This window comes from Schistocerca piceifrons, chromosome X (genome assembly GCF_021461385.2).
Source record: "Schistocerca piceifrons isolate TAMUIC-IGC-003096 chromosome X, iqSchPice1.1, whole genome shotgun sequence".
NCBI classification, from domain to species: Eukaryota; Metazoa; Arthropoda; class Insecta; order Orthoptera; family Acrididae; genus Schistocerca; species Schistocerca piceifrons.
The window spans coordinates 968,561,265-968,633,353 of NC_060149.1; positions in this window are offsets into that span (position 1 = coordinate 968,561,265).

Here is a 72,089-nt window from a genome sequence, read left to right on the forward strand (position 1 = left end):
TGGTCAATGTGAAGGTCGAAGGGATACAGTAAACCTGCACTGGTGCATCGGAATTAATACTGGTATCCCAGAAGCCGCTCAAAGCACAAACTCAGAAGAGATTCACTCTTCTTGTACTTAATTCGGCATTGTCCCTATTGTATTCAATCCCGATGCAATATCTGTGATTCATGGTCAATGTGAAGGACCAAGGGATACAGTAAACGTGCACTGGTGCATCGGAATCTAATACTGGTATCCCAGGAGCCGCTCAGAGCATAAACTCTGAAGAGATTTACTCTTCTTGTACTTAAGTCGGCATTGTCCCTTTTGTATTCAATCCCGATGCAATTTCTGTGTTTCATGATCAATGGGAAGGACGAAGGGGTACAGTAAACCTGCACTGGTGCGTCGGAACCTAATACTGGTCTCCCAGGAGCCGCTCAAAGCACAAACTCTTAGAAGATTCAGCCTTCTTGTACTTAAGTCGGCATTGTCTCTTTTGTATTCAATCCCGATGCATATGCTATGTTTTATGGTCAATGGGAAGGTTCAAGGGATACCGTTAACCAGCACTGGTGCATCGGAATTTAACACTTTTCTCCCAGGAGCCGCTCAAACCACAAACTCTTAAAAAATTCAATCTTCTTGTACTTAAGTCGGCAATGTCTTTTGTATTCAATCCCGATGCAATTTCTGTGTTTCATGGTCAATGTGAAGGTCCAATGGATACAGTAAATCTGCACTGGTTCACTGGAATCTAATAGTGGTCTCCCAAGAGCCGCTCAAAGCACAAACTTTCGGAAGATTCCCTCTTCATGTATTTGAGTCGGCATTGTGCGTTATGTATTCAATCCTGATGCAATTTCTGTGTTTCATGGTGAATGTGAAGGGCCAAGGGATACAGTAAACGTGAACTGGTGCATCGGAATGTAATACTGGTCTCCCAGGAGACGCTCAAACACAAACTCTTAGAAGATTCACTCTTCTTGTACTTAAGTCGGCATTGTCTCTTTTGTATTCAATCCCGATGCGGTTTCTGTGTTTCATGGTCAATGTGAGGGTCCAAGGTATACAGTAAACGTGCACTGGTGCTTCGGAATCTAATACTGGTCTCCCAGGAGACGCTCAAAGCAGAAACTCTTAGAAGATTCACTCCTCTGGTACTTAAGACGGCATTGTGCTTTTTGTATTCAATCGCGATGGAATTTCTGTGTTTCATGGTCAATGTGAAACTCGAAGGGATACCGTAAACTTGCACTGGTGCATCGGAATCTAATACTGGAATTCCAGGAGCCGCTCAAAGCACATACTCTGAAGAGATTCACTCTTCTTGTACTTAAGTCGGCATTGTCCCTATTGTATTCAATCTCGATGCAATATCTGTGTTTCATGGTCAATGTGAAGGACCAAGGGATACAGTAAACCTGCACTGGTGCATCGGAATCTAATACTGGTCTCCCACGAGCCGCTCAAAGCACAAACTCTTAGAAGATTTACTCTTCTTTTACTTAAGTTGGCATTGTCTCTTTTGTATTCAAACCCGATGTTATTTCTGTTTTTCATGGTCAATGTGAAGGTCCAAGGGATACAGCAATACTGCACTGGTGCATCGGAATCTAATACTGGTCTCGCAGGAGCCGCTCAAAACATAAACTCTTAGATGATTAACACATCTTGTACTTAAGTCGGCAGTCCCTTTTGTAATCAATCCCGATGCAATTTCTGTGTTTGGAGGTCCATGTGAAGGTCCAAGGGATACACTAAACCAGCACAGGTGCATAGGAATCTAATACTGGTCTCCCAGAAGCCGCTGAATGCACATACTCTGAGAAGATTCACTTTTCTTGTATTTAAGTCGGCATTTGCTCTTTTGTATTCAATCCCGATGTAATTTCTGTGTTTCATGGTCACTGTGAAAGTCCAAGGGATACAGTAAACTAGCACTGGTGCATCGGAATCTAATACTGGTCTGCCAGAAGCCGCTCAAAGCACAAACTATTAGAATATTCTCTCTTCTTGTACTTACGTCGGCATTGCCCCATCTATATTCAATCCCGATGCAATTTCTGCGTTTCATGGTCACTGTGAAAGTCCAAGGGAAACAGTAAACTTGCACTGGTGCATCGGAATCTAATACTGGTCTGCCAGAAGCCGCTCAAAGCACAAACTAATAGAACATTCTCTCTTCTTGTACTTACGTCGGCATTGCCCCATCTATATTCAATCCCGATGCAATTTCTGCGTTTCATGGTCAATGGGAAGGTCCAAGGGATACAGTAAACCTGCACTGTTGAATCGGAATTTAAGACTGGTCTCCCAGGAGCCGCTCAGAGCAGAAATTCACAGAGGATTCATTCATCTTGGACTTAAGTCGGCATTGTGCCTTTTGTATTCAATCCCGACGAAATTTCTGTGTTTCATGGTCAATGTGATGGTCCAAGGGATACAGTAAACCTGCACTGGTGCATCGGAATCTAATACTGGTCTCCCAAGAGCCGCTCAAAGCACAAACTCTTAGAAGATTCACTCTTCGTGTACTTATGTCGGGATTGTGCCTAATGTAATCAATCCCGATGCAATTTCTGTGTTTCATGGGCAATGTGAAGGGCCAAGGGATACAGTCAACCCGCAATGGTGCTTAGGAATCCAATACCAGTATCCCAGGAACTGCTCAATGCCTAAATTCTTATAAGATTCTCTCTTCTTGTAATTATGTCGGCATTGTCCCATTTGTATTCAATCCCGATGCAATTTCTGTGTCTCATGGTCAATGTGGAGGTCCAAGGGATACAGTAATCCTGCTCTGGTGCATCGGAATCTAATACTGGTCTCCCAGGAGACGATGAAAGCACAAACTCTTAGAAGATTCACTCTTCTTGTACATAATTCGGCATTGTTCCTTTTGTATTCAATCCCGATGCATTTTCTGTGCTTCATGGTCAATGTGAGAGTCCAAGGTATAGAGTAAACGTGCACTGGTGCATCGAAATCTAATACTGCTCTCCCAGGAGACGCTCAAAGCACAAACTCTTAGAAGATTTACTCTTCTTGTACTTAAGACGGCATTCTGCCTTTTGAATTCAATCGCGATGGAATTTCTGCGTTTGTTGGTCAATGTGAAGGTCGAAGGGATACAGTAAACCTGCACTGGTGCATCAGAATCTAATACTGGTATCCCAGGGGCCGCTCAAAACACAGACTCTGAAGAGATTCACTCTTCTTGTACTTAAGTCAACATTGATCCTATTGTATTCAATCCCGATGCAATATCTGTGTTTCATGGTCTATGTGAAGGTCCAATGGATACAGTAAACCTGCACTGGTGCATCGGAATCTAATTCTGGTCACCCTGGAGCCGCTAAAACCACAAATTCTTAGAAGATTCACTTTTCTCGTACTTAAGTCGGAGTTGTGCCTTTCGTATTCAATCCCGATGCAATATGTGTGTTGCATGGTCAACGTGAAGGTCCAAGGGATGCAGTAAACGTGCACTGGTGCATAGGAATCTAATACTGGTCTCCCATCAGACGCTCAAAGCACAAACTCTTAGAAGATTTACTCTTCTTGTACGTAAGTCGGCATTGTGCATTTTGTATTCAATTTCGATGCAATTTCTGCGTTTCATGGTCAATGTGAAGGTCCAAGGGATACATTAAACCTGCACTGGTGCATCGGAATCTAATACTGGTCTCCCACGAGCTGCTCAAAGCACAAACTCTTAAATGATTAACACTTCTTGTACTTAAGTCGGCAGTCCCTTTTGTATTCAATCCCGATGCAATTTAAGAGTTTCATGGTCAATGTGAAGGTCCAAGGGATCCAGTAAACCTGCACTGGTGCATCGCAATCTAATACTGGTCTCCCAGGAGCCGCTCGAAAGACAAGCTCATAGAAAATTCACTCTTCTTGTACTTAAGTCGGCATTGTGCCTTTTGTACTCACTCCCGATGCAATTTCTGTGTTTGGAGGTGCATGTGAAGGTCCAGGGGATACACTAAACCAGCACAGGTGCTTCGGAATCTAATACTGGTCTCCCAAGAGCCGCTCAGATTAGAAACTCTTAGAAGATACACTCATCTTGTACTTATGTCGGCATTGTGCCTTTTGTATTCAATCCCGATGAAATTTCTGTGTTCCATGGTCAATGTGATGGTCCAAGGGATACAGTAAACCTGCACTGGTGCATCGGAATCTAAAACTGGTCTCCCAAGAGCCGCTCAAAACACAAACTCTTAGAAGATTCACTCTTCTTGTACTTATGTCGGCATTGTGCCTTATGTATACGATCCCGATGCAATTTCTGTGTTTCATGGGGAATGAGAAGGGCCAACGGATACAGTAAAACTGCACTGGTGCATCGGAATCTAATACTGGAATTCCAGGAGCCGCTCAAAGCACATACTCTGAAGAGATTCACTCTTCTTGTACTTAAGTCGGCATTGTCCCTATTGTATTCAATCCCGATGCAATATCTGTGTTTCATGGTCAATGTGAAGATGCAAGGGATACAGTAAACGTGCACTGGTGGATCTGAATGTAATACTGGTACCCCAGGAGCTGCTCAAAGCACAAAGTCTGAAGAGATTCACTCTTCTTGTAGTTAAGTCGGCATTGTCATGTTTGTATTCAATCCCGATGCATTATCTGTGTTTCATGGTCAATGTGAAGGACCAAGGTATACAGTAAACCATCACTGGTGCGTCGGAACCTAATACTGGTCCCCCAGAAGCCACTCAAACCACAAACTGTTAGAAGATTCAGCCTTCCTGTACTTAAGTCGGCATTGTCCCTTTTGTATTCAATCCCGATGCAATTTCTGTGGTTCATGGTCAATGTGAAGGTCCAAGCGATACAGTTAACCTGCACTGGTGCAACGGAATCTAATACTGGTCTCAAAGGAGCCGCTCAGAGCAGAAACTCTTAGAAGATTCACTCTTCTTGTACTCAAGTAGGCATTGTGAATTTTGTATTCAATCCCGATGCAATTTCTGTGTTTCATGGTCAATGTGATGGTCTAAGGCCTACAGTAAACCTGCACTGGTGCATCGGAATCTTATACTGGTCTCCCAGGAGCCGCTAAAAGCTCATACTGTGAGAAGATTCACTTTTCTTGTACATAAGTCGGCAATGTCCGATTTATATTCAATCCTGATGAATTTTCAGTGTTTCATGGTCAATGTGAAGGTCCAAGGGAAACAGTTAACCTGCAATGGTGCTTAGGAATCTAATAATGGTATCCCAGGAGCCGCTCAATGCACAAATTCTTAGAAGATTCACTCTTCTTGTAATTAGGTCGGCATTGTCCCATTTGTATTCAGTCCCGATGCAATATCTATGTTTCATGGTCAATGTGTAGGTCCAAGGGATACAGTAAATTTGCACTGGTGCATCGGAATCTAATACTGGTCTCCCAGGAGACGCTCAAACACAAACTCTTAGAAGATTTACTCTTCTTGTACTTAAGTCGGCATTGTCTCTTTTGTATTCAATCCCGATGCAGTGTCTGTGTTTCATGGTCAATGTGAGGGTCCAAGGTATACAGTAATCCTGCACTGGCGCATTCGAATCTAATACTGGTCTCCCAGGAGCCGCTCAATGCACAAACTCTTAGAAGTTTCACTCTTCTTGTACTAAAGTCGGCATTGTGCATTTTGTATTCAATCCCGATGCAATTTCTGCGTTTCATGGGCAATGTGAAGGTCTAAGGGATACAGTAAACCTTCACTGGTGCATCGGATTCTAATACTGGTCTCCCAGGAGCCGCTGAAAGCACAGACTCTGAAGAGACTCACTCTTCTTGTATTTAAGTCAGCATTGTCCCTTTGTATTCAATCCTGATGCAGTATCTGTGTTTCATGTTCAATGTGAAGGACCAATGGATACAGTAAACCTGCACTGGTGCGTCGGAACCTAATACTGGTCTCCCAGGAGCCGCTCAAAGCACAAACTCTTAGCAGATTCAGTCTTCTTGTACTTAAGTCGGCATTGTCTCATTTGTATTCAATCCCGATGCATATTCTGTGTTTCATGGTCAATGTGAAGGTCCAAGGGATACAGTAAACGTGCACTGGTGCATCGGAATCTAACAATTTTCTCCCAGGAGCCGCTCAAATCACAAACTCTTAGAAAATTCACCCCTCTTGTACTTAAGTCGGCATTGTCCCTTTTGTACTCAATCCCGATGCAAATCCTGTGTATCATGGTCAATGTGAAGGTCCAAGGGATACAGTTGACCTGCACTGGTGCATCGAAATCTAATAATGGTCTGCCAGGAGCCGCTCATACCACAAACTCTTAGAAAATTCACTCTTCTTGCGCTTATGTCGGCATTGTCCCTTTTGTATTCAATCCCAAAGCAACTTTTGAGTTTTATGGTCAATGTGAAGGTCCAAGGGATACAGTAAACGTGAACCGGTGCATCGGAATCTAATACTGGTCTCCCAGGAGCCGCTGAAAGCACAAAATCTTCGAGGATTCACTCTTCTTGTACTTAAGTTGGCATTGTATCTTTAGTATTCAATCCCCAAGCAATTTCTGTGTTTCATGGTCAATGTGAAGGTCCAAGCGATACAGTAAACCTGCACAGGTGCATCGTAATCTAATACTGGTCTCCCAGGAGCCGCTCAAAGCACAAACTCTTGCAAAATTCACTGTTCTTGTTCTTAAGTCGGCATTGTCCCTTTTGTATTCAGTTCCGAAGCAATTACTGTGTTTCATGGTCAATGTGAAGGTCCAAGGGATACAGCAATACTGCACTGGTGCATCGGAATCTAATACTGGTCTCGCAGGAGCCGCTGAAGGCACAAACTCTTAGAAGATTCACTCTTCTTAAACTTAAGTCGGCATATTCGCTTTTGTATTCAATCCCGATGCAATATCTATCTTACATGGTCAATGTGAAGGACCAAGGGATACAGCAAAACCTGCACTGGTGCGTCGGAACCTAATACTGGTCTCCCAGTAGCCGCTCAAAGCACAAACTCTTAGAAGATTCGGTCTTCCTGTACTTAAGTCGCCATTGTCTCGTTTGTAATCAATCCCGATGCAATTTCTGTGTTTCATGGTCAATGGGAATGTCCAAGGGATACAGTAAACCTGCACAGGTGCACCGGAATCTGACACTTTTCTCCCAGGAGCCGCTCAAACCACAAACTCTTGGAAAATTCACTCTTCTTATACTTAAGTCGGCATTGGCCCTTTTGTAATCAATCCCGATGCAATTTCTGCGTTTCATGGTCAATGCGAAGGTCAAAGGGACTAGTTAACCTGCACTGGTGCAACGGAATCTAATACTGGTCTCCCAGGAGCCGCTCAGAGCAGAAACTCTTAGAGGATTCACTCATCTTATACTTAAGTCGGAATTGTGCGTTTTCTATTCAATCCCGATGCAATTTCTGTGTTCCATGGTCAATGTGATGGTCCAAGGGATACTGTAAACCTGCACTGGTGCATCGGAATCTAATACTGGTCTCCGAAGAGCCGCTCAAATCACAAACTTTTAGAAGATTCACTCTTCTTGTACTTAAGTCGGCATTGTGCCTTTTGTATACAATCCCAATGCAATATCTGTGTCTGATGGTCCATGTGAAGGTCCAAGGGATACACTAAACAAGCACAGGTGCATCGGAATCTAATACTGGTCTAACAGGAGACGCTCAAAGCACAAACTCTTAGAAGATTCACTCTTCTTGTACATAAGTCGGCAATGTCCGATTTGTATTCAATCCCGATGAAATTTATGTGCTTCATGGTCAATGTGAAGGTGCAAGGGATACAGTAAACCTGCACTGGTGCATCGGAATCTAATACTGGTCTCCCAGGAGACGATGAAAGCACAAACTCTTAGAAGATTCACTCTTCTTGTACATAATTCGGCATTGTTCCATTTGTATTCAATCCCGATGCAATTTCTGTGTTTCATGGTCAATGTGAAGGTCCAAGGGATACAGTAAACGTGCACTGGTGCATCGGAATCTAATACTGGTCTCCCAGGAGACGCTCAAAGCACAAACTTTTAGAAGATTCACTCTTCTTGTACTTAAGACGGCATTGTGCCTTTTGAATTCAAACGCGATGGAATTTCTGTGTTTCATGGTCAATGTGAAGGTCCAATGGATACAGTAAATCTGCACTGGTTCACTGGAATCTAATAGTGGTCTCCCAAGAGCCGCTTAAAGCACAAACTTTCGGAAGATTCCCTCTTCATGTACTTGAGTCGGCATTGTGCCTTATGTATTCAATCCTGATGCAATTTCTGTGATTCATGGTCAATGTGAAGGGCCAAGGGATACAGTAAACGTGAACTGGTGCATCGGAATGTAATACTGGTCTCCCAGGAGACGCTCAAACACAAACTCTTAGAAGATTCACTCTTCTTGTACTTAAGTCGGCATTGTCTCTTTTGTATTCAATCCCGATGCGGTTTCTGTGTTTCATGGTCAATGTGAGGGTCCAAGGTATACAGTAAACGTGCACTGGCGCTTCGGAATCTAATACTGGTCTCCCAGGAGACGCTCAAAGCAGAAACTCTTAGAAGATTCACTCTTCTGGTACTTAAGACGGCATTGTGCCTTTTGTATTCAATCGCGATGGAATTTCTGTGTTTCATGGTCAATGTGAAAGTCGAAGGGATACCGTAAACTTGCACTGGTGCATCGGAATCTAATACTGGAATCCCAGGAGCCGCTCAAAGCACATACTCTGAAGAGATTCACTCTTCTTGTACTTAAGTCGGCATTGTCCCTATTGTATTCAATCCCGATGCAATATCTGTGTTTCATGGTCAATGTGAAGGACCAAGGGATACAGTAAACCTGCACTGGTGCATCGGAATCTAATACTGGTCTCGCACGAGCCGCTCAAAGCACAAACTCTTAGAAGATTTACTCTTCTTTTACTTAAGTTGGCATTGTCTCTTTTGTATTCAAACCCGATGTTATTTCTGTTTTTCATGGTCAATGTGAAGGTCGAAGGTATACAGTAAACCTGCACTGGTGCATCGGAACCTAATACTGGTCTCCCAAGAGCCTCTCCAAGCACAAACTCTGCGATGATTAACTCTTCTTGTACTTAAATCGGCAGTCCATTTTGTATTCAATCCCGACCCAATTTCTGTGTTTCATGATCAATGTGATGGTCCAAGGGATACAGTAAACTTGCACTGGTGCATCGGAATCAAATACTGGTATCCTAGGAGCCGCTTAAAGCACAAACTCTGAAGAGATTCATTCTTCTTGTACTTAAGTCGCCATTGTCCCTATTGTATTTAATCCTGATGCAATATCTGTGTTTCATGGTCAATGTGAAAGACCAAGGGATACAGGAAACTTGCACTGGTGCATCGGAATCTAATGCTGGTCTCCCAGGCGCCGCTCATAGCACAAACTCTTAGAAGATATAGCCTTCTTGTACTTCAGTCGGCATTGTCTCTTTTGTATTCAATCCCGATGCATATTCTGTGTTTCATGGTCAATGTGAAGGTCCAAGGGATACAGTTAATCAGCACTGGTGCATCGGAATCTAATACTGGTCTCCCATGAGACGCTCAATGCACAAATTCTTAGAAGATTCACCTCTCTTTTACTTAAGTCGGCATTGTCCATTTTGTATTCAATCCCGATGCAAGTTCTGTGTTTCAAATTCAATGTGACGGTCCAAGGGATACAGTAAACCTGCACTGGTGCATCGGAATCTAACACTGGTCTCCCAGGAGCCGCACAAACCACAAAATCTTAGAAAATTCACTCTTCTTGTACTTAAGGCGGCATTGTCCCACTTGTATTCAATCACGATGCAATTTCTGTGTTTCATGGTCAATGTGAAGGTCCAAGGGATACAGTGAACCTGCACTGGTGAAACGGAATCTAATACTAATCTCCCAGGAGCCGCTCAAAGCACAAACTCTTATAAGATTCACACTTCTTGTACTTAAGTCGGCATTGTGCATTTTGAAATCGATCCCGATGCAATTTCTGCGTTTCTGGGGCAATGTGAATGCCCAAGGGATACAGTAAACCTGCACTGGTGCATCGGAATCTTATACTGGTCTCCCAAGAGCCGCTCAAAACACAAACTCTTAGATGATTAACTCTTATTGTACTTAAGTCGGCAGTCCCTTTTGTATTCAATCCCGATCCAATTTCTGTGATTCATGGTCAATGTGAAGGTCGAAGGGATACAGTAATCCTGCACTGGTGCATCGAAATCTAATACTGGTCTGCCAGGAGCCGCTCAAACCACAAACTCTTAGACAATTCACTCTTCTTGCACTTATGTCGGCATTGTCCCTTTTGTATTCAATCCCAAAGCAACTTTTGAGTTTCATGGTCAATGTGAAGGTCCAAGGGTTACAGTAAACGTGAACTGGTGTATCGGAATCTAATACTGGTCTCCCAGGAGCCGCTGAAAGCACAAAATCTTCGAGGATTCACTCTTCTTGTACTTAAGTTGGCATTGTATCTTTAGTATTGAATCCCCAAGCAATTTCTGTGTATCATGGTCAATGTGAAGGTCCAAGCGATACAGTAAACCGGCACAGGTGCATCGTAATCTAATACTGGTCTCCCAGGAGCCGCTCAAAGCACAAACTCTTGCAAAAGTCACTCTTCTTGTTCTTAAGTCGGCATTGTCCCTTTTGTATTCAGTTCCGAAGCAATTACTGTGTTTCATGGTCAATGTGAAGGTCCAAGGGATACAGTAAACCTCCACTGGTGCATCGGAATCTAACTCTGGTTACCCTGGAGCCGCTCAAACGACAAACTCATAGAAGATTCACTTTTCTTGTACTTAAGTCGGAGTTGTGCCTTTCGTATTCAATCCCAATGCAATTTCTGTGTTTCATGGTCCATGTGAAGGTCCAAGGGATACACTAAACAAGCACAGGTGCATCGGAATCTAATACTGGTGTCCCAGGAGCCGTTCAAAGCACATACTCTGAGAAGATTCACTCTTCTTGTACTTAAGTCGGCAATGTCCGATTTGTATTCAATCCCGATGCAAATTCAGTGTTTCATGGTCAATGTGAAGGTGCAAGGGATACAGTAAACCAGCACTGGTGCATCGGAATCTAATACTGGTCTCCCAGGAGACGATGAAAGCACAAACTCTTAGAAGATTCACTCTTGTTGTACATAATTCGGCATTGTTCTATGTGAATTCAATCCCGATGTAATTTCTGTGTTTCATGGTCAATGTGAAGGTCCAAGGGATACAGTAAACGTGCACTGGTGCATCGGAATCTAATACTGGTCTCCCAGGAGACCTTCAAAACAGAAACTCTTAGAAGAATCACTCTTCTGGTACTTAAGACGGCATTGTGCATTTTGTAATCAATCGCGATGGAATTTCTGTGTTTCATGGTCAATGTGAAGGTCGAAGGGATACAGTAAACTTGCACTGGTGCATCGGAATCTAATACTGGTATCCCAGGAGCCGCTCAAAACACATACTCTGAAGAGATTCACTCTTCTTGTACTTAAGTCGGCATTGTCCCTATTGTATTTAATCCCGATGCAATATCTGTGTTTCATGGTCAATGTGAAGGACCAAGGGATACAGTAAACCTGCACTGGTGCATCGGAATCTAATGCTGGTCTCCCAGGAGCCGCTCAAAGCACAAACTCTTAGAAGATTCACACTTCTTGTACTTAAGTCGGCATTGTGCATTTTGTATTCAATCCCGATGCAATTTCTGTGTTTCATGGTCAATGTGATGGTCCAAGGTATACAGTAAACCTGCACTGGTGCATCGGAATCTAATACTGGTCTCCGAAGAGCCGCTCAAAGCACAAACGTTTGGAAGATTCACTCTTCTTGTGCTTAAGTCGGCATTGTGCCTTTTGTATTCAATCCCAATGCAATTTCTTTGTTTCATGGTCCATGTGAAGGTCCAAGGGATACACTAAACAAGCACAGGTGCATCGGAATCTAATACTGGTCTCCCAGGAGACGCTCAAAGCACAAACTCTTAGAAGATTCACTCTTCTTGTACTTAAGTCGGCAGTGTCCGATTTGTATTCAATTCCGATGCAATTTCTGTGCTTCATGGTCAATGTGAAGGTGCAAGGGATACAGTGAACCTGCACTGGTGCATCGGAATCTAATACTGGTCTCCCAGGAGACGATGAAAGCACAAACTCTTAGAAGATTCACTCTTCTTGTACATAATTCGGCATTGTTCCATTTGTATTCAATCCCGATGCAATTTCTGTGTTTCATGGTCAATGTGAAGGTCCAAGGGATACAGTAAACGTGCACTGGTGCATCGGAATCTAATACTGGTCTCCCAGGAGACGCTCAAAGCACAAACTCTTAGAAGATTCACTCTTCTTGTACTTAAGACGGCATTGTGCCTTTTGAATTCAAACGCGATGGAATTTCTGTGTTTCATGGTCAATGTGAAGGTCGAAGGGATACAGTATACCTGCTCTGGTGCATCGGAATCTAATACTGGTATCCCAGATGCCGCTCAAAGCACAAACTCCGAAGAGATTCACTCTTCTTGTACTTAATTCGGCATTGTCCCTATTGTATTCAATCCCGATGCAATATCTGTGATTCATGGTCAATGTGAAGGACCAAGGGATACAGTGAACCAGCACTGGTGCATCGGAATCTAATACTGGTATACCAGAAGCCGCTCAAAGCACAAACTCCGAAGAGATTCACTCTTCTTGTACTTAATTCGGCATTGTCCCTATTGTATTCAATCCCGATGCAATATCTGTGATTCATGGTCAATGTGAAGGACCAAGGGATACAGTAAACCTGGACTGGTGCATCGGAATCTAATACTGGTATCCCAGGAGCCGCTCAGAGCACAAACTCTGAAGAGATTTACTCTTCTTGTACTTAAGTCGGCATTGTCCCTTTTGTATTCAATCCCGATGCATATTCTGTGTTTCATGGTCAATGTGAAGGTTCAAGGGATACCGTTAACCAGCACTGGTGAATCGGATTCTAATACTGGGCTCCCAGGAGCCGCTCAAAACACAAAATCTTATAAGACTCACCCTTCTTGTACTTAAGTTGGCGTTGTGCATTTTGTATTCAATCCCGATGCAATTTCTGTATTTCAAGGTCAATGTGAATGTCCAATGGATACAGTAAATCAGCACTGGTTCACTGGAATCTAATAGTGGTCTCCTAAGAGCCGCTCAAAGCACAAACTTTCGGAAGAATCCCTCTTCATGTACTAGAGTCGGCATTGTGCCTTATGTATTCAATCCCGATGCAATTTCTGTGTTTCATGGTCAATGTGAGGGTCCAAGGTATACAGTAAACAAGCACAGGTGCATCGGAATCTAATACTGGTATCCCAGGAGCCGTTCAAAGCACATACTCTGAGAAGATTCACTCTTCTTGTACTTAAGTCGGCAATGTCCGATTTGTATTCAATCCCAATGCAATTTCTGTGTTTCATGGTCAATGTGAAGGTGCAAGGGATACAGTAAACTAGCACTGGTGCTTCGGAATCTAATACTGGTCTCCCAGGAGACGCTCAAAGCAGAAACTCTTAGAAGATTCACTCTTCTGGTACTTAAGACGGCTTTGTGCCTTTTGTATTCAATCGCGATGGAATTTCTGTGTTTCATGGTCAATGTGAAAGTCGAAGGGATACCGTAAACTTGCACTGGTGCATCGTAATCTAATACTGGAATCCCAGGAGCCGCTCAAAGCACATACTCTGAAGAGATTCACTCTTCTTGTACTTAAGTCGGCATTGTCCCTATTGTATTCAATCCCGATGCAATATCTGTGTTTCATGGTCAATGTGAAGGACCAAGGGATACAGTTAATCAGCACTGGTGCATCGGAATCTAATGCTGGTCTCTCATGAGCCGCTCAAAGCACAAACTCGTAGAAAATTCACTCTTCTTGTACTTAAGGCGGCATTGTCCCACTTGTATTCAATCACGATGCAATTTCTGTGTTTCATGGTCAATGTGAAGGTCCAAGGGATACAGCAAAACCTGCACTGGTGCGTCGGAACCTAATACTGGTCTCCCAGTAGCCGCTCAAAGCACAAACTCTTAGAAGATTCAGTCTTCCTGTACTTAAGTCGCCATTGTCTCGTTTGTAATCAATCCCGATGCAATTTGTGCGTTTCATGGTCAATGTGAAGGTCAAAGGGATGCAGTTAACCTGCACTGGTCCAACGGAATCTAATACTGGTCTCCCAGGAGCCGCTCAGAGCAGAAACTCTTAGAGGATTCACTCATCTTGCACTTAAGTCGGCATTGTGCCTTTTGTATTCAATCCTGATGCAATTTCTGTGTTTCATGGTCAGTGTGATGGTCCAAGGGATACAGTAAACCTGTACTGGTGCATCGGAATCTAATACTTGTCTCCCAAGAGCCGCTCAAAGCACAAACTCTTAGAAGATTCACTCTTCTTGTACTTAAGTCGGGATTGTGCCTTTTGTATTCACTCCCAATGCGATCACTGTGTTTGATATTCCATGTGAAGGTCCAAGGGTTACACTAAACAAGCACAGGTGCATCGGAATCTAATACTGGTATCCCAGGAGCCGTTCAAAGCACATACTCTGAGAAGATTCACTCTTCTGGTACTTAAGTCGGCAATGTCCGATTTGTATTCAATCCCGATGCAATTTCTGTGTTTCATGGTCAATGTGAAGGTGCAAGGGATACAGTAAACTAGCACTGGTGCATCGGAATCTAATACTGGTCTCCCAGGAGACGATGAAAGCACAAACTCTTAGAAGATTCACTCTTCTTGTACATAATTCGGCATTGTTCCATTTGTATTCAATCCCGATGCAATTTCTGTGTCTCATGGTCAATATGAAGGTCCACGGGATACAGTAAACGTGCACTGGTGCATCGGAATCTAATACTGGTCTCCCAGGAGACGCTCAAAGCACAAACTCTTAAAAGATTCACCCTTCTTGTACTTAAGACGGCATTGTGCCTTTTGAATTCAAACGCGATGGAATTTCTGTGTTTCATGGTCAATGTGAAGGTCGAAGGGAAACAGTAAACCTGCACTGGTGCAACGGAATCTAATACTGGTATCCCAGAAGCCGCTCAAAGCACAAACTCCGAAGAGATTCACTCTTCTTGTACTTAATTCGGCATTGTCCCTATTGTATTCAATCCCGATGCAATATCTGTGATTCATGGTCAATGTGAAGGGCCAAGGGATACAGTAAACCTGCACTGGTGCATCGGAATCTAATACTGGTATCCCAGGAGCAGCTCAGAGCACAAAATCTTATAAGACTCACCCTTCTTGTACTTAAGTCGGCATTGTGCATTTTGTATTCAATCCCGATGCAATTTCTGTATTTCATGGTCAATGTGAAGGTCCAATGGATACAGTAAATCTGCACTGGTTCACTGGAATCTAATAGTGGTCTCCCAAGAGCCGCTCAAAGCACAAACTTTCGGAAGATTCCCTCTTCATGTACTTGGGTCGGCATTGTGCCCTATGTATTCAATCCCGATGCAATTTCTGTGTTTCATGGTCAATGTGAAGGGCCAAGAGATACAGTAAACTTGCACAGGTGCATCGGAATTTAACACTTTTCTCCCAGGAGCCGCTCAAACCACAAACTCTTAGAAAATTCAATCTTCTTGTACTTAAGTCGGCAATGTACTTTTGTATTCAATCCCGATGCAATTTCTGTGTTTCATGGACAATGTGAAGGTCCAATGGATACAGTAAATCTGCACTGGTTCACTGGAATCTAATAGTGATCTCCCAAGAGCTGCTCAAAGCATAAACTTTCGGAAGATTCCCTCTTCGTGTACTTGAGTCGGCATTGTGCCTTTTGTATTCAATCGCGATGGAATTTCTGTGTTTCATGGTCAATGTGAAAGTCGAAGGGATACCGTAAACTTGCACTGGTGCATCGGAATCTAATACTGGAATCCCAGGAGCCGCTCAAAGCACATACTCTGACGAGATTCACTCTTCTTGTACTTAAGTCGGCATTGTCCCTATTGTATTCAATCCAGATGCAATATCTGTGATTCATGGTCAATGTGAAGGACCAAGGGATTCAGTAAACCTGCACTGGTGCATCGGAATCTAATACTGGTATCCCAGAACCCACTCAAAACACAAACTCCGAAGAGATTCACTCTTCTCGTACTTAATTCGGCATTGTCCCTATTGTATTCAATCCCGATGCAATATCTGTGATTCATGGTCAATGTGAAGGACCAAGGGATACAGTAAACCTGCACTGGTGCATCGGAATCTAATACTGGTATACCCAGGAGCCGCTCAGAGCACAAACTCTGAAGAGATTTACTCTTCTTGTACTTAAGTCGGCATTGTCGCTTTTGTATTCAATCCCGATGCAATTTCTGTGTTTCATGATCTATGGGAAGGACGAAGGGGTACAGTAAACCTGCACTGGTGCGTCGGAACCTAATACTGGTCTCCCGGGAGCCGCTCAAAGCACAAAATCTTATAAGACTCACCCTTCTTGTACTTAAGTCGGCATTGTGCATTTTGTATTCAATCGCGATGCAATTTCTGTATTTCATGGTCAATGTGAAGGTCCAATGGATACAGTAAATCTGCACTGGTTCACTGGAATCTAATAGTGGTCTCCCAAGAGCCGCTCAAAGCACAAACTTTCGGAAGATTCCCTCTTCATGTACTTGAGTCGGCATTGTGCCCTATGTATTCAATCCCGATGCAATTTCTGTGTTTCATGGTCAATGTGAAGGGCCAAGAGATACAGTAAACTTGCACTGGTGCATCGGAGTTTAACACTTTTCTCCCAGTAGCCGCTCAAACCACAAACTCTTAGAAAATTCAATCTACTTGTACTTAAGTCGGCAATGTACTTTTGTATTCAATCCCGATGCAATTTCTGTGTTTCATGGTCAATGTGAAGGTCCAATGGATACAGTAAATCTGCACTGGTTCACTGGAATCTAATAGTGATCTCCCAAGAGCTGCTCAAAGCACAAACTTTCGGAAGATTCCCTCTTCGTGTACTTGAGTCGGCATTGTGCCTTTTGTATTCAATCGCGATGGAATTTCTGTGTTTCATGGTCAATGTGAAAGTCGAAGGGATACCGTAAACTTGCACTGATGCATCGCAATCTAATACTGGAATCCAAGGAGCCGCTCAAAGCACATAATCTGTAGAGATTCACTCTTCTTGTACTTAAGTCGGCATTGTCCCTATTGTATTCAATCCCGATGCAATATCTGTGTTTCATGGTCAATGTGAAGGACCAAGGGATTCAGTAAACCTGCACTGGTGCATCGGAATCTAATACTGGCCTCCCAGGAGCCGCTCAAAGCACAAACTCTTAGAAGATTTACTCTTCTTTTACTTAAGTTGGCATTGTCTCTTTTCTATTCAAACCCGATGTTATTTCTGTTTTTCATGGTCAATGTGAAGGTCCAAGGGATACAGTTATCAGCACTGGTGCATCGGAATCTAATGCTGGTCTCTCATGAGCCGCTCAAAGCAGAATCTCTTAGAAGATTCAATCTTCTTGTACTTAAGTCGGAATTGTCCATTTTGTATTCAATTCCGATGCAAGTTCTGTGCTTCAAATTCAATGTGAAGGTCCAAGGGATACAGTAAACCTGCACTGATGCATCTGAATCTAACACTGGTCCCCCAGGAGCCGCTCAGACCACAAACGCTTGCAAAATTCACACTTCTTGTACTTAAGTCGGCATTGTGCATTTTGAATTCAATCCCCATGCAATTTCTGCGTTTCTTGGGCAATGTGAATGCCCAAGGGATACAGTAAACCTGCACTGGTGCATCGGAATCTAATACTGGTTGCCCAAGAGCCGCTCAAAACACAAACTCTTAGATGATTAACTCTTATTGTACTTAAGTCGGCAGTCCCTTTTGTATTCAAACACGATGCAATTTCTTTGTTTCATGTTCAACGTGAAGGTCCAAGGGATACAGTAAACCTGCACTGGTGCATCGAAATCTAATACTGGTCTGCCAGGAGCCGCTGAAACCACAAACCCTTAGAAAAGTCACTCTTCTTGCACTTATGTCGGCATTGTCCCTTTTGTATTCAATCCCAAAGCAACTTTTGTGTTTCATGGTCAATGAGAAGGTCCAATGGATACAGTAAACGTGAACTGGTGCATCGGAAACTAATACTGGTCTCCCAGGAGCCGCTGAAAGCACAAAATCGTCGAAGATTCACTCTTCTTGTACTTAAGTTGGCATTGTATCTTTAGTATTCAATCCCCATGCAATTTCTGTGTTGCATGGTCAATGTGAAGGTCCAAGGGATACAGCAATACTGCACTGGTGCATCGGAATCTAATACTGGTCTCGCATAAGCCGCTGAAGGCACAAACTTTTAGAAGATTCACTCTTCTTGTAGTTAAGTCGGCATTGTCCCTTTTGTTTTCAATCCCGATGCAATTTCTGTGTTTCATGGTCAATGTGAAATTCGAAGGGATACAGTAAAACTGCACTGGTGCATCGGAATCTAATACTGGTCTGCCAGGAGCCGCTCAAAGCACAAACTCTTAGAAGACTCACACTTCTTGTACTTAAGTCGGCATTGCCCCATTTATATTCAATCCCGATGCAATTTCTGCGTTTCATGGTCAATGTGAAGGTCAAAGGGATGCAGTTAACCTGCACTGGTGCAACGGAATCTAATACTGGTCTCCCAGGAGCCGCTCAGAGCAGAAACTCTTAGAGGATTCACTCATCTTGTACTTAAGTCGGCATTGTGCCTTTTGTATTCAATCCCGATGCGATTTCTGTGTTTCATGGTCAATGTGATGGTCCAAGGGATACAGTAAACCTGCACTGGTGCATCGGAATCTAATACTGGTCTCCCAAGAGCCGCTCAAAACACAAACTCTTAGAAGATTCACTCTTCTTGTACTTAAGTCGGCATTGTGCCTTTTGTATTCAATCCCAATGCAATCTCTGTGTTTGATATTCCATGTGAAGGTCCAAGGGATACACTAAAATAGCACAGGTGCATCGGAATCTAATACTGGTATCCCAGGAGCCGTTCATAGCACGTACTCTGAGAAGATTCATTCTTCTTGTACTTAAGTCGGCAATGTCCGATTTGTATTCAATCCCGATGCAATTTCTGTGTTTCATGGTCAATGTGAAGGTGCAAGGGATACAGTAAACCAGCACTGGTGCATCGGAATCTAATACTGGTCTCCCGGGGGCCGATGAAAGCACAAACTCTTAGATGATTCACTCTTCTTGTACATAATTCGGCATTGTTCTATTTGTATTCAATCCCGATGCAATTTCTGTGCTTCATGGTCAATGTGAAGGTCCAAGAGATACAGTAAACGTGCACTGGTGCATCGGAATCTAATACTGGTCTCCCAGGAGACGCTCAAAGCACAAACTCTTAGAAGATTCACTCTTCTTGCACTTAAGACGGCATTGTGCCTTTTGAATTCAATCGCGATGGAATTTCTGTGTTTCATGGTCAATGTGAAGGTCGAAGGGAAACAGTAAACGTGCACTGGTGCATCAGAATCTAAAACTGGTATCCCAGGAGCCGCTCAAATCACAGACTCTGAAGAGTTTCACTCTTCTTTTACTTATTTCGGCATTGTCCCTATTGTATTCAATCCCGATGCATTATCTGTGTTTCATGCTCAATGTGAAGGAGCAAGGGATACAGTAAACCTGCACTGGTGCATCGTAATCTAATACTGGTCTCCCAGGAGCCGCTCAAAGCACAAACTCTTGCAAGATTCACTCTTCTTGTTCTTAAGTCGACATTGTCCCTTTTGTATTCAGTTCCGAAGCAATTACTGTGTTTCATGGTCAATGTCAAGGTCCAAGGGATACACTAAACCTCCACTGGTGCATCGGAATCTAACTCTGGTCACCCTGGAGCCGCTCAAACCACAAATTCTTAGAAGATTCACTTTTCTTGTACTTAAGTCGGAGTTGTGCCTTTCGTATACAGTCCCGATGCAATTTCTGTGTTGCATGGTCAATGTGAAGGTCCAAGGGATACAGGAATAGAAAAGCAACTGGAATCACTCAATAGAGGAAAGTCCACTGGACCTGACGGGATACCAATTCGATTCTACACAGAGTACGCGAAAGAACTTGCCCCCCTTCTAACAGCCGTGTACCGCAAGTCTCTAGAGGAACGGAGGGTTCCAAATGATTGGAAAAGAGCACAGATAGTCCCAGTCTTCAAGAAGGGTCGTCGAGCAGATGCGCAAAACTATAGACCTATATCTCTTACGTCGATCTCTTGTAGAATTTTAGAACATGTTTTTTGCTCGCGTATCATGTCATTTCTGGAAACCCAGAATCTACTATGTAGGAATCAACATGGATTCCGGAAACAGCGATCGTGTGAGACCCAACTCGCCTTATTTGTTCATGAGACCCAGAAAATATTAGATACAGGCTCCCAGGTAGATGCTATTTTTCTTGACTTCCGGAAGGCGTTCGATACAGTTCCGCACTATCGATTGATAAACAAAGTAAGAGCCTACGGAATATCAGACCAGCTGTGTGGCTGGATTGAAGAGTTTCTAGCAAACAGAACACAGCATGTTGTTATCAATGGAGAGACGTCTACAGACGTTAAAGTAACCTCTGGCGTGCCACAGGGGAGTGTTATGGGACCATTGCTTTTCACAATATATATAAATGACCTAGTAGATAGTGTCGGAAGTTCCATGCGGCTTTTCGCGGATGATGCTGTAGTATACAGAGAAGTTGCTGCATTAGAAAATTGTAGCGAAATACAGGAAGATCTGCAGCGGATAGGCACTTGGTGTAGGGAGTGGCAACTGACCCTTAACATAGACAAATGTAATGTATTGCGAATACATAGAAAGAAGGATCCTTTATTGTATGATTATATGATAGCGGAACAAACACTGGTAGCAGTTACTTCTGTAAAATATCTGGGAGTATGCGTACGGAACGATTTGAAGTGGAATGATCATATAAAACTAATTGTTGGTAAGGCGGGTACCAGGTTGAGATTCATTGGGAGAGTGCTTAGAAAATGTAGTCCATCAACAAAGGAGGTGGCTTACAAAACACTCGTTCGACCTATACTTGAGTATTGCTCATCAGTGTGGGATCCGTACCAGGTCGGGTTGACGGAGGAGATAGAGAAGATCCAAAGAAGAGCGGCACGTTTCGTCACTGGGTTATTTGGTAACCGTGATAGCGTTACGGAGATGTTTAATAAACTCAAGTGGCAGACTCTGCAAGAGAGGCGCTCTGCATCGCGGTGTAGCTTGCTCGCCAGGTTTCGAGAGGGTGCGTTTCTGGATGAGGTATCGAATATATTGCTTCCCCCTACTTATACTTCCCGAGGAGATCACGAATGTAAAATTAGAGAGATTAGAGCGCGCACGGAGGCTTTCAGACAGTCGTTCTTCCCGCGAACCATACGCGACTGGAACAGGAAAGGGAGGTAATGACAGTGGCACGTAAAGTGCCCTCCGCCACACACCGTTGGGTGGCTTGCGGAGTATCAATGTAGATGTAGATGTAGATGTAAAACTGCACTGGTTCATCGGAATCTAATACTGGTCTGCCAGGAGCCACTCAAAGCACAAATTCTTAGAAGATTCACACTTCTTGTACTTAAGTCGGCATTGCCCCATTTATATTTAATCCCGATGCAATTTCTGCGTTTCATGGTCAATGTGAAGGTCCAAGGGATACAGTAAACCCGCACCGGTGCATCGGAATCTAATACTGGTCTCCCAAGAGCCGCTCCAAGCACAAACTCTGCGATGATTATCTCTTCTTGTACGTAAATCGGAAGTCCATTTTGTATTCAATCCCGATCCAATTTCTGTGTTTCATGATCAATGTGAAGGTCCAAGGGATGCAGTAAACTTGCACTGGTGCATCGGAATCTAATACTGGTATCCCAGGAACCGCTTAAAACACAAACTCTTAGAAGATTCAGTCTTCCTGCACTTAAGTCGCCATTGACTCGTTTGAAATCAACCCGATGCAATTTCTGCGTTTCATGGTCAATGTGAAGGTCAAAGGGATGCAGTTAACCTGCACTGGTGCAACGGAATCTAATACTGGTCTCCCAGGAGCCGCTCAGAGCAGAAACTCTTAGAGGATTCACTCAACTTGTACTTAAGTCGGCATTGTGCCTTTTGTATTCAATCCCGATACAATTTCTGTGTTTCATGGTCAATGTGATGGTCCAAGGGATACAGTAAACCTGCACTGGTGCATCGGAATCTAATACTGGTCTCCCAAGAGCCGCTCAAAGCACAGACTCTTAGAAGATTCACTCTTCTTGTACTTAAGTCGGCATTGTGCCTTTTGTATTCAATCCCAATGCAATCTCTGTGTTTGATATTCCATGTGAAGGTCCAAGGGATACACTAAACAAGCACAGGTGCATCGGAATCTAATACTGGTATCCCAGGAGCCGTTCCAAGCACATACTCTGAGAAGATTCACTCTTCTTGCACTTAAGTCGGCAATGTCCGATTTGTATTCAATCCCGATGCAATTTCTGTGTTTCATGGTCAATGTGAAGGTGCAAGGGATACAGCAAACCAGCACTGGTGCATCGGAATCTAATACTGGTCTCCCAGGAGACGATGAAAGCACAAACTCTTAGATGATTCACTCTTCTTGTACATAATTCGGCATTGTTCTATTTGTATTCAATCCCGATGCAATTTCTGTGTTTCATGGTCAATGTGAAGGTCCAAGGGATACAGTAAACGTGCACTGGTGCATCGGAATCTAATACTGGTCTCCCAGGAGACGCTCAAAGCACAAACTCTTCGAAGATTCACTCTTCTTGCACTTAAGACGGCATTGTGCTTTTTGAATTCAATCGCGATGGAATTTCTGTGTTTCATGGTCAATGTGAAGGTCGAAGGGATACAGTAAACCTGCACTGGTGCATCGGAATCTAATTCTGGTCACCCTGGAGCCGCTCAAACCACAAACACTTAGAAGATTCACTTTTCTTGTACTTAAGTCGGAGTTGTGCCCTTCGTATTCAATCCCGATGCAATTTCTGTGTTGCATGCTCAATGTGAGGGTCCAAGGAATAGAGCAATCCCGCACTGGTGCATCAGAATCTAATTCTGGTCTCGCAGGAGCCGCTGAAGGCAAAAACTCTTAGAAGATTCACTCTTCTTGTACTTAAGTCGGCATTGTGCATTTTGTATTCAATCCCGATATAAATTCTGTGTTTCATGGTCAATGTGAACGTCCAAGGGATACAGAAAACCTGCACTCGTGCATCGCAATCTAATACTGGTCTCCCGTGAGCCGCTCAAAGCACAAACTCCTAGAGGACTCACTCTTCTTGTACTCAAGTCGCCATTGCCCCTTTTATATTCAATCCCGATGCGATTTCTGTGTTTCTTGGTCAATGATGAGGTCAAAGGGATACAGTAAACCTGCACTGGTGCAATGGAATCTAATACTGGTCTCCCAGGAGCCGCTCAAAGCACAATTTCTTAGAAGATTCACTCTTCCTGTACTTAAGTCGGCATTGTGCATTTTGTATTCAATCCCGATAGAATTTCTGCGTTTCATGGGCAATGTGAAGGTTCAAGGGATACAGTAAACCTTCACTGGTGCATCGGCTTGTAATACTGGTCTCCCAAGAGCCTCTCAAAGCACAAACTCTTAGATGATTAACTCTTCTTGTACTTAAGTCGGCAGATCCTTTTGTATTCAATCCTGATGCTATTTCTGTGTTTCATGGTCAATGTGAAGGTCCAAGGGATACAGTGAACCTGCACTGGTGAAACGGAATCTAATACTGGTATCCCAGGAGCCGCTGAAAGCACAAACTCTGAAGAGACTCACTCTTCTTGTATTTAAGTCAGCATTGTCCCTTTTGTATTCAATCCTGATGCAATTTCTGTGTTTCATGGTCAATGTGAAGGTCCAAGGGATACAGTGAACCTGCACTGGTGAAACGGAATCTAATACTGGTCTCGCAGGAGCCGCCCAAAGCACAAACTCTTAGAAGAATCACACTTCTTGTACTTAAGTCGGCATTGTGCATTTTGAATTCAATGCCGATGCAATTTCTGCGTTTCTTGGACAATGTGAATGCCCAAGGGATACAGTAAACCTGCACTGGTGCATCGGAATCTAATACAGATCTCCCAAGAGCCGCTCAAAACACAAACCCTTAGATGATTAACTCTTATTGTACTTAAGTCGGCAGTCCCTTTTGTATTCAATCCCGATGCAATTTTTTTGTTTCATGGTCAATGTGAAGGTCCAAGGGATACAGTAAACCTGCACTGGTGCATCGAGATCTAATGGTGGTCTGCCAGGAGCCGCTCAAACCACAAACCCTTACAAAAGCCACTCTTCTTGCACTTATGTCGGCATTGTCCCTTTTGTATTCAATCCCAAAGCAACTTTTGTGTTTCATGGTCAATGAGAAGGTCCAAGGGATACAGTAAACGTAAACTGGTGCATCGGAATCAAATACTGGTCTCCCAGGAGCCGCTGAAAGCACAAAATCTTCGAAGATTCACACTTCTTGTACTTAAGTTGGCATTCTATCTTTAGTATTCAATCCCCATGCAATTTCTGTGTTTCATGGTCAATGTGAAGGTCCAAGCGATACAGTAAACCTGCACAGGTGCATCGTAATCTAATACTGGTCTCCCAGCAGCCGCTCAAAACACAAACTCTTGCAAGTTTCACTCTTCTTGTTCTTAAGTCGGCATTGTCCCTTTTGTATTCAGTTCCGAAGCAATTACTCTGTTTCATGGTCAATGTGAAGGTCCAAGGGATACAGCAATCCCGCACTCGTGCATCGGACTCTAATACTGGTCTCCCAGGAGCCGCTCAAAATACAAACTCTTAGAAGATTCACCCTTCTTGTAGTTATATTGGCATTGTCCCTTTTGTCTTCAATCCCGATGCAATTTCTGTGTTTCATGGTCAATGTAAAAGTCCAAGGGATACAGTAAAACTGCACTGGTGCATCCGAATCTAATACTGGCCAGCCAGGAGCCGCTCAGAGCACAAACTCTTAGAAGATTCACTCTTCTTGTACTTAAGTCGGCATTGCCCCACTTATATTCAATCCCGATGCAATTTCTGCGTTTCATGGTCAATGTGAAGGTCCAAGGGATACAGTAAACCTGCACTGGTGCATCGGAATCTAATACTGGTGTCCCAAGAGCCGCTCCAAGCACAAACTCTGCGATGATTAACTCTTCTTGTACTTAAATCGGCAGTCCATTTTGTATTCAATCCCGATCCAATTTCTGTGTTTCATGATCAATGTGAAGGTCCAAGGGATACAGCAATCCCCCACTGGTGGATCGGAATCTAATACTGGTCTCGCAGGAGCCGCTGAAGGCAAAAACTCTTAGAAGATTCACTCTTCTTGTACTTAAGTCGGCATTGTGCATTTTGTATTCAATCCCGATATAAATTCTGTGTTTCATGGTCAATGTGAACGTCCAAGGGATACAGGAAACCTGCACAGGTGCATCGCAATCTAATACTGGCCTCCGAGAAGCCGCTCAAAGCACAAATTCTTAGAAGATTCATTCTTCTTGTTCTTAAGTAGGCATTGTCCCATTTGTATTCAATCGCGATGCAATTTCTGTGTTTCATGGTCAATGTGAAGGGCCAAGGGATACAGTAAACCTGCACTGGTTCACCGTAATCTAACACTTTTCTCCCAGGAGCCGCTCAAACCACAAACTCTTAGAAAATTCACTCTTCTTATACTTAAGTTGACATTGTCCCTTTTGTATTCAATCCCGATGAAATTTCTGTGTTTCATGGTCAATGTCAAGGTCTCAGGGATGCAGTTAACCTGACTGGTGCAACGGATTCTAATACTGGTCTCCCAGGAGCCGCCCAGAGTAGAAACTCTTAGAAGATTCGTTCATCTTGTACATAATTCGGCATTGTGCCTTTTGTATTCAATCTCGTTGCAATTTCTGTGTTCCATGGGCAATGTGAAGGGCCAACGGATACAGTAAACCTGCACTGGTGCATCGGAATCTGATACTGGTCTCCCAGGAGCCGCTCAAAGCACAAACTCTTAGAAGATTCACTCTTCCTGTACTTAAGTCTGCATTGTGCGTTTTGTATTCAATCCAGATGCAATCTCTGTGTTTGATGGTCCATGTGAAGGTCCAAGGGATACACTAAACAAGCACAGGTGCATTGGAATCTAATACTGGTCACCCAGGAGCCGCTCAAAGCACATACTCTCAGAAGATTCACTCTTCTTGTACTTAAGTCGGCATTGTCCCTTTTGTACTCAATCCCGCTGCGAGTTCTGTGTATCATGATCAATGTGAAGGTCCAAGGGATACAGTAAACCTGCACTGGTGAAACGGAATCTAATACTGGTCTCCCTGGAGCCGCTCAGAACAGAAATTCTTAGAAGATTCAATCCTCTTGTACTTAATTTGGCTTTGTACCTTTTGTATTCAATCCCGACGCAATATCTGTGTTTCATGGTCAATGTGAAGGCCCAAGGGATACAGTAAACCTGCGCTGGTGCATCGGAATCCTATACTGGTCTCCCAAGAGCCGCTCAAAGCACAAACTCGTAGAAGATTCAGTCTTCTTGTACTTAAGTCGGCATTGTGCCATATGTATTCAGTCACCACGCAATTTCTGTGTTTCATGGTCAAAGAGAAGGGCCAAGGGATACAGTAAACCTGCACTGGTGCATCGGAATTTAATACTGGTCTCCCATGAGCCGCTCAAAGCCTAAACTCTTAGAGGACTCACTCTTCTTGTTCTTAAGTCGCCATTGTCCCTTTTATAATCAATCCCGATGCGATTTCTGTGTTTCATGGTCAATGGGAAGGTCGAAGGGATACAGTAAACCTGCACTGGTGCATCGGAATCTAATTTTGGTATCCCAGGAGCCGCTCAAAGCACAAATTCTGAAGAGATTCACTCTTCTTGTACTTAAGTCGGCATTGTCCCTTTTGTATTCAATCCCGATGCAAATTCTGTGTTTCATGGTCAATGTGAAGGTCCATGGGATACCGTTAACCAGCACTGGTGCATCGGAATCTTATACTGGTCTCCCAGGAGCCGCTCAAAGCACAAAATCTTATAAGATTCACCCTTCTTGTACTTATGTCGGCATTGTCCCTTTTGTATTCAATCCCGATGCAATTTCTGTGTTTCATAGTCAATGTGAATGTCCAAATGATACAGTAAACCTGCACTGGTGCATCGGAATCTAATACTGGTCTCCCAGGAGCCGCTAAAAGCTCATACTGTGAGAAGATTCACTCTTGTTGTACATAAGTCGGCAATGTCCGATTTATATTCAATCCCGATGAAATTTCTGTGTTTTATGGTCAATGTGAAGGTTCAAGGGAAACAGTTAACCTGCAATGGTGCTTAGGAATCTAATACGGTATCCCAGGTCAATGCACAAATTCTTAGTAGATTCACTATTCTTGTAATTAGGTCGGCATTGTCCCATTTGTATTCAATCCCGATGCAATATCTATGTTTCATGGTCAATGCGAAGGTCCAAGGGATACAGTAAACCTGCACTAGTGCATCGGAATCTAATACTGGTCTCCCAGGAGACGCTCAAGCACAAACTCTTAGAAGATTCACTCTTCTGGTATCTAAGTCGGCATTGTCTCTTTTGTATTCAATCCCGATGCGGTTTCTGTGTTTCTTGGTCAATGTGAGGGTCCAAGGTATACAGTAATCCTGCACTGGTGCATTCGAATCTAATACTGGTCTCCCAGGAGCCGCTCAAAGCACAAACTCTTAGAAGTTTCACTCTTCTTGTACTTAAGTCGGCATTGCGCATTTTGTATTCAATCCCGTTGCAATTTCTGCGTTTCATAGGCAATGTGAAGGTTCAAGGGATACAGTAAACCTTCACTGGTGCATCGGATTCTAATACTGGTCTCCCAAGAGCCTCTCAAAGCACAAACTCTTAGATGATTAACTCTTCTTGTACTTAAGTCGGCAGTCCCATTTGTATACAATCCTGATGCAATTTCTGTGTTTCATGTTCAATGTGAAGTTCCAAGGGATACAGTAAACCTGCACTGGTGCAACGGAATCTAATACTGGTCTCCCAGGAGCCGCTCTAAGCACATACTCTGAGAAGATTCATTCTTCTTGTACTTAAATCGGCATTGTCCCTTTTGTATTCAATACCGATGCAATTTCTGTGATTTATGGTCAATGGGAAAGTCCAAGGGATACAGTGAACCTGCACTGGTGCAACAGAATCTAATACTGGTCTCGCAGGAGCCGCTCAAAGCACAAACTCTTAGAAGATTCACTCTTCTTGTACTTAAGTCGGCATTGCCCCATTTATATTCAATCCCGATGCAATTTCTCCAAGGGATACAGTAAACCTGCACTGGTGCATCGGAATCTAATACTGGTCTCCCAGGAGTCGCTCAAACCACAAACTCTTAGAAGATTCACTTTTTTTGTACTTAAGTCGGAGTTGTGCCTTTCGTATTCAATCCCGATGCAATTTCTGTGCTGCATGCTCAATGTGAAGGTCCAAGGGATACAGCAATCCCGCACTGGTGCATCGGTATCTAATACTGGTCTCGCAGGAGCCGCTGAAGGCAAAAACTCTTAGAAGATTCACTCTTCTTGTACTTAAGTCGGCATTGTGCAATTTGTATTCAATCCCGATGCAATTTCTGCGTTTCACGGTCAATGTGAAGGTCCAAGGGATACAGTAATCCTGCACCGGTGCATCGGAATCTAATAGAGGTCTCCCAGGATCAGCTCAAACCACCAACTCTTAGAATATTCACTCTTCTTGTTCTTAAGTCGGCATAGTCCCTTTTGTATTCAATCCCAATGCACTCTCTGTGTTTCATGCTCAATGTGAAAGTCCAAGAGATACAGTAAACCTGCTCTGGTGCATCGGAATCTAATACTGGTCTGCCAGGAGCCGCTCGAACCACAAACTCTTAGAAAATTCACTCTTCTTGCACTTATGTCAGCATTGTCCCTATTGTATTCAATCCCAAAGCAATTTATGTGTTTCATTGTCAATGTTAATGTCCAAGGGATACAGTAAACGTGAACTGGTGCATCGGAATCTAAAACTGGTCTCCCAGGAGCCGCTCAAGCACAAAACCTACGAAGATTCACTCTTCTTGTACTTCAGTTGGCATTGTGCCTTTACTATTCAATCGCCATGCAATTTCTGTGTTTCATGGTCAATGTGAAGGTCCAAGCGATACAGTAAAGCTGCACTGGTGCATCGTAATTTAATACTGGTCTCGCAGGAGCCGCTCAAAGCACAAACTCTAGCAAGATTCACTCTTCTTGTTCTTATGTCGGCGTTGTCCCTTTTGTATTCAATTCCGAAGCAATTACTGTGTTTCATGGTCAATGTGAAGGTCCAAGGGATACAGTAAACCTGCACTGGTGCATCGGAATCTAATTCTGGTCACCCTGGAGTCGCTCAAACCACAAACTCTTAGAAGATTCACTTTTTTTGTACTTAAGTCGGAGTTGTGCCTTTCGTATTCAATCCCGATGCAATTTCTGTGCTGCATGCTCAATGTTGAGGTCAAAGGGATACAGTAAACCTGCACTGGTGCAATGGAATCTAATACTGGTCTCCCAGGAGCCGCTCAGAGCACAATCTCTTAGAAGATTCACTCTTCTTGTCCTTAAGTCGGCATTGTCCCATTTATATTCAATCCCGATGCAATATCTGTGTTTCATGGTCAATGTAAAGATCCAAGGGATACAGTAAACGTGCAATGGTGGATCTGAATCAAATACTGGTATCCCAGGAGCCGCTCAAAGCACAAACTCTGAAGAGATTCATTCTTCTTGTACTTAAGTCAGCATTGTCCTTTTTGTATTCCATCCCGATGCAATATCTGTGTTTCATGGTCAATGTGAAGGACCAAGGGGTACAGTAAACCATCACTGGTGCGTCGGAACCTAATACTGGTCTCCCAGAAGCCACTCAAACCACAAACTCTTAGAAGATTCAGTCTTCCTGTACTTACGTCGGCATTGTCCCTCTTGTATTCAATCCCTATGCAATTTCTGTGGTTCATGGTCAATGTGATGGTCCAAGGGCTACAGTAAACCTGCACTGGTGCATCGGAATCTAATACTGGTCTCCCAGGAGCCGGTAAAAGCTCATACTGTGAGAAGTATCACTCTTCTTGTACATAAGTCGGCAATGTCCGATTAATATTCAATCCCGATGAAATTTCTGTGTTTCATGGTCAATGATAAGGTTCAAGGGAAACAGTTAACCTTCAATGGTGCTTAGGAATCTAATACCGGTATCCCAGGAGCCGCTCAATGCACAAATTCTTAGAAGATTCACTCTTCTTGCAATTAGGTCGGCATTGTCCCATTTGTATTCAATCCCGATGCAATATCTATGTTTCATGGTCAATGTCAAGGTCCAAGGGATACAGTAAACCTGCACTGGTGCATCGGAATCTAATACTGGTCTCCCAGGAGTCGCTCAAACCACAAACTCTTAGAAGATTCACTTTTTTTGTACTTAAGTCGGAGTTGTGCCTTTCGTATTCAATCCCGATGCAATTTCTGTGCTGCATGCTCAATGTTGAGGTCAAAGGGATACAGTAAACCTGCACTGGTGCAATGGAATCTAATACTGGTCTCCCAGGAGCCGCTCAGAGCACAATCTCTTAGAAGATTCACTCTTCTTGTCCTTAAGTCGGCATTGTCCCATTTATATTCAATCCCGATGCAATATCTGTGTTTCATGGTCAATGTAAAGATCCAAGGGATACAGTAAACGTGCAATGGTGGATCTGAATCAAATACTGGTATCCCAGGAGCCGCTCAAAGCACAAACTCTGAAGAGATTCATTCTTCTTGTACTTAAGTCAGCATTGTCCTTTTTGTATTCCATCCCGATGCAATATCTGTGTTTCATGGTCAATTTGAAGGACCAAGGGGTACAGTAAACCATCACTGGTGCGTCGGAACCTAATACTGGTCTCCCAGAAGCCACTCAAACCACAAACTCTTAGAAGATTCAGTCTTCCTGTACTTACGTCGGCATTGTCCCTCTTGTATTCAATCCCTATGCAATTTCTGTGGTTCATGGTCAATGTGATGGTCCAAGGGCTACAGTAAACCTGCACTGGTGCATCGGAATCTAATACTGGTCTCCCAGGAGCCGCTAAAAGCTCATACTGTGAGAAGTATCACTCTTCTTGTACATAAGTCGGCAATGTCCGATTAATATTCAATCCCGATGAAATTTCTGTGTTTCATGGTCAATGATAAGGTTCAAGGGAAACAGTTAACCTTCAATGGTGCTTAGGAATCTAATACCGGTATCCCAGGAGCCGCTCAATGCACAAATTCTTAGAAGATTCACTCTTCTTGCAATTAGGTCGGCATTGTCCCATTTGTATTCAATCCCGATGCAATATCTATGTTTCATGGTCAATGTCAAGGTCCAAGGGATACAGTAAACCTGCACTGGTGCATCGGAATCTAATACTGGTCTCCCAGGAGTCGCTCAAACCACAAACTCTTAGAAGATTCACTTTTTTTGTACTTAAGTCGGAGTTGTGCCTTTCGTATTCAATCCCGATGCAATTTCTGTGCTGCATGCTCAATGTTGAGGTCAAAGGGATACAGTAAACCTGCACTGGTGCAATGGAATCTAATACTCGTCTCCCAGGAGCCGCTCAGAGCACAATCTCTTAGAAGATTCACTCTTCTTGTCCTTAAGTCGGCATTGTCCCATTTATATTCAATCCCGATGCAATATCTGTGTTCATGGTCAATGTAAAGATCCAAGGGATACAGTAAACGTGCAATGGTGGATCTGAATCAAATACTGGTATCCCAGGCGCCGCTCAAAGCACAAACTCTGAAGAGATTCATTCTTCTTGTACTTAAGTCAGCATTGTCCTTTTTGTATTCCATCCCGATGCAATATCTGTGTTTCATGGTCAATGTGAAGGACCAAGGGGTACAGTAAACCATCACTGGTGCGTCGGAACCTAATACTGGTCTCCCAGAAGCCACTCAAACCACAAACTCTTAGAAGATTCAGTCTTCCTGTACTTACGTCGGCATTGTCCCTCTTGTATTCAATCCCTATGCAATTTCTGTGGTTCATGGTCAATGTGATGGTCCAAGGGCTACAGTAAACCTGCACTGGTGCATCGGAATCTAATACTGGTCTCCCAGGAGCCGCTAAAAGCTCATACTGTGAGAAGTATCACTCTTCTTGTACATAAGTCGGCAATGTCCGATTAATATTCAATCCCGATGAAATTTCTGTGTTTCATGGTCAATGATAAGGTTCAAGGGAAACAGTTAACCTTCAATGGTGCTTAGGAATCTAATACCGGTATCCCAGGAGCCGCTCAATGCACAAATTCTTAGAAGATTCACTCTTCTTGCAATTAGGTCGGCATTGTCCCATTTGTATTCAATCTCGATGCAATTTCTGCGTTTCACGGTCAATGTGAAGGTCCAAGGGATACAGTAATCCTGCACCGGTGCATCGGAATCTAATAGAGGTCTCCCAGGATCAGCTCAAACCACCAACTCTTAGAATATTCACTCTTCTTGTTCTTAAGTCGGCATAGTCCCTTTTATATTCAATCCCAATGCACTCTCTGTGTTTCATGCTCAATGTGAAAGTCCAAGAGATACAGTAAACCTGCTCTGGTGCATCGGAATCTAATACTGGTCTGCCAGGAGCCGCTCGAACCACAAACTTTTAGAAAATTCACTCTTCTTGCACTTATGTCAGCATTGTCCCTATTGTATTCAATCCCAAAGCAATTTATGTGTTTCATTGTCAATGTGAATGTCCAAGGGATACAGTAAACGTGAACTGGTGCATCGGAATCTAAAACTGGTCTCCCAGGAGCCGCTCAAGCACAAAACCTACGAAGATTCACTCTTCTTGTACTTCAGTTGGCATTGTGCCTTTACTATTCAATCGCCATGCAATTTCTGTGTTTCATGGTCAATGTGAAGGTCCAAGCGATACAGTAAAGCTGCACTGGTGCATCGTAATTTAATACTGGTCTCCCAGGAGCCGCTCAAAGCACAAACTCTAGCAAGATTCACTCTTCTTGTTCTTATGTCGGCGTTGTCCCTTTTGTATTCAATTCCGAAGCAATTACTGTGTTTCATGGTCAATGTGAAGGTCCAAGGGATACAGTAAACCTGCACTGGTGCATCGGAATCTAATTCTGGTCACCCTGGAGCCGCTCAAACCACAAACTCTTAGAAGATTCACTTTTTTTGTACTTAAGTCGGAGTTGTGCCTTTCGTATTCAATCCCGATGCAATTTCTGTGCTGCATGCTCAATGTGAAGGTCCAAGGGATACAGCAATCCCGCACTGGTGCATCGGTATCTAATACTGGTCTCGCAGGAGCCGCTGAAGGCAAAAACTCTTAGAAGATTCACTCTTCTTGTACTTAAGTCGGCATTGTGCAATTTGTATTCAATCCCGATCTAAATTCTATGTTTCATGGTCAATGTGAACGTCCGAGGGATACAGAAAACCTGCACTTGAGCATCGCAATCTAATACTGGCCTCCGAGAAGCTGCTCAAAGCACAAACTCTTAGAAGATTCATTCTTCTTGTTCTTAAGTAGGCATTGCCCCATTTGTATTCAATCCCGATGCAATCTCTGTGTTTCATGGTCAATGTGAAGGTCCAAGGGATACAGTAAACCTGCACTGGTGCATCGGAATCTAATACTGGTCTCCCAGGAGCCGCTCAAACGACAAACTCTTAGAAAATTCACTCTTCTTGTACTTAAGTCGGCATTGTGCCTTTTGTACACACTCCCGATGCAACGTCTGTGTTTGGAGGTTCAAGTGAAGGTCCAAGGGATACACTAAGCCAGCACAGGTGCATCGGAATCTAATACTGGTCTCCCAGGAGCCGCTCAAAGCACAAACTCTTAGGTGATTTACTCTTCTTGTACTTAAGTCGGCAGTCCCTTTTGTATTCAATCCCGATGCAATTTCTGTGTTTCTTGGTCAATGTGAAGGTCCGAGGGATACACTAAACCTGCACTGGTGCATCGGAATCTAATACTGGTCTCCCAAGAGCCGCTCCAAGCACAAACTCTTCGATCATTAACTCGTCTTGTACTTAAATCGTCAGTCCCTTTAGTATTCAATCCCGATGCAATTTCAGTGTTTCATGATCAATGTGAAGGTCCACGGGATACAGTAAACCAGCACTGGTGCATCGGAATCTAAAACTGGTATCCCAGGAGCCGCATAAAGCACAAACGCTGAAGAGATTCATTCCTCTTGTACTTAAGTCGGCATATTCCCTTTTGTATTCAATCCCGATGCAATATCTGTGCTTCATGGTCAATGTGAAGGACCAAGGGATACAGTTAACCTGCACTGGTGCATCGGAATCTAATACTGGTCTCCCAGGAGCCGCTCAAAACACAAGCTCTTAGATAATTCAGTGTTCCTGTACTTAAGTCGCCATTGCCTCTTTTGTATTCAATGCCGATGCAATTTCTGTGTTTCATGGTCAATAGGAAGGTCCAAGCGATACAGTAAACCTGCACTGGTGCCCCGTAATCTAACACTTTTCTCCGAGGAGCCGCTCAAACCACAAACTCTTAGAAAATTCACTCTCCTTATACTTAAGTTGGCATTGTCCCTTTTGTATTCAATCCCGATGTAATTTCTGTGTTTCATGGTCAATGTGAAGGTCCAAGGGATGCAGTTAACCTGCACTGGTGCAACGGATTCTAATACTGGTCTCCCAGGAGCCGCCCAGAGTAGAAACTCTTAGAAGATTCACTCATCTTGTACTTAAGTCGGCATTGTACCATTTGTATTCAATCCCGATGCAATTTCTGTGTTTCATGGGCAATGTGAAGGGCCAACGGATACAGTAAACCTGCACTGGTGCATCGGAATCTGATACTGGTCTCCCAGGAGCCGCTCAAAGCACAAACTTTTGGAAGATTCACTCTTCTTGTACTTAAGTCTGCATTGTGCCTTTTGTATTCAATCCCGATGCAATCTCTGTGTTTGATGGTCCATGTGAAGGTCCAAGGGATACACTAAACAAGCACAGGTGCATCGGAATCTAATACTGGTCACCCAGGAGCCGCTCAAAGCACATACTCTGAGAAGATTCACTCTTCTTGTACTTAAGTCGGCATTGTGCCATATGTATTCAATCCCCACGCAATTTCTGTGTTTCATGGTCAATGAGAAGGGCCAAGGGATACAGTAAACCTGCACTGGTGCATCGGAATGTAATACTGGTCTCCCATGAGTCGCTCAAAGCACAAACTCTTAGAGGACTCACTCTTCTTGCTCTTAAGTAGCCATTGTCCCTTTTAAATTCAATCCCGATGCGGTTTCTGTGTTTCTTGGTCAATGTTGAGGTCAAAGGGATACAGTAAACCTGCACTGGTGCAATGGAATCTAATACTGGTCTCCCAGGAGCCGCTCAGAGCACAATCTCTTAGAAGATTCACTCTTCTTGTCCTTAAGTCGGCATTGTCCCATTTATATTCAATCCCGATGCAATATCTGTGTTTCATGGTCAATGTAAAGATCCAAGGGATACAGTAAACGTGCAATGGTGGATCTGAATCTAATACTGGTATCCCAGGAGCCGCTCAAAGCACAAACTCTGAAGAGATTCATTCTTCTTGTACTTAAGTCAGCATTGTCCTTTTTGTATTCCATCCCGATGCAATATCTGTGTTTCATGGTCAATGTGAAGGACCAAGGGGTACAGTAAACCATCACTGGTGCGTCGGAACCTAATACTGGTCTCCCAGAAGCCACTCAAACCACAAACTCTTAGAAGATTCAGTCTTCCTGTACTTACGTCGGCATTGTCCCACTTGTATTCAATCCCTATGCAATTTTTGTGGTTCATGGTCAATGTGATGGTCCAAGGGCTACAGTAAACCTGCACTGGTGCATCGGAATCTAATACTGGTCTCCCAGGAGCCGCTAAAAGCTCATACTGTGAGAAGTATCACTCTTCTTGTACATAAGTCGGCAATGTCCGATTAATATTCAATCCCGATGAAATTTCTGTGTTTCATGGTCAATGATAAGGTTCAAGGGAAACAGTTAACCTTCAATGGTGCTTAGGAATCTAATACCGGTATCCCAGGAGCCGCTCAATGCACAAATTCTTAGAAGATTCACTCTTCTTGCAATTAGGTCGGCATTGTCCCATTTGTATTCAATCCCGATGCAATATCTATGTTTCATGGTCAATGTCAAGGTCCAAGGGATACAGTAAACCTGCACTGGTGCATCGGAATCTAATACTGGTCTCCCAGGAGTCGCTCAAACACAAATTCTTAGAAGATTCACTTTTCTTGTACGTAAGTCGGCATTGTCTCTTTTGTATTGAATCCCGATTCGGTTTCTGTGTTTCTTGGTCAATGTGAGGGTCCAAGGTATACAGTAATCCTGCACTAGTGCATTCGAATCTAATACTGGTCTCCCAGGAGCCGCTCAAAGCACAAACTCTTAGAAGTTTCATTCTTCTTGTACTTAAGTCGGCATTGTGCATTTTGTATTCAATCCCGATGCAATTTCTGCGTTTCATGGGCAATGTGAAGGTCCAAGGGATACAGTAAGCCTTCACTGGTGCATCGGATTCTAATACTGGTCTCCCAAGAGCCTCTCAAAGCACAAACTCTTAGATGATTAACTCTTCTTGTACTTAAGCCGGCAGTCCCTTTTGTATTCAATCCTGATGCAATTTCTGTGTTTCATGGTCAACGTGAAGGTCCAAGGGATACAGTAAACCTGCACTGGTGCATCGGAATCTAATACTGGTATCCCAGGAGCCGCTGAAAGCACAAACTCTGAAGAGACTCACTCTTCTTGTATTTAAGTCAGCATTGTCCCTTTTGTATTCAATCCTCATGCAATATCTGTGTTTCATGTTCAATGTGAAGGACCAAGGGATACAGTAAACCTGCACTGGTGCGTCGGTACCTAATACCGGTCTTCCAGGAGCCGCTCAAAGCACAAACTCTTAGAAAATTCACTCTTCTTGTACTTAAGTCGGCATTGTCCCTTTTGTATTCAATCCCGATGCAATTTCTGTGTTTCATGGTCAATCTGAAGGTCCAAGCGGTACAGTAAACTTGCACTGGTGCATCGGAATATAACACTTTTCTCCCAGGATCGGCTCAAACCACAAACTCTTAGAAAATTCACTCTTCTTGTACTTAAGTCGGCATTGTCCCTTTTGTATTCAATCGCGATGCAATCTCTGTGTTTCATCACCAATGTGAAGGTCCAAGGGATACAGTAAACCTGCACTGGTGCAACGGAATCTAATACTGGTCTCTCAGGAGCTGCTCAGAGCAGACACTCTTAGAAGATTCACTCTTCTGGTACTTAAGTCGGCATTGTGCCTTTTGTATTCAATTGCGATGGAATTTCTGTGTTTCATGGTCAATGTGAAGGTCAAAGGGATACAGTAAACTTGCACTGGTGCATCGGAATCTAATACAGGTATCCCAGGAGCCGTTCAAAGCACATACTCTGAAGAGATTCACTCTTCTTGTACTTACGTCGGCATTGTCCCTATTGTATTCAATCCCGATGCAATATCTGTGTTTCATGGTCAATGTGAAGGAGCAAGTGATACAGTTAACCTGCACTGGTGCATCGGAATCTAATACTGGTCTCACATGAGCCGCTCAAAGCACAAACTCTTACAAGATTCACCCCTCTTGTACTTAAGTCGGCATTGTCCATTTTGTATTCAATCCCGATGCAAGTTCTGTGTTTCAAATTCAATGTGAAGGTCCAAGGGATACAGTAAACCTGCACTGGTGCATCGGAATCTAACACTGGTATCCCAGGAGCCGCTCAAACCACAAACTCTTAGAAAATTCACTCTTCTTGTACTTAAAGCGGCATTGTCCCTTTTGTGTTCAATCCCAAAGGAACTTTTGTGTTTGATGGTCGATGTGAAGGTCCAAGGGATACATTAAACGTGAACTGGTGCATCGGAATCTAATACTGGTCTCCCAGGAGCCGCTGAAAGCACAAAATCTTCGAAGTTTCACTCTTCTTGTACTTAAGTTGGCATTGTATCTTTAGTATTCAATCCCCATGCAATTTCTGTGTTTCATGCTCAATGTGAAGGTCCAAGCGATACAGTAAACCTGCACAGGTGCATCGTAATCTAATACTGGTCTCCCAGGAGCCGCTCAAAGCACAAACTTTTGCAAGATTCACTCTTCAAGTTCTTAAGTCGGCATTGTCCCTTTTGTATTCAGTTCCGAAGCAATTACTGTGTTTCATGGTCAATGTCAAGGTCCAAGGGATACAGTAAACCTCCACTGGTGCATCGGAATCTAACTCTGGTCACCCTGGAGCCGCTCAAACCACAAATTCTTAGAAGATTCACTTTACTTGTGCCTAAGCCGGAGTTGTGCCTTTCGCATTCAGTCCCGATGCAATTTCTGTGTTTCATGGTCAATGTGAAAGTCCAAGGGATACAGTAAACTTGCACTGGTGCATCGGAATCTAATACTGGTATCCCAGGAGCCGCTTAAAGCACAAACCCTGAAGAGATTCATTCTTCTTGTACTTAAGTCGGCATATTCCCTTTTGTATTCAATCCCGATGCAATATCTGTGTTACATGCTCAATGTGAAGGACCAAGGGATACAGCAAAACCTGCACTGGTGCGTCAGAACCTAATACTGGTCTCCCGGGAGACAGTCAAATCACAAACTCTTAGAAGATTCACTCTTCTTGTACTTAAGACGGCATTGTGCCTTTTGAATTCAATCGCGATGGAATTTCAGTGATTCATGGTCAATGTGACGGTCGAAGGGATACAGTAAACCTGCACTGGTGCATCAGAATCTAATACTGGTATTCCAGGAGCCGCTCAAATCAGAGACTCTGAAGAGATTCACTCTTCTTGTACTTAAGTCGGCATTGTCCCTATTGTATTCAATCCCGATGCAATATCTGTGTTTCATGGTCAATGTGAAGGACCAAGGGATACAGTAAACCTGCACTGGTGCATCGGAATCTAATACTGGTGTCCCAGGAGCCGCTCAAAGCACAAAATCGTATAAGATTCACCCTTCTTGTACTTACGTCGGCAATGTCCCTTTTGTATTCAATCCCGATGCAATTTCAGTGTTTCATGGCAAATGTGAAGTTCCAAGGGATACAGTAAACCTCCACTGGTGCATCGGAATCTAACACTTTTCTCCCAGGAGTCGCTCATACTACAAACTCTTTGAAAATTCAGTCTTCTTGTACTTAAGTCGGCATTATCACTTTTGTATTCAATACCGATGCAATTTCTGTGACTCATGGTCAATGTGAAAGGCCAAGGGATACAGTGAACCTGCACTGGTGCAACAGAATCTAATACTGGTCTCCCAGGAGCCGCTCAAAGCACAAACTCTTAGAAGATTCACTCTTCTTGTACTTAAGTCGGCATAGTCCCTTTTGTATTCAATCCCGATGCACTTTCTGTGTTTCATGCTCAATGTGAAAGTCCAAGGGATACAGTATACCTGCACTGGTGTATCGGAATCTAATACTGGTCTGCCAGGAGCCGCTCGAACCACAAGCTCTTAGAAAATTCACTCTTCTTGCACTTATGTCGGCATTGTCCCTATTGTGTTCAATCCCAAAACAATTTTTGTGTCTCATGGTCAATGTGAATGTCCAAGGGATACAGTAAACGTGAACTGGTGCATCGCAATCTAATACTGGCCTCCGAGAAGCCGCTCAAACCACAAACTCTTAGAAAATTCACTCTTCTTATACTTAAGTTGGCATTGTCCCTTTTGTATTCAATCCCGATGCAATTTCTGCTTTTCATGGTCAATGTGAAGGTCCAAGGGATGCATTTAACCTGCACTGGTGCAACGGATTCTAATACTGGTCTCCCAGGAGCCGCCCAGAGTAGAAACTTTTAGAAGAATCACTCATCTTGTACTTAAGTCGGCATTGTGCCTTTTGTATTCAATCCCGATGCAATTTCTGTGTTTCATGGGCAATGTTAAGGGCCAACTGATGCAGTAAACCTGCACTGGTGCATCGGAATCTGATACTGGTCTCCCAGGAGCCGCTCAAAGCGCAAACTCTTAGAAGATTCACTCTTCTTGTACTTAAGTCGGCATTGTGCATTTTGTATTCAATCCCGATGCAATATCTGTGTTTGATGGTCCATGTGAAGGTCCAAGGGATACACTAAACAAGCACAGGTGCATCGGAATCTAATACTGGTCACCAGGAGCCGCTCAAAGCACATACTCTGAGAAGATTCACTCTTCTTGTACTTAAGCCGGCATTGCCCCATTTATATTCAATCCGGATGCAATTTCTGCGTTTCACGGTCAATGTGAAGGTCCAAGGGATACAGTAAACCTGCACCGGTGCATCAGAATCTAATACTGGTCTCCCAGGATCAGCTCAAACCACCAACTCTTAGATTACTCACCCTTCTTGTTCTTAAGTCGGCATAGTCTGTTTTGTATTCAATCCCAATGCACTCTCTGTGTTTCATGCTCAATGTGAAAGTCCAAGGGATACAGTAAACCTGCACTGGTGGATCAGAATCTAATACTGGTCTGCCAGGAGTCGCTCGAACCACAAACTCTTAGAAAATTCACTCTTCTTGCACTTATGTCAGCATTGTCCCTATTGTATTCAATCCCAAAGCAATTTGTGTGTTTCATTGTCAATGAGAATGTCCAAGGGATACAGTAAACGTGAACTGGTGCATCGGAATCTAATACTGGTCTCATAGGAGCCGCTCAAAGCACAAAACCTTCGAAGATTCACTCTTCTTGTACTTCAGTTGGCATTGCGCCTTTACTATTCAATCGCCATGCAATTTCTGTGTTTCATGGTCAATGTGAAGGTCCAAGCGATACAGTAAACCTGCACTGGTGCATCGGAATCTAATAATGGTCTCCCATGAGCCGCTCAAAACACAAATTCTTAGAGGACTCACTCTTCTTGTTCTTAAGTCGCCATTGTCCCTTTTATAATCAATCCCAATGCGATTTCTGTGTTTCTTGGTCAATGTTGAGGTCAAAGGGATACAGTAAACCTGCACTGGTGCAATGGAATCTAATACTGGTCTCCCAGGAGCCGCTCAAAGCACAATCTCTTAGAAGATTCACTCTTCTTGTCCTTAAGTCGGCATTGTCCCATTTGTATTCAATCCCGATGCAATATCTGTGTTTCACGGTCAATGTAAAGATCCAAGGGATACACTAAACGTGCACTGGTGGACCTGAATCTAATACTGGTATCCCAGGAGCCGCTCAAAGCACAAACTCTGAAGAGATTCATTCTTCTTGTACTTAAGTCGGCATTGTCCCAATTGTATTCAATCCCGATGCAATTTCTGTGTTTCACGGACAATGGGAAGGTCGAAGGGATACAGTAAACCTGCACTGGTGCATCGGAATCTAATTTTGGTATCCCAGGAGCCGCTCAAAGCACAAACTCTGAAGAGATTCACTCTTCTTGTACTTAAGTCGGCATTGTGCCTTTTGTATTCAATCCCGATATAAATTCTATGTTTCATGGTCAATGTGAACGTCCAAGGGATACAGAAAACCTGCACTTGTGCATCGCAATCTAATACTGGCCTCCGAGAAGCTGCTAAAAGCTCATACTGTGAGAAGTATCACTCTTCTTGTACATAAGTCGGCAATGTCCGATTTATATTCAATCCCGATGAAATTTCTGTGTTTCGTGGTCAATGATAAGGTTCAAGGGAAACAGTTAACCTTCAATGGTGCTTAGGAACCTAATACCGGTATCCCGGGAGCCGCTCAATGCACAAATTCTTAGAAGATTCACTCTTCTTGTAATTAGGTCGGCATTGTCCCATTTGTATTCAATCCCGATGCAATATCTATGTTTCATGGCCAATGTGAAGGTCCAAGGGATACAGTAAACCTGCAGTGGTGCATCGGAATCAAATACTGGTCTCCCAGGAGTCGCTCAAACACAAATTCTTAGAAGATTCACTTTTCTTGTACGTAAGTCGGCATTGTCTCTTTTGTATTCAATCCCGATTCGGTTTCTGTGTTTCTTGGTCAATGTGAGGGTCCAAGGTATACAGTAATCCTGCATTGGTGCATTCGAATCTAATACTGGTCTCCCAGGAGCCGCTCAAAGCTCAAACTCTGAAGAGACTCACTCTTCTTGTACTTAAGTCGGCATTGTCCCTTTTGTATTCAATTGCGATGCAATTTCTATGTTTCATGGTCAATGGGAAGGACCAAGGGGTACAGTAAACCTGCACTGGTGCGTCGGAACCTAATACTGGTCTCCCAGGAGCCGCTCAAAACAAAACAGAAATTCTTAGAAGATTCAGCCTTCTTGTACTTAACTCGGCATTGTCTCTTTTGTATTCAATCCCGATGCATATTCTGTGTTTCATGGTCAATGTGAAGGTCCAAGGGATACCGTTAACCAGCACTGGTGCATCGGAATCTAACACTGGGCTCCCAGGAGCCGCTCAAAGCACAAAATCTTATAAGACTCACCCTTCTTGTACTTAAGTCGGCATTGTCCCTTTTGTATTCAATCCCGACACAATATCTGTGTTTCATGGTCAACGTGAAGGTCCAAGGGGTACAGTAAACTTGCACTGGTGCATCGGAATATAACACTTTTCTCCCAGGATCCGCTCAAACCACAAACTCTTAGAAAATTCACTCTTCTTGTACTTAAGTCGGCATTGTCCCTTTTGTATTCAATCGCGATGCAATTTCTGTGTTTCATCATCAATGTGAATGTCCAAGGGATACAGTAAACCTGCACTGGTGCAACGGAATCTAATACTGGTCTCTCAGGAGCTGCTCAGAGCAGACACTCTTAGAATATTCACTCTTCTGGTACTTAAGTCGGCATTGTGCTTTTGTATTTAATCCCGATGCAATTTCTGTGTTTCATGGTCAATGTGAAGGTCCAATGGATCCAGTAAATCTGCACTGGTTCACTGGAATCTAATAGTGGTCTCCCAAGAGCCGCTCAAAGCACAAACTTTCGGAAGATTCCCTCTTCTTGTACTTGAGTCGGCATTGTGCCTTACGAATCAATCCCGATGCAATTTCTGTGTTTCATGGTCAATGTGAAGAGCCAAGGGATACAGTAAACCTGCACTGGTCCATCGGAATCTAATACTGGTCTCCCAGGAGACGCTCAAACACAAACTCTTAGAAGATTCACTCCCTTGTACTTAAGTCGGCATTGTATCTTTTGTATTCAATCCCGATGCGGTTTCTGTGTTTCATGGTCAATGTGACGGTCCAAGGTATACAGTAAACGTGCACTGGTGCATCGGAATCTAATACTGGTCTCCCAGGAGACGCTCAAAGCAGAATATCATAGAAGATTCACTCTTCTGGTACTTAAGACGGCATTGTGCCTTTTGTATTCAATTGCGATGGAATTTCTGTGTTTCATGGTCAATGTGAAGGTCGAAGGGATACAGTTAACTTGCACTGGTGCATCTGAATCTAATACAGGTATCCCAGGAGCCGTTCAAAGCACATACTCTGAAGAGATTCACCCTTCTTGTACTTAAGTCGGCATTGTTCCTATAGTATTCAAACCCGATATTATTTCTGTTTTTCATGGTCAATGTCAAGGTCCAAGGGATACAGTAAATTAGCACTGGTGCATCGGAATCTAATACTGGTCTCACATGAGCCGCTCAAAGCACAAACTCTTACAAGATTCGCCCCTCTTGTACTTAAGTCGGCATTGTCCATTTTGTATTCAATCCCGATGCAAGTTCTGTGTTTCAAATTCAATGTGAAGGTCCAAGGGATACAGTAAACCTGCAATGGTGCATCGGAACCTAACACTGGTCTCCCAGGAGCCGCTCAAACCACAAATTCTTAGAAAATTCACTCTTCTTGTACTTAAAGCGGCATTGTCCCTTTTGTGTTCAATCCCAAGGGAACTTTTGTGTTTGATGGTCGATGTGAAGGTCCAAGGGATACAGTAAACGTGAACTGGTGCATCGGAATCTAATACTGGTCTCCCAGGAGCCGCTCAAAGCACAAACTCTTGCAAGATTCACTCTTCTCGTTCTTAAGTCGGCATTGTCCCTTTTGTATTCAGTTCCGAAGCAATTACTGTGTTTCATGGTCAATGTCAAGGTCCAAGGGATACAGTAAACCTCCACTGGTGCATCGGAATCTAACTCTGGTCACCCTGGAGCCGCTCAAACCACAAACTCTTAGAAGATTCACTTTTCTTGTACTTAAGTCGGAGTTGTGGCTTTCGTATTCAGTGCCGATGCAATTTCTGTGTTGCCTGGTCAATGTGAAGGTCCAAGGGATACAGCAATACTGCACTGGTGCATCGGAATCTGAAACTGGTCTCGCAGGAGCCGCTGAAGGCACAAACTCTTAGAAGATTCACTCTTCTTGTACTTAAGTCGGCATTGTGCAATTTGTATTCAATCCCGATATAATTTCTGTGTTTCATGGTTAATGTGAACGTCTAAGGGATACAGAAAACCTGCACTTGTGCATCGCAATCTAATACTGGTCTCCCAGGAGCCGCTCAAAGCACAAACTCTTAGAAGATTCACCCTTCTTGTAGTTAAATCGGCATTGTCCCTTTTGTGTTCAATCCCGATGCAATTTCTGTGTTTCATGGTCAATGTGAAAGTCCAAGGGATACAGTTAACTTGCACTGGTGCATCGGAATCTAATACTGGTATCCCAGGAGCCGCTTAAAGCACAAACCCTGAAGAGATTCATTCTTCTTGTACTTAAGTCGGCATATTCCCTTTTGTATTCAATCCCGATGCAATATCTATGTTACATGGTCAATGTGAAGGACCAAGGGATACAGCAAAACCTGCACTGGTGCGTGGGAACCTAATACTGGTCTCCCAGTAGCCGCTCAAAGCACAAACTCTTGGAAAATTCAGTCTCCCTGTACTTAAGTCGCCATTGTCTCGTTTGTAATCAATCCCGATGCAATTTCTGAGTTTCATGGTCAATGTGAAGGTCAAAGGGATGCAGTTAACCTGCACTGGTGCATCGGAATCTAATACTGGTGTCCCAGGAGCCGCTCAGAGCAGAAATTCCTAGAGGATTCACTCATCTAGTACTTAAGTCGGCATTGTGCCTTTTGTATTCAATCCCGATGCAATTTCTGTGTTTCATGGTCAATGTGATGGTCCAAGGGATACAGTAAACCTGCACTGGTGCATCGGAATCTAATACTGGTCTCCCAAGAGCCGCTCAGAGCACAAACTCTTAGAAGATTCCCCCTTCTTGTACTTAAGTCGGCAATGTCCGATTTGTATTCAATCCCGATGCAATTTCTGTGTTTCATGGTCAATGTGAGGGTGCAAGGTATACAGTAAACCTGCACTGGTGCATCGGAATCTAATACTGGTCTCCCAGGAGACGATGAAAGCAAAAACCCTTAGAAGATTCACTCTTCTTGTACATAATTCGGCATTGTTCCATTTGTATTCAATCCCGATGGAATTTCTGTGTTTCATGGTCAATGTGATGGTCCAAGGGATACAGTAAACGTGCACTGGTGCGTCGGAATCTAATACTGGTCTCCTGGGAGACGGTCAAATCACAAACTCTTAGAAGATTCACTCTTCTTGTACTTAAGACGGCATTGTGCCTTTTGAATTAAATCGCGATGGAATTTCAGTGGTTCATGGTCAATGTGAAGGTCGAAGGGATACAGTAAACCTGCACTGGTGCATCAGAATCTAATACTGGTATTCCAGGAGCCGCTCACATCACTGACTCTGAAGAGATTCACTCTTCTTGTACTGAAGTCGGCATTGTCCCTATTGTATTCAATCCCGATGCAATATCTGTGTTTCATGGTCAATGTGAAGGTCCAAGGGATACAGTAAACCTCCACTGGTGCATCGGAATCTAACACTTTTCTCCCAGGAGTCGCTCATACTACAAACTCTTAGAAAAATCACTCTTCTTGTACTTAAGTCGGCATAGTCCCTTTTGTATTCAATCCCGATGCACTTTCTGTGTTTCATGCTCAATGTGAAAGTCCAAGGGATACAGTAAACCTGCACTGGTGTATCGGAATCTAATACTGGTCTGCCAGGAGCCGCTCGAACCACAAGCTCTTAGAAAATTCACTCTTCTTGCACTTATGTGGGCATTGTCCCTATTGTATTCAATCCCAAAACTATTTTTGTGTCTCATGGTTAATGTGAATGTCCAAGGGATACAGTAAACGTGAACTGGTGCATCGGAATCTAATACTGGTCTCCCAGGAGCCGCTCAAAGCACAAAACCTTCGAAGATTCACTCTTCTTGTACTTAAGTTGGCATTGCGCCTTTAGTATTCAATCGCCATGCAATTTCTGTGTTTCATGGTCAATGTGAAGGTCCAAGCGATACAGTAAACCTGCACTGGTGCATCGTAATCTATTACTGGTGTCCCAGGAGCCGCTCAAAGCACAAACTCTTAGAAGGTTCACTTTTCTTGTACTTAAGTCGGAGTTGTGCCTTTCGTATTCAATCCCGATTCAATTTCTGTGTTGCATGCTCAATGTGAAGGTCCAAGGGATACAGCAATCCTGCACTGGTGCATAGGAATCTAATACTGGTCTCGCAGGAGCCGCTGAAGCAAAAACTCTTAGAAGATTCACTCTTCTTGTACTTAAGTCGGCATTGTGCAATTTGTATTCAATCCCGATATAAATTCTGTGTTTCATGGTCAATGTGAACGTCCAAGGGATACAGAAAACCTGCACTGGTGCATCGCAATCTAATACTGGCCTCCGAGAAGCCGCTCAAAGCACAAACTCTTAGAAGTTTCATTCTTCTTGTTCTTAAGTTGGCATTGTCCCATTTGTAATCAATCCCGATGCAATCTCTGTGTTTCATGGTCAATGTGAAGGTCCAAGGGATACGGTAAACCTGCACTGGTGCATCGCAATCTAATACTGGTCTCCCAGGAGCCGCTCAAACGACAAACTCTTAGAAAATTCACTCTTCTTGTACTTAAGTCGGCATTGTGCCTTTTGTACTCACTGCCGATGCAACGTTTGTAATTAGAGGTTCATGTGAAGGTCCAAGGGATACACTAAACCAGCACAGGTGCATCGGAATCTATTACTGGACTCCCAGGAGCCGCTCAATGCACATATTCTGAGAAGATTCACTCTTCTTGTACTTAAGTGGCATTGTCTCTTTTGTATTCAATCCCGATGTAATTCCTGTGTTTCATGATCAATGTGAAGGTCCAAGGGATACAGTAAACCAGCAGTGGTGCATCGGAATCTAATACTGGTATCACGGGAGCTGCATAAAGCACAAACTCTGAAGAGATTCATTCTTCTTGTACTTAAGTCGGCATATTCCCTTTCGTATTCAATCCCGATGCAATATCTGTGTTTCATGGGCAATGTGAAGGGCCAACGGATACAGTAAACCTGCACTGGTGCATCGCAATCTAATACTGGCCTCCGAGAAGCCGCTCAAACCACAAACTCTTAGAAAATTCACTCTTCTTATACTTAAGTCGGCGATGTCCCTTTTGTATTCAATCCCGATGCAATTTCTGTGTTTCATGGTCAATGTGAAGGTCCAAGGGATGCAGTTAACCTGCACTGGTGCAACGGAATCTAATACTGGTCTCCCAGGAGCCGCTCAGAGTAGAAACTCTTAGAAGATTCACTCATCTTGTACTTAAGTCGGCATTGTGCCTTTTGTATTTAATCCCGATGCAATTTCTGTGTTTCATGGTCAATGTGATGGTCCAAGGGATGCAGTAAACCTGCACTGGTGCGTCGGGATCTAATACTGGTCTCCCATGAGCCGCTCAAAGCACAAACTCTTAGAAGATTTACGTTTCTTGTACTTATGTCGTCATTGTGCCTTATGTATTCAATCCCGATGCTATTTCTGTGTTTCATGGGCAATGTGAAGGGCCAACGGATACAGTAAACATGCACTGGTGCATCGGAATCTGATACTGGTCTCCCAGGAGCCGCTCAAAGCACAAACTCTTAGAAGATTCACTCTTCTTGTACTTAAGTCGGCATTGTGCCTTTTGTATTCAATCCCGATGCAATCTCTGTGTTTGATGGTCCATGTGAAGGTCCACGGGATACACTAAACAATCACAGGTACATCGGAATCTAATACTGGTCTCCCAGGAGTTACTCAAAGCACATACTCTTAGAAGATTCACTCTTCTTGTACTTAAGTCGGCAATGTCCGATTTGTATTCAATGCCGATGCAATTTCTGTGTTTCATGGTCAATGAGAAGGTCCAAGGGAAACGGTCAACGTGCAATGGTGCTTAGGACTCTAATACCGGTATCCCAGGAGCCGCTCAATGCACAAATTTTTAGAAGAATCACTCTTCTTGTAGTTAAGTCGGCATTGTCCCATTTGTATTCAATCCTGATGCAATTTCTGTGTTTCATGGTCAGTGCGAAGGTCCAAGGGATGCAGTTAACCTGCACTGGTGCAACGGAATCTAATACTGGTCTCCCAGGAGCCGCTCAGAGTAGAAACTCATAGAAGATTCACTCATCTTGTACTTAAGTCGGCATTGTGCCTTTTGTATTTAATCCCGATGCAATTTCTGTGTTTCATGGTCAATGTGATGGTCCAAGGGATGCAGTAAACCTGCACTGGTGCGTCGGAATCTAATACTGGTCTCCCATGAGCCGCTCAAAGCACAAACTCTTAGAAGATTTACGTTTCTTGTACTTATGTCGTCATTGTGCCTTATGTATTCAATCCCGATGCTATTTCTGTGTTCCATGGGCAATGTGAAGGGCCAACGGATACAGTAAACATGCACTGGTGCATCGGAATCTGATACTGGTCTCCCAGGAGCCGCTCAAAGCACAAACTCTTAGAAGATTCACTCTTCTTGTACTTAAGTCGGCATTGTGCCTTTTGTATTCAATCCCGTTGCAATCTCTGTGTTTGATGGTCCATGTGAAGGTCCACGGGATACACTAAACAATCACAGGTACATCGGAATCTAATACTGGTCTCCCAGGAGCCACTCAAAGCACAAACTCTTAGAAGATTCACTCTTCTTGTACTTAAGTCGGCATAGTCCCATTTGTATTCAATCCCGATGCACTTTCTGTGTTTCATGCTCAATGTGAAAGTCCAAGGGATACAGTAAACCTGCACTGGTGTATCTAAATCTAATACTGGTCTGCCAGGAGCCGCTCGAACCACAAGCTCTTAGAAAATTCACTCTTCTTGCACTTATGTCGGGATTGTCCCTATTGTATTCAATCCCAAAACTATTTTTGTGTCTCATGGTCAATGTGAATGTCCAAGGGATACAGTAAACGAAAATTGGTGCATCGGAATCTAATACTGTTCTCCCAGGAGCCGCTCAAAGCACAAAACCTTCGAAGATTCACTCTTCTTGTACTTCAGTTGGCATTGTGCCTTTAGAATTCAATCGCCATGCAATTTCTGTGGTTCATGGTCAATGTGAAGGTCCAAGCGATACAGTAAACCTGCACTGGTGCATCGTAATCTAATACTGGTGTCCCAGGAGCCGCTGAAAGCACAAACTCTTAGAAGATTCACTTTTCTTGTACTTAAGTCGGAGTTGTGCCTTTCGTATTCAATCCCGATGCAATTTCTGTGTTGCATGCTCAATGTGAAGGTCCAAGGGATACAGCAATCCTGCACTGGTGCATAGGAATCTAATACTGGTCTCGCAGGAGCCGCTGAAGCAAAAACTCTTAGAAGATTCACTCTTCTTGTACTTAAGTCGGCATTGTGCAATTTGTATTCAATCCCGATATAAATTCTGTGTTTCATGGTCAATGTGAACGTCCAAGGGATACAGAAAACCTGCACTGGTGCATCGCAATCTAATACTGGCCTCCGAGAAGCCGCTCAAAGCACAAACTCTTAGAAGATTCATTCTTCTTGTTCTTAAGTAGGCATTGTGCCATTTGTATTCAATCCCGATGCAACGTTTGTGTTTAGAGGTTCATGTGAAGGTCCAAGGGTTACAGTAAACCAGCACTGGTGCATCGTAATCTAAGACTGGTATCCCAGGAGCCGCTTAAAGCACAGACTCTGAAGAGATTCATTCTTCTTGTACTTAAGTCGGCATATTCCCTTTTGTATTCAATCCCGATGCAATATCTGTGTTTCATGGTCAATGTGAAGGACCAAGGGATACAGTAAACCTGCACTGGTGCGTCGGAATCTAATACTGGTCTCCCAGGAGCCGATCAAAGCACAAACTCTTAGAAGATTCAGTCTTCCTGTACTTGTATCGCGATTGTCTCTTTTGTATTCAATCCCGATGCAATTTCTGTGTTTCATGGTCAATGGGAAGGCCCAAGGGATACAGTAAACCTGCACTGGTGAACCGTAATCTAACACTTTTCTCCCAGGAGCCGCTCAAACCACAAACTCTTAGAAAATTCACTCTTCTTATACTTAAGTCGGCGATGTCCCTTTTGTATTCAATCCCGATGCAATTTCTGTGTTTCATGGTCAATGTGAAGGTCCAAGGGATGCAGTTAACCTGCACTGGTGCATCGGAATCTAATACTGGTCTCCCAGGAGCCGCTCAGAGTAGAAACTCTTAGAAGATTCACTCATCTTGTACTTAAGTCGGCATTGTGCCTTTTGTATTTAATCCCGATGCAATTTCTGTGTTTCATGGTCAATGTGATGGTCCAAGGGATGCAGTAAACCTGCACTGGTGCGTCGGAATCTAATACTGGTCTCCCAAGAGCCGCTCAAAGCACAAAATCTTAGAAGATTTACGTTTCTTGTACTTATGTCGTCATTGTGCCTTATGTATTCAATCCCGATGCTATTTCTGTGTTTCATGGGCAATGTGAAGGGCCAACGGATACAGTAAACATGCACTGGTGCATCGGAATCTGATACTGGTCTCCCAGGAGCCGCTCAAAGCACAAACTCTTAGAAGATTCACTCTTCTTGTACTTAAGTCGGCATTGTGCCTTTTGTATTCAATCCCGATGCAATCTCTGTGTTTGATGGTCCATGTGAAGGTCCACGGGATACACTAAACAATCACAGGTACATCGGAATCTAATACTGGTCTCCCAGGAGCCACTCAAAGCACATACTCTTAGAAGATTCACTCTTCTTGTACTTAAGTCGGCAATGTCCGATTTGTATTCAATCCCGATGCAATTTCAGTGTTTCATGGTCAATGTGAAGGTCCAAGGGAAACGGTCAACCTGCAATGGTGCTTAGGACTCTAATACCGGTATCCCAGGAGCCGCTCAATGCACAAATTTTTAGAAGAATCACTCTTCTTGTAGTTAAGTCGGCATTGTCCCATTTGTATTCAATCCTGATGCAATTTCTGTGTTTCATGGTCAGTGTGAAGGTCCAAGGGATAAAGTAAACCTGCACTGGTGCATCGGAATCTAATACTGGTCTCTCAGGAGACGCTGAAAGCACAAACTCTTTGAAGATTCACTCTTCTTGTACTTAAGACGGCATTGTGCCTTTTGAATTCAATCACGATGGAATTTCTGTGTTTCATGGTCAATGTGAAGGTCGAAGGGATACACGTAAACGTGCACTGGTGCATCGGAATTTAATACTGGTATCCCAGGAGCCGCTCAAAGCACAGACACTGAAGAGATTCACTCTTCTTGAACTTAGGTCGGCATTGTCCCTATTGTATTCAATCCCGATGCAATATCTGTGTTTCATGGCCAATGTGAAGGACCAAGGGATACAGTAAACCTGCACTGGTGCATGAGAATCTGATACTGGTCTCCCAGGAGCCGCACAAAGCACAAACTCTTAGAGGATTTACTCTTCCTGTACTTAAGTTGGCAATGTCTCTTTTGTATGCAATCCCGATGTAATTTCTGTGTTTCACGGTGATAGTGAAGATCCAAGGGATACAGTTAATCAGCACTGGTGCATCGGAATCTAATACTGGTCTCCCAGGAGCTGCTCAAATCACAAACTCTTAGAAGATTCACCCTTCTTGTACTTAAGTCGGCATTGTCCCTATTGTATTCAATCCCGATGCAATTTCTGTGTTTCATTCTCAATGACCCCCCCATGAACCATGGACCTTGCCGTTGGTGGGGAGGCTTGCGTGCCTCAGCGATACAGATAGCCGTACCGTAGGTGCAACCACAACGGAGGGGTATCTGTTGAGAGGCCAGACAAACGTGTGGTTCCTGAAGAGGGGCAGCAGCCTTTTCAGTAGTTGCAAGGGCAACAGTCTGGATGATTGACTGATCTGGTCTTTTAACAATAAGCAAGACGGCCTTGCTGTGCTGGTACTGCGAACGGCTGAAAGCAAGGGGAAACTACAGCCGTAATTTTTCCCGAGGGCATGCAGCTTTACTGTATGATTACATGATGATGGCGTCCTCTTGGGTAAAATATTCCGGAGGTAAAATAGTCCCCCATTCGGATCTCCGGGCGGGGACTACTCAAGAGGATGTCGTTATCAGGAGAAAGAAAACTGGCGTTCTACGGATCAGAGCGTGGAATGTCAGATCCCTTAATCGGGCAGGTAAGTTAGAAAATTTAAAAAGGGAAATGGATAGGTTGAAGGTAGACATAGTGGGAATTAGTGAAGTTCGATGGCAGGAGGAACAAGACTTCTGGTCAGGTGACTACAGGGTTATAAACACAAAATCAAATAGGGGTAATGCAGGAGTAGGTTTAATAATGAATAGGAAAATAGGAATGCGGGTAAGCTACTACAAACAGCATAGTGAACGCATTATTGTGGCCAAGATAGATACGAAGCCCACACCTACTACAGTAGTACAAGTTTATATGCCAACTAGCTCTGCAGATGACGAAGAAATTGAAGAAATGTGTGATGAAATAAAAGAAATTATTCAGATTGTGAAGGGAGACGAAAATTTAATAGTCATGGGTGACTGGAATTCGAGTGTAGGAAAAGGGAGAGAGGGAAACATAGTAGGTGAATATGGATTGGGGGACAGAAATGAAAGAGGAAGCCGCCTTGTAGAATTTTGCACAGAGCACAACATAATCATAACTAACACTTGGTTTAGGAATCATGAAAGAAGGTTGTATACATGGAAGAACCATGGAGATACTAAAAGGTATCAGATAGATTATATAATGGTAAGACAGAGATTTAGGAACCAGGTTTTAAATTGTAAGACGTTTCCAGGGGCAGATGTAGACTCTGACCACAATCTATTGGTAATGACCTGTAGATTAAAACTGAAGAAACTGCAAAAAGGTGGGAATTTAAGGAGATGGGACCTGGATAAACTAAAAGAACCAGAGGTTGTACAGAGATTCAGGGAGAGCATAAGGGAGCAATTGACAGGAATGGGGGAAATAAATACAGTAGAAGAAGAATGGGTAGCTTTGAGGGATGAAGTAGTGAAGGCAGCAGAGGATCAAGTAGGCAAAAAGACGAGGGCTAGTAGAAATCTTTGGGTAACAGAAGAAATACTGAATTTAATTGATGAAAGGAGAAAATATAAAAATGTAGTAAGTGAAACAGGCATAAAGGAATACAAACGTCTCAAAAATGAGATCGACAGGAAGTGCAAAATGGCTAAGCAGGGATGGCTAGAGGACAAATGTAAGGATGTCGAGGCCTATCTCACTAGGGCTAAGATAGATACCGCCTACAGGAAAATTAAAGAGACCTTTGGAGATAAGAGAACGACTTGTATGAATATCAAGAGCTGAGATGGAAACCCAGGTCTAAGCAAAGAAGGGAAAGCAGAAAGATGGAAGGATTATATAGAGGGTCTATACAAGGGCGATGTACTTGAGGACAATATTATGGAAATGGAAGAGGATGTAGATGAAGATGAAATGTGAGATACGATACTGCGTGAAGAGTTTGACAGAGCACTGAAAGACCTGAGTCGAAACAAGGCCCCCGGAGTAGACAATATTCCATTGGAACTACTGACGGCCGTGGGAGAGCCAGTCCTGACAAAACTCTACCATCTGGCGAGCAAGATGTATGAAACAGGCGAAATACCCTCAGACTTCAAGAAGAATATAATAATTCCAATCCCAAAGAAAGCAGGTGTTGACAGATGTGAAAATTACCGAACTATCAGCTTAATAAGTCACAGCTGCAAAATACTAACACGAATTCTTTACAGACGAATGGAAAAACTAGTAGAAGCCAACCTCGGGGAAGATCAAATTGGATTCCGTAGAAACACTGGAACACGTGAGGCAATACTGACCTTACGACTTATCTTAGAAGAAAGATTAAGGAAAGGCAAACCTACGTTTCTAGCATTTGTACACTTAGAGAAAGCTTTTGACAATGTTGACTGGAATACTCTCTTTCAAATTCTAAAGGTGGCAGGGGTAAAATACAGGGAGCGAAAGGCTATTTACAATTTGTACAGAAACCAGATGGCAGTTATAAGAGTCGAGGGACATGAAAGGGAAGCAGTGGTGGGGAAGGGAGTAAGACAGGGTTGTAGCCTCTCCCCGATGTTGTTCAATCTGTATATTGAGCAAGCAGTAAAGGAAACAAAAGAAAAATTCGGAGTAGGTATTAAAATTCATGGAGAAGAAATAAAAACTTTGAGGTTCGCAGATGACATTGTAATTCTGTCAGAGACAGCAAAGGACTTGGAAGAGCAGTTGAATGGAATGGACAGTGTCTTGAAAGGAGGATATAAGATGAACATCAACAAAAGCAAAACAAGGATAATGGAATGTAGTCTAATTAAGTCGGGTGATGCTGAGGGAATTAGATTAGGAAATGAGACACTTAAAGTAGTAAAGGAGTTTTGCTATTTGGGGAGCAAAATAACTGATGATGGTCGAAGTAGAGAGGATATAAAATGTAGGCTGGCAATGGCAAGGAAAGCGTATCTGAAGAAGAGAAATTTGTTAACATCCAGTACTGATTTAAGTGTCAGGAAGTCATTTTTGAAAGTATTCGTATGGAGTGTAGCCATGTATGGAAGTGAAACATGGACGATAAATAGTTTGGACAAGAAGAGAATAGAAGCTTTCGAAATGTGGTGCTACAGAAGAATGCTGAAGATTAGATGGGTAGATCACATAACTAATGAGGAAGTATTGAATAGGATTGGGGAGAAGAGAAGTTTGTGGCACAACTTGACCAGAAGAAGGGATCGGTTGGTAGGACATGTCCTGAGGCATCAAGGCATCACCAATTTAGTACTGGAGGGCAGCGTGGAGGGTAAAAATCGTAGAGAGAGACCAAGAGATGAATACACTAAGCAGATTCTGAAGGATGTAGGTTGCATTAGGTACTGGGAGATGAAAAAGCTTGCACAGGATACAGTAGCGTGGAGAGCTGCATCAAACCAGTCTCAGGACTGAAGACCACAACAACAACAACATGGTCAATGAGAAGGTCCAAGGGATACAGTAAACCTGCACTGGTGCGACGGAATCTAAAACTGGTCTCCCAGGAGCCGCTGAAAGCACAAACACTTAGAAGATTCACTCTTCTTGTACTTAAGACGGCATTGTGCATTTTGTATTCAATCCCGATGCAATTTCTACGTTTCATGGACAATGTGAAGGTCCAAGGGATACAGTAAACTTGCACTGGTGCATTGGAATCTAACACTTTTCTCCCAGGAGTCGCTCATACCACAAACTCTTAAAAAATTCACTCTTCTTGTACTTAAGTCGGCATTGTCCCTTTTGTACTCAATCCCGCTGCGAGTTCTGTGTATCATGATCAATGTGAAGGTCCAAGGGATACAGTAAACCTGCACTGGTGGAACGGAATCTAATACTGGTCTCCCAGGAGCCGCTCAGAGCAGAAACTCTTAGAAGATTCAATCTTCTTGTACTTAAGTTGGCATTGTGCCTTTTGTATTCAATCCCGATGCAATATCTGTGTTTCATGGTCAATGTGAAGGTCCAAGGGATACAGTAAACCTGCGCTCTTGCATCGGAATCTAATACTGGTCTCCCAAGAGCCGCTCAAAGCACAAACTCTTAGAAGATTCACTCTTCTTGTACTTAAGTCGGCATTGTGTCATATGTATTCAATCCCCACGCAATGTCTGTGTTTCATGGTCAATGTGAAGGGCCAAGGGATACAGTAAACCTGCACAGGTGCATCGGAATCTAATACTGGTCTCCCATGAGCCGCTCAAAGCACAAACGCTTAGAAGACTCACTCTTCTTGTCCTTAAGTCGCAATTGTCCCTTTTGTATTCAATCCCGATGCGATTTCTGTGTTTCTTGGTCCATGTGGAGGTCAAAGGGATACAGTAAACCCGCACTGGTGCAATGGAATCTAATACTGGTCTCCCATGAGCCGCTCAAAGCACAAACTCTTAGAAGATTCAATCTTCTTGTCCTTAAGTCGGCATTGTCCCATTTGTATTCAATCCCGATGCAATATCTGTGTTTCATGGTCAATGTGAAGATCCAAGGGATACAGTAAACGTGCACTGGTGGATCTGAATCTAGTACTGGTATCCCAGGAGCCGCTCAAACACAAACTCTGAAGAGATTCATTTTTCTTGTACTTAATTCGTCATTGTCCCTTTTGTATTCAATCCCCATGCAATATCTGTGTTTCATGGTCAATGTGAAGGACCAAGGGAAACAGTTAACCTGAAATGGTGCTTAGGAATCTAATACCGGTATCCCAGGAGCCGCTCAATGCACAAATTCTTAGAAGATTCACTCTTCTTGTAATTAGGTCGGCATTGTCCCATTTGTATTCAATCCCGATGCAATTTCTGTGTTTCATGGTCAATGTGATGGTGCAAGGGATATAGTAAACCTGCACTGGTGCATCGGAATCTAATACTGGTCACCCAGGAGACGCTCAAACACAAACTCTTAGAAGATTAACTCTTCATGTACTTAAGTCGGTATTGTGTCTTTTGTATTCAATCCCGATGCAAGTTCTGTGTTTCATGGTCAATGTGAAGATCAAAGGGATACCAAAACGTGCACTGGTGCATCGGAATCTATATACAGGACTCCGAGGAGACGCTCAAAGCACAAGCTCTTCGAAGATCGACACTTCTTGTGCTTAAATTGGCATTGTGAGTTTTGTATTCGATCGCGATGCAATTTCTGTGTTTCATGGTCAATGTGAAGGTCCAGGGGATGTAGTTAACCTGCACTGGTGCATCGGAATGTAATACTGGTCCCCCAGAAGCCGCTCAAAGCACAAACCCTTAGAAGATTCACTCTTCTTGTACTTAAGTCGGCATTGTCCCTATTGTATTCAATCCCGATGCAATTTCTGTGTTTCATGGTCAATGTGAAGGTCCAAGGGATACAGTGAACCTGCACTGGTTCAACGGAATCTAATACTGGTCTCCCAGGCGCCGCTGAATGCACAAACTCAAAGAGGATTCATTCTTCTTGTACTTAAGTCGGCATTGTCCCTTTTCTATTCAATCCCGATGCGCGTTATGTGTTTCAATGTCAATGTGAAGGTACAAGGGATACAGTAATACTGCACTGGTGCATCGGAATCCAATACTGGTCTCCCAGGAGGCGCTCAAACCACAAACCCTTAGAAAATTCACCTTCTTGTACTTAAGTCGGCTTTGTCCCTTTTGTATTAAATCACGATGCAATTTCTGTGATTCATGGTCAATGTGAAGGTCCAAGGGATGCAGTAATCCTACACTGGTGCATCGGAATCTTATACTGGTCTCCCAGGAGCCGCGGAAGACACAAACTCTAAGAAGATTCACTCTTCTTGTACTTAAGTCGGCACTGTGCATTTAGTATTCAATCCCGATGCAATTTCTGTGATTCATGGTCAATGTGAAGGTCCAAGGGACACAGTAAACCTGCACTGGTGCATCGGAATCTAATACTGGTCTGCCAGGAGCCGCTCAAACCACAAACTCATAGAAGATTCACTCTTCTTGTACTTAGGTCGGCATTGTGCCTTTGGTATTCAATCCCAATGCAAGATCTGTTTATCATGGAGAATAAGAAGGTCCAAGGGATTCAGTAAACCTGCACTGGTGCATCGGAATCTAATACTGGTCTCTCAGGAGCCACGCAAACCACAAATTCTTAGAAAAGTCACCTTCTTGTACTTAACTCGGCATTTTCCCTTTTGTATTCAATCCCGATGCAATTTCTGTGTTTCATGGTCAATGTGAAGGTCCAAGGGATACAGTAAACCTGTACTGGTGCATCGGAATCTAATACTGGTCTCTCAGGAGCCACTCAAACCACAAACTCATAGAAAATTCACCTTCTTATACTTAAGTCGGCATTGTCCCTTTAGTATTCAATTCCGATGCAAGTTCTGTGTTTCATGGTCAATGCGAAGGTCCAGGGGATACAGTTAACCTGCACTGGTGCATCGGAGTCTAATACTGGTCTCCCAGAAGCCGCTCAAGCACAAACCCTTAGAAGATTCGCTCTTCTTGTACTTAAGTCGGCACTGTGCATTTAGTATTCAATCCTGATGCAATTTCTGTGTTTCATAGTCAATGTAAAGGTCCAAATGATACAGTCAACCTGCACTGGTGCATCGGAATCTAATACTGGTCTCCCAGGAGCCTCTCAAACCACAAACTCTTAGAAGGGTCACTCTACTTGTACTTAAGTCGGCATTGTGCCTTTTGTATTAAATCCCGATGCGATTTCTGGGTTTCATGGTCAATGTGAAGGTCCAAGGGACACAGTAAACCTGCACTGGTGCATCGTAATATAAAATTGGTCGGCCAGGAGCCGCTCAAACCACAAATTCTTAGAAGATTCACTCTTCTTGTACTTAGGTCGGCATTGTGCCTTTTGTATTCGATCCCAATGCAAGATGTGTTTTTCATGGTCAATGTGAGGGTACAAGGGATACAGTAAACCTGCACTGGTGCATCGGAATCTAATACTGGTCTCCCAGGAGCCGCTAAAATCACAAATTCCTAGAGGATTCATTCTTCTTGTACTTAACTCGGCATTGTCCCATTTGTATTCAATCCAGATGCAAATTCTGTGTTTCATGGTCAATGTGAAGGTCAAAATGATACAGTCGACCTGCACTGGTGCATCGGATTCTAATACTGGTCTCCCAGGAGCGCTCAAAGCAGAAACTCTTAGAAGATTCACTCCTCTTGTACTTAAGTCGGCATTGTGCCTTTTGTATTCAATCCCAATGAGATATCTGTGTTTCATGGTCAATGTGAAGGTCCAAGGGATACAGTAAACCTGCACTGGTGCATCGGAATCTAATACTGGTCTCCCATGAGCCGCTCAAACTGCAAACTCTTAGAAGATTCACTCTTCTTGTACTTAAGTTGGCATTGTGCCATTTGTATTCAATCCCGATTAGATATCTGTGTTTCATGGTCAATGTGTTGGTCCAAGGTATACAGTAAACGTGAACTGGTGCATCGGAATCTAATACTGGTCTCTCAGGAGCCACTCAAACCACAATTTCTTAGAAAAGTCACCTTCTTGTACTTAACTCGGCATTCTCCCTTTTGTATTCAATCCCAATGCAATGTCTGTGTTTCATGGTCAATGTGAAGGTCCAAGGGATACAGTAAACGGGAACTGGTGCATCGTAAGCTAATACAGATCTCCCAGGAGACGCTTAAACCACAAACTGTTCGAAGATTCACACTTCTTGTGCTTAAGTTCTCATTGTGAGTTTTGTATTCAATCCTGATGCAATTTCTGTGTTTCAGGGGCAATGTGAAGGTCCAAGGGATACAGTAAACCCGCACTGGTGCATGGGAATCTAATACTGGTCTCCCAGGAGCCGCTGGAAGCACAAACTCCTAGAAGATTCATTCTTCTTGTACTTAACTTGGCATTGTGCCTTTTGTATTCAATCCCGATGCGATTTTTGTGTTTCATGGTCAATATGAAGGTCCAAGGGATACAGTAAACCTGCACTGGTTCATCGGAATCTAATACTGGTCTAACCACAAATCCCTTAGAAAATTCACCTTCTTGTACTTAAGTCGGCATTGTGCATTTTTTATTCAATCCCGATGCTATTTCAGTGTTTGATAGTCAATGTGAAGGTTCAAATGACACAGTCAACCTGCACTGGTGCATCGCAATCTTATACTGGTCTCCCAGGAGCCGTTCAAAGCACAAACCCTTATAAGATTCACTCTTCTTGTACTTAAGTTGGCATTGTGCTTTTGTATTCAATCCCGATGCAATTTCTGTGTTTCATGGGCAATGTGAAGGTCCAAGGGATACAGTAAACCTGCACTGGTGCATCGGAATCTAATACTGATCTCCCAGGAGCCGCTGAAAGCACAAACTCCTAGAAGATTCATTCTTCTTGTACTTAAGTCGGCATTTTGCTTTTTGTATTCAGTCCCGATGCCATTTCTGTGTTTCATGGTCAATGTGAAGGTCCAAGGGATACAGTAAACCTGCACTGGTGAAACGGAATCTAATACTGGTATTCCAGGAGCCGCTCAGAGCAGAAATTCTTAGAAGATTCAATCCTCTTGTACTTAATTTGGATTTGTGCCTTTTGTACTCAATCCCGATGCAATATCTGTGTTTCATGGTCAATGTGAAGGCCCAAGGGATACAGTAAACCTGCGCTGGTGCATCGGAATCTAATACTGGTCTCCCAAGAGCCGCTCAAAGCACAATCTCTTAGAAGATACACTCTTCATGTCCTTAAGTCGGCATTGTCCCATTTGTATTCAATCCCGATGCGATATCTGTGTTTCACGTTCAATGTAAAGATCCATGGGATACAGTAAACGTGCACTGGTGGATCTGCATCTAATACTGGCATCCCAGGAGCCGCTCAAAGCACAAACTCTGAAGAGATTCATTCTTCTTGTACTTAAGTCGGCATTGTCCTTTTTGTATTCAATCCCGATGCAATATCTGTGTTTCATGGTCAATGTGAAGGAGCAAGGGGTACAGTAAACCATCGCTGTTGCGTCGGAACCTAATACTGGTCTCCCAGAAGCCACTCAAACCACAAACTCTTAGAAGATTAACTCTTCATGTACTTAAGTCGGTATTGTGCCTTTTGTATTCAATCCCGATGCAAGTTCTGTGTTTCATGGTCAATGTGAAGATCAAAGGGATACCAAAACGTGCACTGGTGCATCGGAATCTAATACAGGACTCCGAGGAGACGCTCAAAGCACAAGCTCTTCGAAGATCCACACTTCTTGTGCTTAAATTGGCATTGTGAGTTTTGTATTCGATCCCGATGCAATTTCTGTGTTTCATGGTCAATGTGAAGGTCCAGGGGATATAGTTAACCTGCACTGGTGCATCGGAATGTAATACTGGTCTCCCAGAAGCCGCTCAAAGCACAAACCCTTAGAAGATTCACTCTTCTTGTACTTAAGTCGGCATTGTCCCTATTGTATTCAATCCCGATGCAATTTCTGTGTTTCATGGTCAATGTGAAGGTCCAAGGGATACAGTGAACCTGCACTGGTTCAACGGAATCTAATACTGGTCTCCCAGGCGCCGCTGAATGCACAAACTCAAAGAGGATTCATTCTTCTTGTACTTAAGTCGGCATTGTCCCTTTTCTATTCAATCCCGATGCGAGTTATGTGTTTCAATGTCAGTGTGAAGGTACAAGGGATACAGTAATACTGCACTGGTGCATCGGAATAAAATACTGGTCTCCCAGGAGGCGCTCAAACCACAAACCCTTAGAAAATTCACCTTCTTGTACTTAAGTCGGCTTTGTCCCTTTTGTATTAAATCACTATGCAATTTCTGCGATTCATGGTCAATGTGAAGGTCCAAGGGATGCAGTAATCCTACACTGGTGCATCGGAATCTTATACTGGTCTCCCAGGAGCCGCTGAAGACACAAACTCTAAGAAGACTCACTCTTCTTGTACTTAAGTCGGCACTGTGCATTTAGTATTCAATCCCGATGCAATTTCTGTGTTTCATAGTCAATGTGAAGGTCCGAGGGACACAGTAAACCTGCACTGGTGCATCGGAATCTAATACTGGTCTGCCAGGAGCCGCTCAAACCACAAACTCTTAGAAGATTCACTCTTCTTGTACTTAGGTCGGCATTGTGCCTTTTGTATTCGATCCCAATGCAAGATCTGTTTTTCATGGCGAATAAGAAGGTCCAAGGGATTCAGTAAACCTGCACTGGTGCATCGGAATCTAATACTGGTCTCCCAGGAGCCGCTAAAAGCACAAACTCCTAGAGGATTCATTCTTCTTGTATTTAACTCGGCATTGTCCCTTTTGTATTCAATCCCGATGCAATTTCTGTGTTTCATGGTCAATGCGAAGGTCCAAATGATACAGTCGACCTGCACTGGTGCATCGGATTCTAATACTGGTCTCCCAGGAGCCGCTCAAAGCACAATCTCTTAGAAGATTCAGTCTTCTTGTACTTAATCGGCATTGTGCCTTTTGTATTCAATCCCAATGAGATATCTGTGTTTCGTGTTCAATGTGAAAGTCCAAGGGATACAGTAAACGTGCACTGGTGCATCGGAATCTAATACTGGTCTCTCAGGAGCCACGCAAACCACAAATTCTTAGAAAAGTCACCAACTTGTACTTAACTCGGCATTTTCCCTTTTGTATTGAATCCCGATGCAATTTCTGTGTTTCATGGTCAATGTGAAGGTCCAAGGGATACAGTTAACCTGCACTGGTGCATCGGAGTCTAATACTGGTCTCCCAGAAGCCGCTCAAGCACAAACCCTTAGAAGATTCGCTCTTCTTGTACTTAAGGCGGCACTGTGCATTTAGTATTCAATCCTGATGCAATTTCTGTGTTTCATAGTCAATGTAAAGGTCCAAATGATACAGTCAACCTGCACTGGTGCATCGGAATCTAATACTGGTCTCCCAGGAGCCTCTCAAACCACAAACTCTTAGAAGGGTCACTCTACTTGTACTTAAGTCGGCATTGTGCCTTTTGTATTAAATCCCGATGCGATTTCTGGGTTTTATGGTCAATGTGAAGGTCCAAGGGACACAGTAAACCTGCACTGGTGCATCGTAATATAAAATTGGTCGGCGAGGAGCCGCTCAAACCACAAATTCTTAGAAGATTCACTCTTCTTGTACTTAGGTCGGCATTGTGCCTTTTGTATTCAATCCCAATGCAAGATGTGTTTTTCATGGTCAATGTGAGGGTACAAGGGATACAGTAAACCTGCACTGGTGCATCGGAATCTAATACTGGTCTCCCAGGAGCCGCTAAAATCACAAATTCCTAGAGGGTTCATTCTTCTTGTACTTAACTCGGCATTGTCCCATTTGTATTCAATCCCGATGCAAATTCTGTGTTTCATGGTCAATGTGAAGGTCCAAATGATACAGTCGACCTGCACTGGTGCATCGGATTCTAATACTGGTCTCCCAGGAGCGCTCAAAGCAGAAACTCTTAGAAGATTCACTCCTCTTGTACTTAAGTCGGCATTGTGCCTTTTGTATTGAATCTCAATGAGATATCTGTGTTTCATGGTCAATGTGAAGGTCCAAGGGATACAGTAAACCTGCACTGGTGCATCGGAATCTAATACTGGTCTCCCATGAGCCGCTCAAACTGCAAACTCTTAGAAGATTCACTCTTCTTGTACTTAAGTTGGCATTGTGCCATTTGTATTCAATCCCGATTAGATATCTGTGTTTCATGGTCAATGTGTTGGTCCAAGGTATACAGTAAACGTGAACTGGTGCATCGGAATCTAATACTGGTCTCTCAGGAGCCACTCAAACCACAATTTCTTAGAAAAGTCACCTTCTTGTACTTAACTCGGCATTCTGCCTTTTGTATTCAATCCCAATGCAATGTCTGTGTTTCATGGTCAATGTGAAGGTCCAAGGGATACAGTAAACGGGAACTGGTGCATCGTAAGCTAATACAGATCTCCCAGGAGACGCTTAAACCACAAACTGTTCGAAGATTCACACTTCTTGTGCTTAAGTTCTCATTGTGAGTTTTGTATTCAATCCTGATGCAATTTCTGTGTTTCAGGGGCAATGTGAAGGTCCAAGGGATACAGTAAACCCGCACTGGTGCATCGGAATCTAATACTGGTCTCCCAGGAGCCCCTGAAAGCACAAACTCCTAGAAGATTCATTCTTCTTGTACTTAAGTCGGCATTTTGCTTTTTGTATTCAGTCCCGATGCCATTTCTGTGTTTCATGGTCAATGTGAAGGTCCAAGGGATACAGTAAACCTGCACTGATGAAACGGAATCTAATACTGGTATTCCAGGAGCCGCTCAGAGCAGAAATTCTTAGAAGATTCAATCCTCTTGTACTTAATTTGGATTTGTGCCTTTTGTACTCAATCCCGATGCAATATCTGTGTTTCATGGTCAATGTGAAGGCCCAAGGGATACAGTAAACCTGCGCTGGTGCATCGGAATCTAATACTGGTCTCCCAAGAGCCGCTCAAAGCACAATCTCTTAGAAGATACACTCTTCTTGTCCTTAAGTCGGCATTGTCCCATTTGTATTCAATCCCGATGCGATATCTGTGTTTCACGTTCAATGTAAAGATCCATGGGATACAGTAAACGTGCACTGGTGGATCTGCATCTAATACTGGTATCCCAGGAGCCGCTCAAAGCACAAACTCTGAAGAGATTCATTCTTCTTGTACTTAAGTCGGCATTGTCCTTTTTGTATTCAATCCCGATGCAATATCTGTGTTTCATGGTCAATGTGAAGGACCAAGGGGTACAGTAAACCATCGCTGTTGCGTCGGAACCTAATACTGGTCTCCCAGAAGCCACGCAAACCACAAACTCTTAGAAGATTCAGTCTTCCTGTACTTATGTCGGCATTGTCCCTTTTGTATTCAATCCCGATGCAATTTCTGTGGTTCATGGTCAATGTGAAGGTCCACGGGATACAGTTAACCTGCACTGGTGCAACGGAATCTAATACTGGTCTCAAAGGAGCCGCTCAGAGCAGAAACTCTTAGAAGATTCACTCTTCTTGTACTTAAGTCGGCATTGTGCATTTTGAATTCAATCCCGATGCAATTTCTGTGTTTCGTGGTCAATGTGATGGTCCAAGGGCTACAGTAAACCTGCACTGGTGCATCGGAATCTAATACTGGTCGCCCAGGAGCTGCTAAAAGCTCATACTGTGAGAAGATTCACTCTTCTTGTACATAAGTCGGCAATGTCCGATTTATATTCAATCCCGATGAAATTTCTGTGTTTCATGGTCAATGTGAAGGTTCAAGGGAAACAGTCAACCTGCAATGGTGCTTAGGAATCTAATACCGGTATCCCAGGAGCCGCTCAATGCACAAATTCTTAGAAGATTCACTCTTCTTGTAATTAGGTCGGCATTGTCCCATTTGTATTCAATCCCGATGCAATATCTATGTTTCATGGTCAATGTGAAGGTCCAAGGGATACAGTAAACCTGCACTGGTGCATCGCAATCTAATACTGGTCTCAAAGGAGCTGCTCAGAGCAGAAACTCTTAGAAGATTCACTATTCTTGTACTTAAGTCGGCATTGTGCAATTTGTATTCAATCCCGATATAAAATCTGTGTCTCATGGTTAATGTGAACATCCAAGAGATACGGAAAACCTGCAATTGTGCATCGCAATCTAATACTGGTCTCCCAGGAGCCGCTCAAGGCACAAACTCTTAGAAGATTCACCCTTCTTGTAGTTAAGTCGGCATTGTCCATTTTGTGTTCAACCCCGATGCAATTTCTGTGTTTCATGGTCAATGTGAAAGTCCATGGGATACAGTAAACTTGCACTGGTGCATCGGAATCTAATACTGGTTATCCAAGGAGCCGCTTAAAGCACAAACCCTGAAGAGATTCATTCTTCTTGTACTTAAGTCGGCATATTCCCTTTTGTATTCAATCCCGATGCAATATCTGTGTTACATGGTCAATGTGAAGGACCAAGGGATACAGCAAAACCTGCACTGGTGCTTCGGAACCTAATACTGGTCTCCCAGTAGCCGCTCAAAGCACAAACTCTTGGAAGATTCAGTTTCCCTGTACTTAAGTCGTAATTGTCTCGTTTGTAATCAATCCTGATGCAATTTTTGCATTTCATGGTCAATGTGAAGGTCAAAGGGATGCAGTAGACCTGCACTGGTGCATCAGAATCTAATACTGGTATTGCAGGAGCCGCTCAAATCAGAGACTCTGAAGAGATTCACTCTTCTTGTACTTAAGTCGGCATTGTCCCTATTGTATTCAATCCAGATGCAATATCTGTGTTTCATGGTCAATGTGAAGGACCAAGGGATACAGTAAACCTGCACTGGGGCATCGGAATCTAATAGTGGTGTCCCAGGAGCCGCTCAAAGCACAAAATCGAATAAGATTCACCCTTCTTGTACTTAAGTCGGCATTGTCCCTTTTGTATTCAATCCCGATGCAATTTCAGTGTTTCATGGCCAATGTGAAGGTCCAAGGGATACAGTAAACCTCCACTGGTATATCGGAATCTAACACCTTTCTCCCAGGAGTCGCTCATACTACAAACACTTAGAAAATTCACTCTTCTTGTACTTAAGTCGGCATTATCCCTTTGTATTCAATACCGATGCAATTTCTGTGATTCATGGTCAATGTGAAAGGCCAAGGGATACAGTGAACCTGCACTGGTGCAACAGAATCTAATACTGGTCTCCCAGGAGCCGCTCAAAGCACAAACTCTTAGAAGATTCACTCTTCTTGTACTTAAGTCGGCATAGTCCCTTTTGTATTCAATCCCGATGCACTTTCTGTGGTTCATGCTCAATGTGAAAGTCCAAGGGATACAGTAAACCTGCACTGGTGTATCTAAATCTAATACTGGTCTGCCAGGAGCCGCTCGAGCCACAAGCTCTTAGAAAATTCACTCTTCTTGCACTTATGTCGGCATTGTCCCTATTGTATTCAATCCCAAAACTATTTTTGTGTCTCATGGTCAATGTGAATGTCCAAGGGATATAGTAAACGTGAATTGGTGCATCGGAATCTAATACTGTTCTCCCAGGAGCCGCTCAAAGCACAAAACCTTCGAAGATTCACTCTTCTTGTACTTCAGTTGGCATTGTGCCTTTAGAATTCAATCGCCATGCAATTTCTGTGTTTCATGGTCAATGTGAAGGTCCAAGCGATACAGTAAACCTGCACTGGTGTATCGTAATCTAATACTGGTGTCCCAGGAGCCGCTGAAAGCACAAACTCTTAGAAGATTCACTTTTCTTGTACTTAAGTCGGAGTTGTGCCTTTCGTATTCAATCCCGATGCAATTTCTGTGTTGCATGCTCAATGTGAAGGTCCAAGGGATACAGCAATCCCGACCTTGTGCATAGGAATCTAATACTGGTCTCGCAGGAGCCGCTGAAGCAAAAACTCTTAGAAGATTCACTCTTCTTGTACTTAAGTCGGCATTGTGCAATTTGTATTCAATCCCGATATAAATTCTGTGTTTCATGGTCAATGTGAACGTCCAAGGGATACAGAAAACCTGCACTGGTGCATCGCAATCTAATACTGGCCTCCGAGAAGCCGCTCAAAGCACAAACTCTTAGAAGATTCATTCTTCTTGTTCTTAAGTAGGCATTGTCCCATTTGTATTCAATCCCGATGCAACGTTTGTGTCTAGAGGTTCATGTGAAGGTCCAAGGGATACACTAAACCAGCACAGGTGTATCGGAATCTAATACTGGTCTCCCAGGAGCCGCTCAATGCACATACTCTGAGATGATTCACTCTTCTTGTACTTAAGTTGGCATTGTCTCTTTCGTATTCAATCCCGATGTAATTTCTGTGTTTCATGGTCATGTGAAGGTCCAAGAGATACAGTTAATCAGCACTGGTGCATCGGAATCTAATACTGGTCTCCCAGGAGCCGCTCAAACTACAAACTCTTAGATGATTCACCCTTCTTGTACATAAGTCGGCATTGTCCCTTTTGTATTAAATCCCGATGCAATTTCTGTGTTTCATGGTCAATGTGAAAGTCCAAGGGATACAGTAAACCTGCACTGGTGCATCGGAATCTAATACTGGTCTCCCAAGAGCCGCTCCAAGCACAAACTCTTCGATGATTAACTTTTCTTGTACTTAAGTCGGCAGTCCCATTTGTATTCAATCCCGATGCAATTTCTGTGTTTCATGATCAATGTGAAGGTCCAAGGGTTACAGTAAACCAGCACTGGTGCATCGTAATCTAAGACTGGTATCCCAGGAGCCGCTTAAAGCACAGACTCTGAAGAGATTCATTCTTCTTGTACTTAAGTCGGCATATTCCCTTTTGTATTCAATCCCGATGCAATATCTGTGTTTCATGGTCAATGTGAAGGACCAAGGGATACAGTAAACCTGCACTGGTGCGTCGGAATCTAATACTGGTCTCCCAGGAGCCGATCAAAGCACAAACTCTTAGAAGATTCAGTCTTCCTGTACTTGTATCGCGATTGTCTCTTTTGTATTCAATCCCGATGCAATTTCTGTGTTTCATGGTCAATGGGAAGGCCCAAGGGATACAGTAAACCTGCACTGGTGAACCGTAATCTAACACTTTTCTCCCAGGAGCCGCTCAAACCACAAACTCTTAGAAGATTTACGTTTCTTATACTTATGTCGTCAATGTGCCTTATGTATTCAATCCCGATGCTATTTCTGTGTTTCATGGGCAATGTGAAGGGCCAACAGATACAGTAAACATGCACTGGTGCATCGGAATCTGATACTGGTCTCCCAGGAGCCGCTCAAAGCACAAACTCGTAGAAGATTCACTCTTCTTGTACTTAAGTCGGCATTGTGCCTTTTGTATTCAATCCCGATGCAATCTCTGTGTTTGATGGTCCATGTGAAGGTCCACAGGATACACTAAACAATCACAGGTACATCGGAATCTAATACTGGTCTCCCAGGAGCCACTCAAAACACATACTCTTAGAAGATTCACTGTTCTTGTACTTAAGTCGGCAATGTCCGATTTGTATTCAATCCCGATGCAATTTCTGTGTTTCATGGTCAATGTGAAGGTCCAAGGGAAACGGTCAACCTGCAATGGTGCTTAGGACTCTAATACCGGTATCCCAGGAGCCGCTCAATGCACAAATTTTTAGAAGAATCACTCTTCTTGTAGTTAAGTCGGCATTGTCCCATTTGTATTCAATCCTGATGCAATTTCTGTGTTTCATGGTCAGTGTGAAGGTCCAAGGGATAAAGTAAACCTGCACTGGTGCATCGGAATCTAATACTGGTCTCTCAGGAGACGCTGAAAGCACAAACTCTTTGAAGATTCACTCTTCTTGTACTTAAGACGGCATTGTGCCTTTTGAATTCAATCACGATGGAATTTCTGTGTTTCATGGTCAATGTGAAGGTCGATGGGATACACGTAAACGTGCACTGGTGCATCGGAATTTAATACTGGTATCCCAGGAGCCGCTCAAAGCACAGACACTGAAGAGATTCACTCTTCTTGAACTTAGGTCGGCATTGTCCCTATTGTATTCAATCCCGATGCAATATCTGTGTTTCATGGCCAATGTGAAGGACCAAGGGATACAGTAAACCTGCACTGGTGCATCGGAATCTGATACTGGTCTCCCAGGAGCCGCACAAAGCACAAACTCTTAGAAGATTTACTCTTCCTGTACTTAAGTTGGCAATGTCTCTTTTGTATGCAATCCCGATGTAATTTCTGTGTTTCACGGTGATAGTGAAGATCCAAGGGATACAGTTAATCAGCACTGGTGCATCGGAATCTAATACTGGTCTCCCAGGAGCTGCTCAAATCACAAACTCTTAGAAGATTCAACCTTCTTGTACTTAAGTCGGCATTGTCCCTATTGTATTCAATCCCGATGCAATTTCTGTGTTTCATTGTCAATGACCCCCCCCATGAACCATGGACCTTGCCGTTGGTGGGGAGGCTTGCGTGCCTCAGCGATACAGATAGCCGTTCCGTAGGTGCAACCACAACGGAGGGGTATCTGTTGAGAGGCCAGACAAACGTGTGGTTCCTGAAGAGGGGCAGCAGCCTTTTCAGTAGTTGCAAGGGCAACAGTCTGGATGATTGACTGATCTGGTCTTTTAACAATAAGCAAGACGGCCTTGCTGTGCTGGTACTGCGAACGGCTGAAAGCAAGGGGAAACTACAGCCGTAATTTTTCCCGAGGGCATGCAGCTTTACTGTATGATTACATGATGATGGCGTCCTCTTGGGTAAAATATTCCGGAGGTAAAATAGTCCCCCATTCGGATCTCCGGGCGGGGACTACTCAAGAGGATGTCGTTATCACGAGAAAGAAAACTGGCGTTCTACGGATCGGAGCGTGGAATGTCAGATCCCTTAATCGGGCAGGTAAGTTAGAAAATTTAAAAAGGGAAATGGATAGGTTGAAGGTAGACATAGTGGGAATTAGTGAAGTTCGATGGCAGGAGGAACAAGACTTCTGGTCAGGTGACTACAGGGTTATAAACACAAAATCAAATAGGGGTAATGCAGGAGTAGGTTTAATAATGAATAGGAAAATAGGAATGCGGGTAAGCTACTACAAACAGCATAGTGAACGCATTATTGTGGCCAAGATAGATACGAAGCCCACACCTACTACAGTAGTACAAGTTTATATGCCAACTAGCTCTGCAGATGACGAAGAAATTGAAGAAATGTGTGATGAAATAAAAGAAATTATTCAGATTGTGAAGGGAGACGAAAATTTAATAGTCATGGGTGACTGGAATTCGAGTGTAGGAAAAGGGAGAGAGGGAAACATAGTAGGTGAATATGGATTGGGGGACAGAAATGAAAGAGGAAGCCGCCTTGTAGAATTTTGCACAGAGCACAACATAATCATAACTAACACTTGGTTTAAGAATCATGAAAGAAGGTTGTATACATGGAAGAACCATGGAGATACTAAAAGGTATCAGATAGATTATATAATGGTAAGACAGAGATTTAGGAACCAGGTTTTAAATTGTAAGACGTTTCCAGGGGCAGATGTAGACTCTGACCACAATCTATTGGTAATGACCTGTAGATTAAAACTGAAGAAACTGCAAAAAGGTGGGAATTTAAGGAGATGGGACCTGGATAAACTAAAAGAACCAGAGGTTGTACAGAGATTCAGGGAGAGCATAAGGGAGCAATTGACAGGAATGGGGGAAATAAATACAGTAGAAGAAGAATGGGTAGCTTTGAGGGATGAAGTAGTGAAGGCAGCAGAGGATCAAGTAGGCAAAAAGACGAGGGCTAGTAGAAATCTTTGGGTAACAGAAGAAATACTGAATTTAATTGATGAAAGGAGAAAATATAAAAATGTAGTAAGTGAAACAGGCATAAAGGAATACAAACGTCTCAAAAATGAGATCGACAGGAAGTGCAAAATGGCTAAGCAGGGATGGCTAGAGGACAAATGTAAGGATGTAGAGGCCTATCTCACTAGGGCTAAGATAGATACCGCCTACAGGAAAATTAAAGAGACCTTTGGAGATAAGAGAACGACTTGTATGAATATCAAGAGCTGAGATGGAAACCCAGGTCTAAGCAAAGAAGGGAAAGCAGAAAGATGGAAGGAGTATATAGAGGGTCTATACAAGGGCGATGTACTTGAGGACAATATTATGGAAATGGAAGAGGATGTAGATGAAGATGAAATGTGAGATACGATACTGCGTGAAGAGTTTGACAGAGCACTGAAAGACCTGAGTCGAAACAAGGCCCCCGGAGTAGACAATATTCCATTGGAACTACTGACGGCCGTGGGAGAGCCAGTCCTGACAAAACTCTACCATCTGGCGAGCAAGATGTATGAAACAGGCGAAATACCCTCAGACTTCAAGAAGAATATAATAATTCCAATCCCAAAGAAAGCAGGTGTTGACAGATGTGAAAATTACCGAACTATCAGCTTAATAAGTCACAGCTGCAAAATACTAACACGAATTCTTTGCAGACGAATGGAAAAACTAGTAGAAGCCAACCTCGGGGAAGATCAAATTGGATTCCGTAGAAACACTGGAACACGTGAGGCAATACTGACCTTACGACTTATCTTAGAAGAAAGATTAAGGAAAGGCAAACCTACGTTTCTAGCATTTGTACACTTAGAGAAAGCTTTTGACAATGTTGACTGGAATACTCTCTTTCAAATTCTAAAGGTGGCAGGGGTAAAATACAGGGAGCGAAAGGCTATTTACAATTTGTACAGAAACCAGATGGCAGTTATAAGAGTCGAGG